The sequence below is a fragment of the Typha angustifolia genome, chromosome 12 (genome assembly GCF_048772165.1).
Source record: "Typha angustifolia cultivar Huaian chromosome 12, ASM4877216v1, whole genome shotgun sequence".
Lineage (NCBI taxonomy): Eukaryota > Viridiplantae > Streptophyta > Magnoliopsida > Poales > Typhaceae > Typha > Typha angustifolia.
This window is the reverse complement of record NC_133250.1, coordinates 10,521,385-10,580,005: the sequence shown is the minus strand read 5'-3', so window position 1 is coordinate 10,580,005 and position 58,621 is coordinate 10,521,385. Positions and strand designations below refer to the sequence as shown.

Here is a 58,621-nt window from a genome sequence, read left to right as displayed (position 1 = left end):
GTTGATTGTTGATCCCAATAGCTTGGAACTAATCGCGGAGCGATTCCCTGTGATCAATTTGTCAAAAAAGGCGGGAGCTTTTTGGATTTCGACGTCTCTCTTTGAATTGGGTAGTGCTCGTCTTAGGGTTTAAATTCTACCAAGATTGGGTTCGTTGATATTCGAGCGTGGGCCGACATTTCCCGAATTGGGTCTTCTCCGTTAGTGTTGGTTTAGGTTATTATGTCTCAAAGATGAGATCTTTTGGCTGCATTGTTCTTGTCCTGCAGTTGGGAATATATTTGAAAGACTTTCTTTTTGGGAACAGGGAAAGGTAATTTTAGTTTGAAAGAGGAAGTGGATTCGAAGATGGTCAGAAGAACCCTAATTCTGTTGGTCTGGTGAATTGTGTGGCTGTTATGCAATAAGAGATGCCAACGCCATCGCTGCCACAGCACAGTCGGATTAACCTTCGCGATTTGAAGTCACGGATTGTTGTGAAGCTTGGCCCGGAGCGTGCACAGAGGTACTTCAATTATTTGAATCAGCTATTGGCACAGAAGGTTAGCAAGCCGGAGTTTAACAAGTATTGTCTTTTGGTCCTTGGGCGTGAAAACATCCCCTTGCACAACCAGCTTGTGTGCTCAATCCTTAGAAATGTCTTCCTCGGAAAAGCCCCTCATGAACTGGTTCATGAGAAATCATCTGCCAAGAATTCCTTACCTGTTGGTAAGACAACTTCTCAAGGAGATATTGGGTCTAATCAGGGAGCAGGATCGGTTCCCTTGTCTACTACTCGGTCCAATGGTGACATCTTACTGTCATCCCCTCGCAAAGTCAGATCAGGGACCCGTGACCGAAGGATTAAAGATCACCCGAGTACTCTTGTACCAAACAGGTGGGCTGATTTTATGGGAAACCAAGATTTGATACCCTCTGGAGCAGCTATTAAGCAGAATGGCACTCTGGGTCCTTACGATCTGAAGAGATCATTGCAGCATCATCAAGATGGATTTGCAGAACCTCCACCAAAGAGACAACGGATGGAAAACTTTGTGTTGCAGGATCAGGCTTCCGTTCAGAGCAAGAGCCTATTTGAATTGGCTGTCGCCGAAGATGTGGAAGAGGTTGAACAATGTTATGAGTTGCATTCTCCAAGAAGTCCTCTTCGGGCTCCTCTTGGGATCCCCTTTTGTCCAGCCAGTGTAGGTGGTCCACGTAGATCCTCACCATTTCTAACTTGTGGGAGCACTAACAATTTTGACAGCGGTGAGCTATGTCATACTGAGGTTTTAAGGGAAAGGATGGAGAAAATAGCAGAAGCACAGAACATGGGAGGAGTGTCAATGGACTGTGCTAATTTGTTGAATAATGGACTAGATGCTTACCTGAAGCGGCTGGTTAGGTCATGCATTGATCTGGTAGGTGCAAGGACAGGACACAAATTTATGAAGTATCCACCCCACAGTCAGCAACCTAAAGTAAAGACTCTCAATGGAATTTGGCAAAGAAACTATATGTATATAAATAATTGTCATGGATCTTCAGATGGTACTTACGAGTTGAAAAACCCAACTTCACTATCTTTACAGGACTTTAGGGTAGCAATGGAGCTGAATCCGCAACAACTTGGTGAAGACTGGCCATTGATACTTGAGAAAGTTTCCTTCCGTTTATTTGACAAATAAAGCAGGTCCAAATTAACCTTTCTTTTATCTACATATGTGGTTGTGTAGCCCTCAAAGAGCCTTGGGGCATGCCCTATTTTGGGCCAATAATGACGAGACTAAACCAAGTTAACAGCTCTACCCTCATCAGGGATTAACAGAAAAAAAAGGTTTCGTGAGAAATTTCTCTGTCAGCATGAATAAGATCTGTTATTTATATCAGTCTGTCCAAAGAGATTCTTTTAGCGAAAAAAAAATCCCCTAATTCCAGCACTTGTTGTATGTGCCAGCATCCACTAGGGGACATCTTCCTTCCATGGCAGCTGGAGATCTTGTGATATCTTATTACAGAACATGGGAGGAAATCAGTTTTGCAGGAATACTGATATGTAACTTAGTACAGGTATAATAATGTCAGTAGGACTTATGGGTTGGATTTATGTATTATCAACTCATAGCTGCTTTAATAGATTTGGTTGTGATAGCTTCTTATCATTTCAGGATTTGTTATTACAATTTGATTTGGGCATCTGATTAACCTAATATCTGACAATATGTATGTCGGAAATCTGTTATATAGATGTGTTTCAAAATGTCAAATTTGATAGTCATTTATAGACATGAGAATTGATGGTCATGAATGTTCTTGTTGGCTCGTTGTTCATGTGCTCTACAGTCTTACGTTTCATATGTGTCAAAAAAAGAGTATTTCTTTATTGGGAATATCATAGATTTGTGGCGTCTTCTCATTATTTTGTCCTGGATTCCAATTTATTTTGTATTTGCAGTAAATCTAACATTTAGTAGTTGAAAGACTTTCTAAGTTTGGATTTGATTTTGTCATATCGTATGTCTTTAACTTATTCAGGAAACAAATTATTGTCACTTGCACTAATGCAGTGCACAAAATGTTGTGTGAAATTGTGAATAAATAGTAGAAGAACAAATTTTAGGGAAAATGTGTATCATTTACTATCCTTTTTTTTTCTGATTTGTATGATTAGCCAGCTATCAAGTTTCTGCTTTTCATAAGAACGAACTATTTCTTTAGATCACTGATGAAAACTTTACTGTACCTACAGTGTCAGCAGCAATTCATAATTTTGCATTTCCTAGATGTACACTTATTGCTTATTTTTTGGACTTCAGATTATAGTGTATCAATACTTCTGTTTAATTGCCAAAGGGGAAGAAGATCTAAATATAAAAAGAAGAGGAAAATACTAAATAGGAACCTTGCAAGCTAGTTGCCAAGCTATAAATAGACTGACTTTAATTTTGAACTGTTTGAAGTGTAACAATTTTGAAGGATGCTATTTTTCCAAGAAGATCCTGTCTCTCTCTTATTTACCATAGTTGGAGAAATGTTCTATTTGGATCAAAGTAAACTGTCTTTGACATGTCATACAGAGGTGAAAAGATTGGTTACACTGAACTAGCTTATCCTGAGAATTGAATTTATTATTTCAGAGTTCATGGGCATTTTAAATTTATACTCATGCCATTTGATGATACATTTCTTTCTCCAGCTATTGTTTTATCGACATATACTATATATACACTACGACAAAGATAGACTATCTGTCTATAAATATGCCAGGAGTATAAATGGAGCTAGATGAAAGGAGGTGTCTGTCATAAGCCATCGTAAGTCGAGATGGCTTTTAGCAACTCTTCTAAGTTGCTTATTTTAAAAACAAATTCGGATAAATAGGTCTGTGATGAAATAAGAGTGTGTAATTGAGGATGGATTCTTACATATGTATATGTAAATAGAACTCTGTTAGCATGTGTTGGTATTTATCTGTTGTACCTCTATTAATGTTTTTTTTGGGGGTCCATTCATCCATTAGTGTGTTTATCCAATCTTATAGGATGTGATTTCTTCACCAGAGCTATCAGATATGTACTGCTGGCATATAGTATGAGAAACTTGTTGGTTTTAATTGCTGTTGTTTGATAGTTAGATCTTTTAAAGAATCGAAACCACAAAGTTGCTCACCTATTCATGTGTTTACTGTGTTATACTTCTTTTTTTCAATTGTTTCTTGATGTATTACTGATGGTATCATTCTTCTGCCAAAGTTGGTTATCTCCTGTCTTTATAGCATTAGCTATTCCCTATTGGTAAAGATGGTGCATCTTAATGACAACTCTCTCTCCCATTGCTTGTTGTTTCTCTCTTAAGCAGTTCTGCAATGGCAAGTATATTGATGAATATACTGCCATTCTTTTCATCATAATGACTGTGGTCATGCTTTCCTCTCTTAAAGCAGATTACTCTCAGGATAGCAAAAAGAAATCTTTTTCTACCTGAATATGCAATTCAGGACTTGTATTTCAATAGAAATTATCATTAGTGTCAGATGAAAAATTTTGAGATATTTTTGTCTTTTCATGTACTTCAGACTGCTGAGAAGAACAGGGCTGAAAAAAGAAAAAGAAACAAATTGTTGTCTTCTTTTAATCTTAATTTATCTGTAGATGTATGATATTACCTAGGTGTTGATGCATTTAACAGCCAAAAAGGATCGTCCAAAGTCTTTTCATCTTGTTTTCCATCTTATTCCAAGCTATTTATGTGCTGGGTCAGCAGAAGAGGCTTACAAGGTCTGACTGGATATATTTTTCAGACAATTAACTAGTGCCCACCACTTCAACTGATGTTTGTATTGTCCTAAATGGCAGCACGAGCTGCAAAATTAAATGTACTAGCGATGATGTTAAGTGAGAAGCTCACAACAATTATCCTGAGGAACTTTTGATATGATTTATTCCTTTATCTAGTCGAGTGTAATCTGTGTAGGAAAAAGAGTTGACACAAACTTTATTTTGTTTGTGCACAATAATGAAGGATAATGAAATAAGAAGGATGTTTAAGTTTTGAATCTAACAATGACATTGAAGAGATGATGAATGTTATATACAACTCATTTGAGCAAAGAGATTCAGGTGGCTGGAGAGGCGGATATTTTGCAGATAGGACACCAATTCTTCTGCTGAAACCATTGATGGATGCAAGTTATATGGTAACTATGCTTGCATACCAGCTTCCCTAACTCATCACCAACAAAATACTCCTCCTGCAAAACAGAAATCAAACAGATAAATATGGGGAGGAAGCCAATAAGATAGTGTTCAGATGGTTAAAGAAACTCATATTATACAAGCGTTACTAAATTCGAATTTTAGCAGCATATATTTAATTGGGATATTATTAAATTTTCACTTCTCTCTCCAAAAAAACAAAGAAAAGAGGAAGTACTAAGCATGGCATGTTGCAGTTATATTGGCATATGTTTGTCATATTATCTCACAAGGCAACAGTAGAAAAATGGATATCCACATAATGTTCTAGCATAAACTTGAAGCCTAACTTATGGATTGCAGAAGGTCTAACTTTTGGCACTGCAATGGAATAATGCATATAAATTAGCCAAGAAGGGATTTCCATGGAAAACATATTAGTGACCACACTAATATCAGTACCTGACAAATGCTGCATTTCATATCAGCATTTTCACCGTCTATGATGCCTGAGGCCACCGAGGCTGGTGCATAAAGGCTTCTCTCTAGACATATTGATAGTTCTTCTTCTGAAAGTCCAGTGTTGACACTACCAATGCTTTCACCTAATGCTAACAATTCCTGTTCACACATTGACAGGTCATTTAGTAACAAAATTATGCACATTATAGTCTTATGAGATCCTAGGAATCATACTATAAGGTTCAAAGTTATCTATAAAGCAATTCTCCAATAAAAGAAGCCACAATAATAAAATATAGTAACAGGACATGCAACTGAACAAACCTCATATGACATGTCATCAATGTCCAATCTCAGTTCTCTGTGCTGATCAAGAAGGCTCTCATCATCTGTAAAGGAACTTGTTTCCAGCAGTTGCTGCAAGAAAGAGGATAATTTCAGCTTTATCACTGCTCACTTTGAAAAAACTTTGACAGATGATATTTCCATCTCTCATTTTATAGAACCGATTGGGTATTAGTACGTAAAGTAGCAACTAAAAGAAAGGGAGAGCAAGAGATGCCAATAACCTCATGTTTTTGTCTTGTTAAATCTTGTAATTACTAGCAAAATTAAGAGGGACATTTTTCACCCTCAATGCATGATCATAACTTTTTGCATATGGTAATGCACATAGCCCATAGATAAGGATAAGTGTCAATATATAGGTCAAATATATTTTGACTGCTAACTAGGAAGATCATATACAGGAAAAACTATAATAAAAATAAGATAGCAATTCAATTTTTTCTGAATATTCACCTGTGTAGTTCCATTTTTCCTGCAAGTCTGCATCTATGTTTAACATGATATCTCAATGATAAATGAAAAAGAAAGTACATAGAAAAGAATTGCTTCATGATGATAAAAGAGATCCATACCTCTTCAGTTCCTTCCATACTAAAGTGCCAGTAGCCATCTCCATCTTCCATAGTAGCATGAAATACTCGTCTACGACTACCTCTGGAAGAAGAAGGTTGCATGACCTGAGTATAACTTTTAGCCAGTGAAAGGGAGTCATCTATATTTTCTGATGTGCTCCTTCTAGTCTTTCTGCTAGAATCCCGATGTGCTCTAACTGTGTTCACATTCCTGCTAGCAGTTTGTTTTGTGGTCCTTCGTGAATGTATGCTTTTACTAGCTAACAAAGGCATGCTTTTACTGCTGGAAGATGAACTCTTTCCATCCAATGTCCTCTTTCTTGATGTACTAACCTTTCTATTACAACACTCTGGAGGACAACCTGATCGAGGAACATCTAATATCAAAGCATCCCTTGGATTTTTAAGACCATTCTTCTGTGAATCATCTTGTAGACCAGGCAAAGCATGTTTACCAGAACCATTTCTCTTTCTGGATGAAGCATAGTCCATGCCGGAGGAAATTGAGGGCTCTTCTTGATTTCTAGACAGTCTCTGTTGCCTCGCTTTAGTACATGTTCCTTGATGAACTCCAGGTTCAATTTCATTGGAATGAGGACTTACTGTTTTGCCTGCAGTCATGGTGACAGATTTTGAATTTAATCTATCCCTTTGTCTATTATCGTGTCCCATACTTTCTCTCCTACCATATCTACTAGTATCACCGACTAAATAATCAGGAGTTCCTTGTCTACTGCTGCTTTGAGCCTGGTTAGAGTCTTCAAGATCAGTAGCAGAAAATGATATCGAGGAATTTCCAGTGATGACCTTTGTGCTGCATCCTACACGGTTGCAATTTTTATTTCCACTGCCATCAGAATTTTCTCTAAAAACAAGAATTGAGCCTCCTCTAGTAAAAAGAAGACCACAAGCTGTTCTTCTGGCCATTTGTTCATTCATGTAAGGATACAAGAGAAATGATAAGGTATCAACTTTCAAGTTTCAGATAGTCGATACTCCTCCAACTCTGCACCAATGACTTGTATTAGTCACCAATTACTTAACGCTGAAAAAGAAAAATCTAATTTCATAACAAAACATGATCATTATTTGGAAACACAAGGCCACTACTGCATGATTGTCAAGTTGAGTCAATATTCCACAAAGTGCTGGTAAGACAGGGTACACAGATTTCAGCACAGGGCAAAAATCTTTGAAAACTATTAGATAGATTATATCTATATAAATCTCAAATGATGTTAAAATCTTGTCATAATGTCACTGCTAGATATGCTTGCTTATCCTCACTTCAAGAATACAATCCATAAAACTGAAAATGAAGAACTTCCACTGTGCAGCAACTGGTATATGAACAAATGTATAGTTGTCTCCCTATTTTACACCAAATTTGATCTTCATACTGGTTGAAAATAACATTTCATAAGATAGCAAAGTTCAAACGGTGAAGAAAAACACTGTTGTACAACAGTACAACTTTAGTACAACCAAGATGAAATCGGCAACGATGACAAGATTTAACATCTTTTCTCAATTATTGTACTATCAAACTATAATCTGATCACATGAACATAACAACTAATTGCATGAGAAGGAATTCTCATTCGCTAATCAAGAATACTCATCCTACCACTTTTCTATGACACATAAATCATTGCAAGAATCTCAAAGCCTTAAAACTTCAATGCAGCAAATCTGCACAACTACGAGCACTTCCAAGCTATACTGCCTCACATGAAAAAGTTACTTTTGAGCCTTTAAATCTATTCACTCACAAATCAATCAGTCCAAATAAAACCGACCGTAAAAGCGACAATCCACTTTTCCTAGATGCTTTTCCTGGCAACTGGCAAATAATTGCTGAAACAATTTAGCAAGAGTATAAGTAACTAAAGATTTTGCCTGTTGTTGCTGATTCATATATGTTTGAGGATCCGTCTAATCAAATTTGAAGCAAAAGTTCATACCAATCTTGAAAAAGAGATGCAACCTCAATATGTATTGGGGGACCACAAAAGAGAATAATTCAGAGATAAGCAACATAACCAGGCGTCCTTAAAATGATAGATTCAATAAATCTTAGAAAGATTCTTTAGGTACAACAACCTTTTCTAAGGTTCCAATATGCAGAGTAGTATCAGAATAATTCTATTGACTCCAAGCAGTTCATGGATACTAAAATCGTGGAAACAACCTAAAGATGATCACAAAGCAAACTCATCAAGCTTGTAACTCAACAGGGCAATCAAAACCAGCATATCTAGCAAAGATGAGGTCAAGTCAATCATGCGAAAAGAAGAAGAAGAAGAAGAAGAAAAACTTCTAACTAAAAAATTACTTCGTCTCAACCCAACAAACCTCAAATAACGAAGCATAGAGGAGCAAAAGAGAGATCATACCATCATCAACAAAAGCTAAAACTCCCCAAAACCAAAACAGAACATCTATTCCATCGAACCCAAAAGTCAAAACACAGAAGAAAGGCAAGAGAAAGAAGCGAGCCCAAATCCCCCCTCACCTTTTGCGCGAAGCTACTCTCTGCTATATCCAAAACCACACGTCAAAGCTATGGGAACAAAATCGAGACTTGTACGTGATTTATACTGAGAAAAGACTCCAAACCAGACTCAAAAGATTGCAAAAAGAGGATTCCTTTCTAGCAGCCAACCTTGGAAGCGAAGCCCAAAACGTATCATCCACACGGAAATCGAGAGGAAGAGGGGAGGGGGGGAAAGCCGGACAGAGAGGGGTCGGGGTTTAAATACCCAAGAGTTGAGGGGGTAAAAGTCAAAAAAACCGTCCTGGCCACCGGGGTCCCGTCCTGGCCGTCTGATGAGGCGCGACGATAGGATCGGACGGGAGTCATCAGAGCCGGGTCCGCTCAACCAACCGTTCAACGAAATTAGTGGTTATTTTCTATGTATTTAATTCTTTTCATATATAAAATTGAAAAAAAGAATAATAGATGGTCAAGAATTTGTTACTCTTATGTGTGCATCACTATGACCATAATTTATTAATATTGATTAGAGAACTAATTTGATTGGCACTTAATTATGCTCTCCGGATGTTTGACTAAGTATCTTTTTTTTAAATAAATAAATAAACAAGAAAGAAATTTGAGACTCAAATAATTTTAATTTGTTTGGATAACTATTCAATTAATTTTTACATCTAAGGCCCACTTTATTTTATTTTGATTGTGATTGAACTTTTAGTTTTGGACTGACATATTCTCTGATCCATTTTATCCACACAGGGTTAGCTGAAACCAGTCAATAGCACATAAAATATATTATTTTATTATTATATATGTATATTAAAAGAGAGTGTATTTGTGAGGACCTAACATGTTCTTCTTTCCTTTTCCTTTTCCCTTTACCTTTTCCATTTCTTTTCTTTTCCATTAAATTTCCTAATATTTTCGTCCCTTGATCTGTAGTATGTAGTATTCAGTGGTTGAGAATTTTGATTCCACTCTACTCCGGGAGGTAGAGTTCCATTCCAGGAGTTTGTTTATATTACTAGCCATCTGTATTTCTAATCCTTCTCCAACAGTGAGGATAATTCGATCATTTTATAACTCATCAACGGCGAAAAATATTTGACGGTTAATTTTAAATGATATTGTTTTAAAGAGAATAAATAAATAAATATATTACTTAACTTCCGCGGTTATAATAAGCACCACTAGAGTCTGCGAGCAAAATCAGTACCAAAGATTCAAGAAAAGATCGTTTACGGTTACTTTTAAAGCAAAGATACATTGAGCTAATTAGAAAAATACAATCATCTATAGAAAATCTAGCGATTGTAGCTTAGTCTGAACTATAATATAAGGGGATAAGTTCATGTTCAGTAATCCAATCACATATGTTTTATTTTTATTCTACAAACAAAACCTTCATATTTATAACATCCTAGCTTAGCTAGACTGAAAAAGAAAAAGAAAAATGTCTAATAAGATGGCTAACTGCTCCTCAAAGCCAAAGACAATGTCTTCTTGAGGGCATTAATTAGTCCCAGTTTTAGACGAAGTCGTGGAATGTGAGCATCCTTTGTCTCCACTTTCCTTTGCATCCTCATGTCTGCAACTCTCCTCTCTGACCTTTGTGCAGCTATTATACTAATCCCACATGCCATCTTCTAAAGTATTTAACAAGTTAAAACTTATTCTGTGGGTGCCCATCATTGCCTAAAAAGAGAGAGCAAAACAGCAGTACTGCGCTGCATTAAGCTTTCTATCATGCTTTGCATTCTGGCTGTCTCCAGTTTGAGCCAGAGAGGAGATGATGATGATGATGATGTAAAGAAGAAAACTTTTTATATATGTATATCCAAAGACCACCATCACAAACATGCAAAGTTTATTCACTATTTCTATGATTAAGTTTTCATCCAATTAACAACAACAAAGCTCGTCTATATTATCAAAACACTCATTTATATTAAATGATAATAAATATAACAAATTATCAAAATACCCAAATTACTTCATAGACCCATTTTAAGTGTGTATATTTAACACTAAATACAAAATCTATATATAAAAAAAAGTACTCTTTAATTGAAAAGAACATAAAAAATTATATATATATATATATATATAAGAGTGGATTGAGATCACTCTAGATGAAGTACTTTTGAACTATTATCACTGGCTGTTCTTTTCTTTCTTTAATTGTTTTGACGTCCACTTTCTTGGTTTGGGGACGTGGAGCCAACTCAATACTAGAAAGTGATGTATGAGTCTGATAAAAGCCCAGGTGAACATTTAGTGATACTTTTAGATGTGATTTATTCTAGTGGTGATTGAGTCACTGTTCTTTTCTCCTGATGATGTGTCAAACAAACAGGCCGCTAATTTTGATAAACAATCTAATTAAAATTAAGTGAAAATTGGAGTCAAATCATAAAGAGGTAAACTGTAGTAATTTTTTTTTCTTTTCCTTTCGTTCATCATCATATATACATATAATAAGGAAAAATGGAGAACAAGTAATATCCACATGAGCAACAAAATAACTATACATCCTGATATAGTGCTCTTCTTCTTATTAATTAATTAATTACATTACTACTAGCTAGTCTAATATTCCTTTTCCTCAACAACACATCAAAGCAAAGCATTTGGGATTGAATGATGGTGTGGGTCTATTGGGCCCTTATTGGGCCTCAATTGGGCCGGGCTTCTTATAGCCTCCAAAAAGATCTCTTACGTTGCTTCGGAGTGTGTGAGAGTTCGAGCTCGGATCTCAGCATCTCCCACATCACTTGCACATCATGGTATTCACAAGTCTGCACATCATCGTGAAGCTTTAAGATCCCACTTCCTGTACCAAAATAAATAAATAAATATATATATATATATACATGAGAATTTTTTCTTTTCTTTTTCTAATTTGGCCCAAATTTTATGACAATTAAAATTAAAAAAAAAATAAGAGAAAATTGCACATAATTGTCACTAAAATTTCAAAATATTAATAATTGCCGCTCTAGTTTCTACTCTTTAAAATTCATAATTACCCCTCATATTTCAAAATTAACCCTTTTTTAAGTTTAAGTTATAAAATATAATATTTTGGTAGCTTTTAGATTCAATTTAAATTATATTTTAATCATAATTAGTTAGATTTAATTAATGAAATGACATTTTTTGTTGCGATGATTTCGGTGGCAATTATGATATTTTTAAAAAGTTTTTAATAACTATTATGTAAATATAATGAACTCTCGGGCCTCAGTTGCAAAATTGTTAGTTATGAAATATAAACTTAGCATAGATGAATAAAAGATGTAGATCACTATCCAAAAAACTATCAAGTAATAGTTTAGCTTAGTGGTTTAGATCGTTTTAATTCCCATTACAGTTCTCTTTTCAAAAAGGTCCCTCAAACCTCTCTAAATATTTTAGGGAAATTTACATTATTTTCCAAGAGTCACGACCGACATCGGTGAACAAACGAGAGTCACCAGAGAAGGAAGGGGGCTCAGGGGAAGAGCAAAAGGGAGAGCGATCTCGATTTCAGAGACGGGGGAGGGGAGAGGTAAGCTTACCATCCTTTCGGGATTTAACTCTGGCGGAGACCGCGACCCAGGCTCGCTTCACCGGGAACACCACCTTCTTCTGCCACCATGCCATCGCCCTCGCGCCTCTATCCTCCTCCGCCGGCTTGCGGCGTATCGTACCGCGAAGCACCCGAATCGGCCGGCCAGTCCTCCGCTTCCCGGTGATAGGTGAGCTCACCGACCGCCGAGTTGTCTAATTCCAGATCGCTTTCCTCTATTCCCCCCCGGTTATGGTCCTCTGCCTCTCTCTTTCTCTCTCTCTCTCTCTCTCGCCGTGTTCTTTCTTATGAACTAGTCTATTCTATTCTCTCTTTATCGACCCCTTTTATCGGGATGTTTATAATGGCGTGTTATTCTCACGCCACACTTTTCGTCTGTCCGGGTGCGCCCGGCTCGTACTGACGCAGGTGTGGTTTCCTTATCCAGGTGGGCCATTTTCTTTTCATAATATATTAAATATATTATTATATAAAATTTTAATATATGAGATATAAACACGTGGAAGGAAAATTAGTAGGTTGGTGTTGTTTTAGAAATGATTTTTTTTTTGGCGGGTATATTCTTTAAACTTTTTTTTTCTTATTTATATGTATACCTCATCGTGAATACCCTCTCAATTATCTTTTAAGTTAAATCTGAATAATTTAATAGAAATATAAAATTATTTTTAATTAATAAATATATAACTAAAAAGTCAATTCTAGGGATTTTTTAAAAAAAATTTAAATTTACCACTTTTTTAATTGGAAATTGGAATAAAGAAATAGTGTAAGTACTTAAATTTAAAAATATTATTAAAATCGGTGCGATCTTAATCCAAGTTGGTGAGCGAAGTAGGTTAAGTCGAGGTTTGGTGGCTCAGCGATGAACAAACGACGACACCGACACCACGTCGGCACGACTACAAGACCACTTACAGGCGTGGGAATATCAGAGTCATTTTCAAAGCGCTTCTCCGGTCTCCCGGTTCCCACAGCGCCCGTGGCTTTATGCGCGGGATACCTGCAACCGCCACGCGGCGGTATCCCGGGTCACCCGGCCACGCGCCCTTCGCCGCGGGTCCCATCCCGAATGCCCGACGGCCGTCGCGACACGTCGTCCATTTTCTTTTCTCCGTGACCGCTGTTCGGGGCGGAACGGCGTTACTGCCGACCGTTTCCTCCGAGGCGGAGACGTGGAGCGATCTCACTGGCCAGAGATCGCTGTTGCCCTTTTGACTCGTGTCTCCAGGTGTTGTTTCGCAATCTTTCTCGTGTTCCGCTTGGGGATCGTGACCGCCGATTGGGACCCATCTCTACTCGTGAATTCCTCGCCTCGTATCTAATTCTATTCTATACTATTCCAGTCTCTTTTTAGTCTTTTATACCATAAAGTCACGTTTAGTTCTACTGAGGTAGGTAATGCCTGCAATTTGCCATTATTATATGGAACTGATCCATGTTACACATAGAATACTTTATTAATTTCAATCATAATTTATAAGGTTATACAGATAGAAAAATTATATATTCATTAACACAGATCTTTTACCGGCTATCTAACATTACATTTCTCTTGATTTCGATCGGATCTTAAAACAGTGTAGCTACAACTTGTAAAAAATACTTTGGGAGTGATTGAAAAAAAACATACCAAACTAGTCGACAATAGAGAGATGTGGCAAGTTCTTAGCCCTATCAGAGAACTTTGGTAGGACTGGTTGAAAAAAGTTACACCCTATTTTACGTACACATATATATAGCAGAGGAAGACTAGTTTAAGAAAAAATTATACATATGATTACTTGGGGTTATATTGTACTATAATGTTTATAGCATATGTTTGTAATTAATTCTATCTTCCAATATTAGGATTGTTATGAGGTGTTCAAAATAAATTGCAAGGTTTCAAATGATCAATTATGAATAATAATAATAAAGATAAAGAGTAAGATATCTTAAATATATTTTTTTGAAAATTATAAAATTAAATTCATATAAGTACCTTTTAATTGACCTTGTCAACAAGAAAAAAGAGTAACATTAAGACTTTTTCATAACTAGGCACCAACCAGTTGTTGAAAGTCAGCATCATATCTGCTCCACACTATATATATATATATATATATGTTGATTTAATCAATCATTTGCACTTTGACCAAAAAAATAGCCCATGGGATTAGATTGTCTTCAGGCCTCGAGTACAAGGATTTACATGAAATCAACTAAAATACTTAAAAAAAAAGTTGAGAGGGAGAACTTAAAGAAAAATGAGGGGTATTTAATTGTTAAAAAGTTAATAAAACTATTTTTTATTTTATCCGTTATTTTTAGACTAAATTTAACAAGGAGTGGTTTTGAGTCATCGAAAATAAAATATAAGAGTCAAATAATAAATATGTCATAATATTAAGTTGGAAAATTTATAAAAAAAATATCACTAACATTTGCTTTTATTATCATTCAGACTCTACTATATTGTATATTTAATAACTCAAAAATACTCGGACATAGTTTTATCCTAATAAATTGTAAATAAATCAATTTAAGGATATAAAAGGAGGATTAATTAGGCACGACAATCGCCAAGTAATCCTCGTAGTTCTCAAAAGTCTTATTTGATAGACTGTAATAAGACTATCCATTATCCTCAATATTTATATCCTCTACTTATTCCTTCTAGTTATTCAGATATTCTACTCTATGGAGAAGAGTTTATAGAAGGATGGATATCCCCCTTCTTTATCAAGCAATCTTATTGTAATTTTAATCTAACATTAATTTTGTAGGATTAAATTAATTTATCGGTTGGGATTATTTTGGTCACGTCCCGCAACTCTTTCCAAGCCACCGAGGTCAAAGATCGCTTCCTCGGCGTTGACCGCCGCCCTCCATCGGTACACGTGTCGAGACTTGGAGGCGAGGCGTCGAGGAGCCGCGCCGCCGAGAGATGCGGGACACAAGGGTGGGGGGGGGGGGGGGGGGCGGCGGCGGTCAAACCACAACGGCGCACGTGACGGTCGCGTGAGATCTGTCCGAAACGATGACGTCAGTGAATAGGTAGAAATCCACTGCTTTGCTTGAAGTGCGGAGGGATGTGATATTAAAAAATAAAATTAAGAAGAAGAAAATTTTGTTTAAAGGAATAAAACCCGGGGATAAACCCACCCACTTATTCTGATTAAAAAAAGAAGTGCTAAAAGTTGTTGTTTCTCTGATAGATAACTTGATATCTCTAGGTATTTTATCTTATTTTTTTCATTCCATCAGCAACTGCCAGGTTAGATAAACTTAACTCACCCGTTTCTTAATACAGTAGGCAGAATCAAATGATCAGTACTCATACAAGAAAAGCAAAGTATATTATCTAAACTAATTGCATGTTTCATGGTAAAAAAATCACATCTTTATGTAGATAGATAGAGACAGAGTGAATAAGATTTTCAATCTCAATTCTTCGTCTACTAGGAAAGACAAGGTCTTTTCGTCTGCTCTTGTGAATTGTGAGTGAGTTTTGCCTGCCATTGAGACTTTGGTAAGGTTTCAGACTGATCAAGAAAAAGATCTTGTATGGGTCCCTTCAAGATCCAGCAGCCTCAATGATTGAGTAATCTGGGAGGAATAACAAGAAAATTCATAGACTATTACTACTACTACTACTACTACTACTATTATATCCATCGTTATCCATCTCTTCATGTAGTAATAGTATCTCTCAACTACTTCTTTGTCCTCATTTAAGGATGTGACATAGTAACAAGAACAAAGAGATGAATGCATCCCCTTCTCATGAAAGCATCACGAGAGAAGTGTAATTTGAGCGACAGTTAATAATGGGGCATCATTCTGTGGTCCCATTTGTCTACTACTATATGACCAAATTGTTCAAATTTATATTATAGGTAGTTGGGGACTAAAACATTTCTCTCTCTTAAGAGTCCTGAATGAGATTAAGGATCAATCATCAGACAGTGAAGATATTAAGTGGGCACAGGAGAGTTGCAACTTTTGCATGCTTGGAGATAAAGTACTATGTTCTCTGATCAAATCCCAAATATTCTTCTCATGTTCTTTTGTCCTTTTGGTAAACAGTAGTATGTAGCTTTTGATTCCTATGATTCACTCGATTGGTTGGTGTCATGTTGATATTAAATCACTATCTTATCTTCCTTTTCTTTTTAAGGTGAAGAGCATCTTTATCTCTGAGTTTAACTACCTTACATTTATTTGCACATAATTCAATGAAGGCCGACATGAAACCATCTGCACTCGATTCAACATTTAAATTTAGGAAATAAGATTGCAAACGAGCAGTTTTAAGATGTCTGGAAAACCAGTTTTGTCACTTGAGATTTCCTCACTGAGAGAGAGAGAAAGAAAAAAAAAAAAAAAAGAAGCAGCTTACACACAAAAAGAATCAGATTTTATTCATGAAGCAAGCCAAAAGGTGCAAGCTGGTTTCCCACCAAATATTTTACACTCTAATGTACACAATTCTTTCATTTCCTCAATACATCACACAACCTTCATTCTCTGCAATGACTATTTACCTTTGGAAAAAAATGTTTCAGGAAAAGAAAACACACTCCCAATCAAGACTGAGATCATCTGAAAAAATGTATCAGGAAAGCTAAAAGAACAGCTCATACAACAGAAATGGAAAACCTGTGTTGATGATGACATGGAGTATTTGGGAGCAGAAACAGCTAAAAAGGCACTGATTCTTTTCCCTTCAAACCTAATCATGGGTCTCTCGACCCAGACTAACTAAACTTACTGAAACTACTTGAAGAGAGCATGAAGGTATGTCATATACTTGAGCACGCAGACTTAAAACAGTTGAAGAGCCAATTTAAGCCTGTTCTGCTTCCATTTCGGTAGTTTGAAGAAAGCATCCTTTATCATACCGAATTTCTCTTTGAATTCTGCTGACGATAAGTAGGTCTGCGTTTGTGTTAATAGGAAAGTTAGAACAGAGAATAATTTATTACGAAGAGAAGTTCAAATAATGGGATCAGAAGATAAGAGGTTTGACCTCTCGCTTGGTTATATCAATGTCTGTAACAGGATTAGTAGATGTTGTTTTTAGGCGTTCATAGGGGTATACAAGAAGCCCTTCTTCATCTTCAGGCTCATCCTCCTTTGTATCTTCCTTAATTGTGAGAGATTCAATTCTAGTAGTCATTGAAGTGATGCTCTCCTTGGAATTCACATCTTGTTTTGGTTTGTTTGCCTCAGGACTCACTTAAGAGGAAGAATAAAGCAAAAATATTATCTACCAGTATAAAAAAAGACCTCTACTTTCAAAATGGTGTCCTCACATACCTTTTATTGATTTTGGGATAAGAGTTGGCTTAGGCCGTTCGAAAGCAGAAGAGATGGCAGCAATTGTTGTCGATTTAGGGCCCAGCTTTCCAGAATCAGGTGTCACAGATTTTGGATAAAGTTTCCTGACTACTGGAGGAGGGGTTGAAAGATTTCTGGCATTTGGATTTTCAAAGTTAGCAGCTAATGCATTAAAGGCCGGTGACCTTCCTCTAACACGAATACGTTCAGGGCTGAAGGACATGCTTCTGGACCTTTGCTGAGATTTGTCTGGTACACTAGATCTTCCTGCATATGATGTTGGTGTCCGTCTCTTGGGTTTCTAAATTTACGGAAAAAAAGTGAACAAGAAATTTCATATAGTTCAGAATCTAAATTTACCTGAACAGATGAGTGAAAATATTCAGTAACAGATGATGCAAAGAAAAGACACAGTACAATGTACCTCGATGGGTAAAATTCAAAGGCATGATAAGTTTTATTTCCACTGTTTGCATGTGACATTAGCTTCAAGATGAAAGCTACTCGAGGAATTCAAATGTTCATTCTTTCCAACATTCGCTCCATGAAAAAGTTTGGAACTTGGCTAACACAATATGACAGGTTAAAGATAGTCCTCTATAATTTTGGGTTTGTCACTTCAACCAGGATGTAGCTTGGATTATAACCCTGGGGTTCTAGTTTTCTCTTAAACTAGTAATAAGTTCTATTCTTCTGGTTGGGCATAATGAGAAAATTTACATATAAAAATGAATATATAGTGCAAGTTATCTGCATGACAATTCTTTAGTGAATGAGCAAAAGGGAAGAATGAGAAAAGGAGTACCATGGTAACAAAACCGAAAGAACCGATAAACTGACTCACAGACAAGAAAAGGCATGAATTCTATTTGATATTTTTTTTCCTCTGACATGACATATACTAAGTTAATAAAGAATGATTTTGGAACAATCATTCTGATTTCCACTAGCAATCACAAATAGAGATCTTACATCTAATGTTGGAATTACTCCATCCTTCACTATTGCTAGCTTCCTTTGGAATGAATTGCCATGCATCTGCAACCAAAGATAAATTTGACAGCTTCATGTTAAACACAGAAGTTTGGCTTCTGAAACTAATGTTCTCAGATTTTTCTTCTTTCCTCCAAAAGAAGAAAAAGAAAATAGAAAGAAAGAAGAAAAGAAAAGTTCATCAGCAAAAGAAATAGAGAATTTCTACTTTGCTAAAATGCTTACTGCTGATTTTGCTAAGTCCCAGGTAAAGAACCGAGTAAAAAAGGGTGGTTCACTTCCTTCCATAACAATGAATATTGGAGTTTCTTGGGATATATTTTCCATGAGGAAATCAAGTCCGAGAAATTTCTGTTGAAAAGTAGAAACAAAAAAGATATAAGAAACCAGGAAAAAAAATGCTGACAAAATATAGATTACGGCGACTCTTCAAACTACATGAATTTATTTCTAAATCATACCTTTCCGATGTCCAAAGCTTGTGATCTGTTTTTTGAATCCACCTGCTGCCCGACCCAAACAAACAAGTGTGAATGGCAGTCCAGAATGAATATATCTTCTGTCATCAGATCATCTTGGGTGAAGTTGAATATCTCTGTGACCTGCAGCACCAGCATATACACATATAAGGTTCCACATTCTATATTTACAGATGGAAATAAGGACTCGGTCCACATATAAATATATTAGCATTTCTTTTTTGCCCACCTTTAATTTGCCTTCTTAAACCCCATATGCACACCGGAAATTTTGGTTCATTGAAAGAAAGAATGAAATAAATTAGGCAATATACATAGATTTAATTCTAAGACAATAGACTTTAAGATGAAGCATCAATAAAGTGTATTTCCATTACTACCTTTTGACAAATTACATGAAAAAAGATGAGGATCACTTTCTTGTTCTTTCACTATCTTCTGACTCGGATATTCAGATTTGCCTCCTAGTAAACTCCAGAATAGATCTGTTTCCATCCCTTCCTTTTGTGTTTTCGACTGCAAATTTGGCTGCATAATTCAAGACAAGACAGTAAGTATCAGACACTAGCAAAAAAGCAAATGCTCCACTAACATGAATAAGTAGTCAGAGCTGCTGTCAGACATAGTAGCAAAACAGAGATATGAAACTGAGCCCTCTGAGAAAGTGGGATGCAGTATTAATAAGCTAAACTTTAGTACAAGAAACTTGTGGACAATCTTTGATACAAAACAGAACCACTAGAGCACATTTTCATTGGCGCACACACACATGCACACATGCATGCATGCATGCATGCATACATATAATTCCGATCATCATACGCCAGATTTGAGGTCTAAAAGATTAAGTGAGAAAATTTAGTGTTGGAAATTGAGAAGTACAGATTTCAACCTCTCCAAATCGTTACATATAAATTGCATACAAGAATGTAACAGTTACTATTTAGCAGCAACTTGTTTGATTACTTTACATTCTGAAGTCTGAACACAACAAAAGTGACAGATAGTGTTGTCTTAAGCTAAGATGACATGCCTCTACTACCAAAAATTTTATTGTCAAACACTAGGAGTCTTGGGCCCAATTTTCTTTCTAATTTGTTCAACAAAGATTATATTGTTATAGAAAATAGTCATAAATTAGAGGAAAGGTACTTATACCGATTTAGAAAGAACATAATAGTATAATATACATAGAGAACAAGACAAATTGATGCAACCATATTAAAGATCATGTTGTACCTTAATCACATCTAGCAGCCTTTCAACTAACTCATGGTCCAATGAGGTGGTAAGACTTCCAGACCATGCGAAAACAGTATTTCCATCATGTAGAATGTAACTGTAGGATGAATTCAATGATGATGCCACCTGATCAAAGTAACAGAGAAGAACAATACTGTTTAACAATAAGACTATAATATACTTCTATAAATCTTTAGTGGACAAATATCTAGTCAGTAGTAGATCAAGCCAGTAAGGGTACATTCAGGACATACAGGATCAACTTGAATTGCCAGCATATTATCCGGTCCAGAACCTTGAACTCGGAAAAGTGCAATTCCATCTTCTGAATATGTATCAGCAGAAATGTCACTTTCTTTAACAAAATTCTTATATCCAGAGCTAAGTCCACCCTGTTGTAAAGTTAAAAATGAAATGAAAAAGAGAGCTGTTGAAAATCCTTTTTGTACTATAATCAACAGAAGAAGCAGAAAAGAGTCAAGGCCCAGTCTGAAGATCTTTATAATAGAAGTAAACCTTATATAGTATGAAGCTCTGGAATATAGAGAAGAACTGAACGGGTTCCTTTCCTTCATAAAGGCAAGCCTGTAAGTAACTGGAAAACAATTAGACCAAAGTATTATGGCACAAAGTTTAATCAATTTCAGTTCCTGAAAGACATTTGTTAGATTACCTGAACAGCCTGCCATTTTACAGATTCAATCATCTTGCTAGCAAGCAACATAGCTGTAGCCCTCTCCTCCTGTAGTCAATTAAGATACTTGGCATATATTAAATGCTTAGAACATGACACTTGCTTTATGTTTAGATGAGCTGTTTTATTTTTCTTGGTTCAACACAAATGGATGCTAAATTGCTAATAATTTCTTGGAGATGAACTATCTGTTACTTGCAAGAAAGTTCATTCTGGACAGCTAATTTATGCACTCCAAAAATCACTTCTACACCTCATCCAAATTACAGCAACAACTCAAAAGGAGGTACTTCTCATCAGATTAAGTTAGAAATTTGTTAGTCTGTACTGCCCATTTTACTTGCACAAATTATTGCTTAATTGCCCATATCTAATCTGGAAGTTATGTTTAGAATGATCAGATAACCACATATTAGCAAAAACGAAGAAAATACCAAAGTCATGAATCTCATGTCAGAGGAAAAAGTAGATGTTTTTCTGGTTTTGTGATTTCATTTTGCTTGAGCTGGGTGTAATGGATGTTTGTTTTGGGCGTGATGTTGTATTTTCCTGATTCTTTGGATTGTAGCACTTTAAATGGTGGTGTTTGCTGCTGGTCTAGGCGTTCTCAATGGTAGTTTGTGGTGGTTGTTTGTTATGTTTTATTTTGGTTTTAGGTGGTTGGATATGGTGTTTGTGTGAACTCTTTCCTGGTTTGTTTGTTATAAGTTGGAGGCAGTGCGAATGCCTCAGTGGTGCTGTAATTTTGTATTCTGGTGATGCAGGGTTGTTACTTTGTTTTGTCTTGAAGTTTCGATGAAGCTGGGCAGTATTGCCTTTTCCTCAAAAAAAGAGAGGAAAAAGTAGATCAGACCAATGAACTCGTCTAAATTTCCTTTATAAACTCGTAATATATGACCAGTCCACAATTTATTATACTCAATAGGAAAGAATTTATATCCTACCTACAAATTAAATTAAATCTTGGACAACAAATTATGCAACAATTACCTTGAAATTTTCATGGCCAGGTAACATGTGCATTATGAAGAAAATATTACCTCAACGCTCTTCTTTCCAAACCAAGTGCCAATAAGAAATTCCTCTTTATCATCTCCAGGATATGTGTATTGAAAGATGTAGCAATCACCACTATAAAACTTAGATTGGTCAGAGGATGAAAGAAGAGTCTTTTCCTTGCCATTTATTCTCCAAACCTGTGACATTGGAAGAACAATAATTAGAAGGTCAGCAACTGTAGTTGATAATGTCATATGAGGCAAACAACCTCTGCATGAACATGCATCTTGAATAAAAAATTGAAGGATGAACTATATATACCCCTGCATATATGTCATCTGATATAATAATGTCAGTCAAGATTATGAAACATCAATATATGTAATGTTTTAGAAAGGTAATACATTTGGGAGACTTGATGGGGATTGGGGCATATGTCTATATGACTTTAGAAAGGTAGTATGCAATTGCCTTTTGAGAGAAATAAAGTGAACACTTGTGAAGGATTTCATATGAAAACACGGAAAGGTAATATTTCTTAGATACAAATACGTGTTAATAAAGATACTTAGATATATGTGGCAGGAAAAGGAATAGTAGAAACACCTGCAAGTTGCCTGTGCAATCAATATATGGTTGAGGTTCCTCTTTTGCAGGAGCAGCTTTCATAAGACCTTTGACATTTAGCCCTTGGCGTCTAAGAAGAGCTACAAAAAAACAGAGTAATAGATGACGCAATGAATCTTGTAAACTTTATTAAGCCACACTGATAAATGTTGCAGAATCAGCAAATTGTACATTTATCTACCTGCAACTTTGCCTCTGCCATCCTCAGATACAGCAACCTCTGTTGTCTGTGGCCATTTGTCGAACTTTGATCTGAACATTACAGGCTCAAATCCCTCAATTATGCGGATAATGTGAGATTTTGGTCTTCTAGGATCGCGAAGTAATTCCTGAATAGGAGAATACACATAATTGTTATATCACTTTAATACAGAAGCAAACAGGCCAAGGAAAACCATCAATATAATGGATAGCTAGCCACCATATCCATGTGATACTTCTCACATGAATCATACTTGGCTGAGTTTGAAAGGAAATAAGCCTTGGAGAAGACATAGATCCAATAATCCCAGTACTTGTATGATAGCTGCAAATGATCTGAAAATGCTGATATAGCTATCCAGACAGCTGATACAGGGGATGTCAGCCTCCTTTCTTTCAGCTTTTCCCACTCACATGAGATGTCTCACATGGATTTCATCAGAGGCATTTAAAGAGATCCTAATCAGCAAAGCAACATCTTACTTCTGCAGCTGCACCGGCACTTTTTCTCTCATCCAGCGATGTACTTCTGCCCATCCACACGTACAGTTCAATGCCACAAACTAGCAAGTAGCAACTGTTTGTCTCTAACGACCCTCTTGCCAAGGGATCAACGTTAACTGGAACCAATTTTCCTTTGCTGACACTGGAAAAGGCAGAAATCTTTGATCAGAAATAATAAGAATCATAATCTAACTTTCTGAAGCCATTTCAGGAAGAGAATATGCTCAGGTCACAAAAAAACACATCACTAATTTCCAGGAATTAGCTCATGACAACACATTACCAGAGCAACTTTGCAGTAATGCTCTCATCTTTTCTCTTATCCTCTGTGAGCACCTTTCTTGGAAGAGGAGCAAAACCGCCAAAGAAGCCCCAAAATTCACCGGCCTCAGCATCAGCCATCAATTTTCCATCCTCTATTCAACAAACTAACTGGTCATGTCTAAAATTGGCTGCTCTGATTATAAACTCAGTCAGCTCGGTAGAATTACTTACCGACAGTTGCTACATCACACTTGCCGTTATGGTAAGTATCTTTAATGTATTGCACAACTTCAAGAGCTTTTGCTCTCTCCTGAATAGATGAGTTGGAACCACTAAACTGAAAAATTTTGAACTTTGTATCCAGAATGAAAATATCATCGTGATTGAGGGATGACCTTGCAAAAGGAACCTGGTAAATATAATAGCCAGCTCAGGAAGGTAGGAACGACCAAACTAATAACTTATGATTATCTAATGCAAGACTCCTGCGATGTAGAGGACTTGCCTCTTTAACATGGACAACATGCTTTCCTTTGCAAACAAATAAACGTGTAACGTGCTCGCGCTCATTGACTTCAGTATGCTTGAAACCAGATGCCACCCCACCTTTCTGTGGTATAATACATGGTCTGAAGTAGGAGAGGAACTTCTCAGTCTCATTACCCTGAACTTCACGATATTGAACAGCACGTCCTCCAAGTGCAGCATCCAGTTCTACAGTTTTAATTGCAGCAGTCCCAGCTTCATCCTGGAAAAACTTGAGTAATTAATAGACCAGAAGCATTTCGTGGACTAGTTTTGCCAGGACAAATAGAAAAGGTGTACACTGTATATATGGTTTAACAGCTGACCTGACTAGTATCTTTACCAAGCCAATAGTGGATATCATGACGAAGAGAACCATTCTTCAAGGTGGTTGTCTGTTGAAAAAACAACAATCTATCATCTCAAGATTTTGATTGGCTGCATCTACAAAACTGAAGGCTGCGGACAGAATCTTCAACAAAATTTTCATTTATTGAAACATAGAAGCAAGAACATGGTAAATGCGACGCTGGCTTCAGCCTTGCGAAAAAGGTATATGCTTGACATTGTAACTTTAGATAATATATGCTCTGAGCAATAAAAGGTACTTTCGTTAAACATAGAAAATTTTGCCTTGAATCTCCAGGTTTCTGCTGTGTAAAACTTCTAAAGCATTGGGCCTAAATCTTATGAAGTATATAAATGGCAAATCCTATATTTGTACTGTATATGGAGAAGTATTTGTAAGTTGTAACATGCAAATGAGATGATGATATATGAGATATAATCCAATTTATTGAACTGACAGTGTCATGAGATGCGGGCAAGAATAACTATATATCTGATATATACAAACATACACTTATATATATGATCATGGTTAAGTACACAAATGTACCTTCAAAATAATGTATGCATCTCCTGTAAAGAAATTTCCATAGGATGACTTTGGCACAGGAACTGGACGAAAGTTTTCGATACGCCATATCTCCAATCCACTGTAAGGTATTAAGGAATATGACTTCGTAACACTATCATACAAAGGAATGTGGAAAAAAAAAACTGACAACAATGATCTTAAATATACTGAACTTTCAGAATGATCCATAAGCAATAACCATAACCCCAATTTTATAATTTGTAATTGGATGACAGAAATCTTCTCAGTGTCAACTAAAACCTTCTTTTTATATCAAATTGGTAGTTCATGACTTATGCTTCTTTTTATCCAGTGTGAGAACCAGCTTGCTCCATTCTTCATGAATCTAGTACTAGAGGTGCTTAAGCTTTATCTCATTGCCAACTCAATCTACTTCCAGGTAATGGACTCTGAGTTAAAAAGCAAATTACTTTGAGATGATGCATCAGATTTTGCACTTGAAAATTCAGAATTAGACAACCCATGTGACATTGATTCTGCAGTTTAGATGATTTGATTCGCTTCCCTAAAAATGTGGTTAGGTCACTCTTCATTATACATGTATTATTTACATGCATTTGTATAGACTATTATATAGATACTAAAAAGACTGTTCACTATTTATATATTTTATGATAGCAGTTTCCAGACACTATACAAATATTGAATTTAGAGCTAAATCGTTTTTGAGGTTTATCACATCAATTCGTTTATTGATTCTCTAGGAACCAGCACAACTTAGAGCTCAAAGTTTTTTTATGATTGCATATTTAAGGAAAAATTAAAGGACATCCTAGTGCACAAGGCTCTTGATGGTGCCTGGTCTAAGAGGTAAATATTCAAAAAAGCAAAAAAATAAAAGAAAAAGATAATATGCCCACAGTCTTATAGTAAAGTTAAAAAAACAAATACAAGGATACGCCTTTTGTCCAGCTCCCTGAAAAGCAGAATCCAAATCCCTCATGGAAACAGCCATTTTTGACTTGGGCTTTGTGGAAGTAGTCTTGCTTGGCTTTGTCTTCAAAAGAGAAGAAAAAGTATGCTGCAGACAGGAATTCTCAAAGGAATAGATGGTTAGTTCAAAGAAAATATTAGAGCTAAGCTCCAAAGCCAGTAATAGAAGAAAAGTCAGAAAGATATTAAAACTTTCCTTTAAAGAGCATCACAGTCTCAAAATTAATTTTTCAGGTAACTGACCCAATATTCAAGGAAAGCATATCAAAATCAAAGTATGCAAGGACACTGGATTAAAATACCTCAATACAAGAACGTGCACCTACAGCATAGACAAGTTGATAAAAGATACAGCTAAATTGAGTAGCAGAAAAAAGCGAAAATAACAGACTAAAATTTGCCTCAAGATTTTGGAGGCGAATTTTCTGAATATAGGTAATATTGAACTTTTTAGCATTATGCTCAGAAATCAAAATCATTCAGCCTCCTATCCAATCAATACGCGAGAAGGAGATCCTTATGAACAATCTAAAAGTCAGATGAATATGCCAGAAGAAGCCGTGTACACACGCACACACACACATCTTATCAATCGACAATATGCAGCATTCCAGAGAAACTGATTTACAGATAAGAGAAAATATAGTCAAATGCTCCACAAAATATGCTCCGAGGAATCACTCTTGTGGAGTTGTTAAAAGCAGTATGTCTAAAAGAATCAATAAAATACTTTGCATAACAACCCATTGCATTGAAGCAAATGGCTATAAACGAATTCCACGGAACACAGATCCTCCAGAAAGCAAATGCTTGTTGCAGCAAGTTAAAAATGCTCCCTAAAAGCAAGTCAAGTAATGATTAATCGAAAAATGAGTAACTAGAACTAAACTAATTCAAATTCAACCAGCTTCAGCAAGATCGACATTGTACCCATTCTCTACCAATCAACCTTCATCCATACACTCAATGACTCAAATCTTACTACTTGACTAATTGCATCAACAGAACGAGATCCTCTCTTAGCATGACAGTAGCGTATATTAAACAGATAAAATTACTTCTTTTTTGCATCCATATCAACATTGCAATGCACACAGATAAGATATTTACAGAAGCACCAGCTAAATCCAAGAATCCAATCAAATTCCTGACCGTACACCTCGAATCCTACATATTTGACCAACTAAAAAAATCTCCTTTTGCATCAAAATCAATATCATTTGGACAAAGACGAGATTTTGATGAAACCGCCGACTAAAACCTCAAGAATCGGATCAAATTCCGATCTCCGGCAGTTCCACACACTTCAACATCAAACCAAATTACCAACCCAAAAGCAAGAACATCTCACGTCGATCCACTCCCATACCTTAAACGCCGAGCTGGGACTCGCCATCTCGATCCGATCACCAGATCGCCCCCCTCAGAGTTAACGAAACAACCGTCGTAAAACAAAGCAAACAAGAATTCCACCCTTCTCCATGGAATTAAGGCAACCACGTCCGGGCAACCAACTCCATTAAAAAAATCGCGGAAAAAATCCTAAAGCATTATAAAATAAACGTGGATTAGTCTCACCTCAGGGGCTCGAATCCGTGGGTCGGTGAAGATCAGGGCAGTGAAGCTGATCCGAGAGAGGTTGAAGTCATAGAGAGATCTCTCGATCGATCTCGAAGACGAGACCGATCGAGAGGAAAAGGTCGGGCTCGCTGAAAATAATAATAACAATAAAATAAAAGGAAGTGGGGGAGAATGATGAGGGCCAGCCGTGCTTAACACTAATATTAATCTGCCATTTAATTAATAAAAACAGTTCCATAATTTCGTTTTTTTCCCCCCCCATTTTTGCTAAATCTTAAGCTCGGCCATCATCAGCCTACGTATGAATATGATGGAAAGGGTTACAGAGGTTTAACAGAGATATAACAGGAGCAGAAGGCCTGCGGTCCTTCTGCTCTGGAAGAGCGACGCGTGTATGAACTTAGACGTGTCGGAATTCCATTAGGCTGGTCTCGGTGTCCTCTGTTGCTAATAACCCTCGTGGGATGAGCGAGCGACGGGCTGGAAAGGTGGTGGAATAGGTGAGCGCGGGAAGGGTTGGACGTTTCCTTATGCGTAATCCTAATTAATTAAAGATACAAATCCTTCGTTTCGGTATGTATTAACTACTCGTTAATTAACTTTACTTAGTTAAAACGGAATCTGTTGCTGTTTCAACTGGATCAGCATACTCCCTTGTCTTATGTCGTGGGAGCCTATCATTGGATAGACACGAGGAGAGCACGTGGCCAGCAAAGAGGCCAAAAAAAGGAAGAGGAGGTAACGTGGGAGCTGGAGCAGATCACCTGCAGCCCCAACTGCAGGAATTCCCTGCCCGTGGGAATTATAATTATCTCTAAACTATATTATGCGGAACTATTAATAAAATAGATAATATTATATTAATTTTAATAAGGATCTGAGGGATGTCTTCCCGTTCATTGACGACACGTGTGATATTTGTTGCTTCGATTCTGATGGAAAATTTCAAGTATATAAGAGTAATATAGAGGAGGAATCGAACAGCACATATCATGAGATAGACTCTGTGAATAATAATAATAATAATAAAAATAAAGGGTGTTTTATATGAAATTCCATATAATTTTTCATTTAATATTGGGCCCCACTTTCTTATTAGTTGGGTCTCGTCGTGATATAATACGTTGTTATTTGTTATTTGTTATTTATCGCGGCGTTCGTGTGGCACTTTGTTCCCACCGCATCAAGATTCGGGCAGGAACTACCGGTGGTGATTGGTCCACGTGTGTCCGAGGAGGATAGAGAAAATAACTGTCTGCGCCGCCGAGCTAGAAGACGGTTATTGGTGTCTCTGTTTTCACGTGGCAGTGAGGTGGACGGAGCGAATTCTTGTCATTTACTAATAAGTTGATAAGAATTTCGAATCATTTCCACGACATAAATTATTTAAATATTTATCTAAAAAGAATAAAAATATAGAATAGATACCAAACTTTAATAAGTAAGGAGAGGAAGGTGAGTTTGAAGAAATTAGAGAATATTGCTTTAAGAGATTGAGATTTGGAGAAGTTTGTCTGTTTATCTATTAAGTTAGTCAAATTCTTAAAATTTCTTCTATCGGGATTTCTAACGAAATATTCACAGAGGAGGCTTAGAGATACATTCGAGATGTGATTAACCATAATATCACACATCAGACATGTATTCTATCAAATTAGATACTTCACGATTGACTTTTTATCTGCTTTTCTCTGAACTTATTCTGGATTATGGCAGAATATCAAATCTATTGCTTCTGAATTCCATCAAAATGTTCAATTATTGCAGATGCTTTCTGTTGTTGGCTATCAGCAGGTGTTTCACATGCCAAAGCATCTATTTGCTGATAAAAGTTTTGATTCCTACTCATTTGCCTTTTGTCTCTTGAATCTGAACTGCAAGTCTGAACTTCAGAATGCCCCATTTTGATTCAGAAGTAAGTCTGAAAGATAACCTCTTAATAATTAATAACTAGGTTTCTGCAGTTGGATCGATTGCTTTACACTCTTTACTACGATGAAAGTCTAATCGTCGCAATCTGAATAAGGCTGAAAACATAATGTGATCCTATAATATATCATCAACATAAGTTGTGACTGCTTAGGTTTTTTGAACTATGAGAGAATCTTTGAGCATAGTTAGCAATTTGTACACTAATAGCGTTAGTTAGTATAGCACATCAAAGAGCTAGTGAGAGAGGTATTAGCCTTGCCGACACATCTTAGATCTCAGTCCACTCCAATCATGCTAATGCTAATCACTGCTTCCTTTTAGATTTCACTTGAAGTCAATTAAGTAGGAAAAGAGAAGGCCTGCCTCCATCTTATTAATGTACAAAGAAGGTTACAAGTTCTATAAACATAGCATATATAAAAGGGCATTCAAATGCACGAGGCTCCAGTAACCCTACCCTCATTACTAGAGAGGTTGTTTTCATAGCTCGAACTGCATACTATCACATAGAGTCTATATAAAAGACACCTATAAAAATATTCATCTTGTCTAGATTCCCGCTAGGCATTCGGGTGGTGGTGCAGGGTACCGGGATCGATCGGTGCAGTAATCATAGACCATGTGGTTCAACCGGACCCAACGGTACAATCGGTTCTGGATCGGGCCAAGCTGCTGGTAGGATGGAGTGTCCCACCAATTGCTAGAAGTGGTGCTGCATCTACTTAGCCAAGAAGGAATAGAACATGCTTCAATATCAAAGTCCTTGTAATAGGCATAGAAGGGAGCTCTACTCCAATTTATCTTCTCCAATCCACCTCTTGTAGCCCAGTCATCAGCATTCCATATAGTTGAGAAGATACCCATAGGCTGTGAATTGGGGTATGGCACCCCTCTTGCTTCATTGTTCTTGTACACCCTTATTGGAACCTCATCAACAAAGAACCTGTTAAAAAGATATGGTTGGAAATCACATAAACGAGTCAAGCACTGGAACAAGAAAGACTCTACCCTTGATTTATCTAAGGGTTGAATGTCACATCTGTCTATAAATCAAAGCATAAACTCTTCTTGATGCTTTTAATATATCTACTTCTTATTGACACATGATGATACAAAGGAATAATATATTGGTCCCCCTGCAGTAATATTCTGTCAGAAACTTGAGCTTGATTTCACTATGTGAGGGGCCACATAGAAAGCAAATCAAGTTGCATAAATAACCATTAAAAAACGACAAGTCCTTTGCAGAAATTGTTGTCTTTTAAGGCACATCAGTTAGACTAGTCAGTGGATAGAGGAGAGAAATTATATGTTACTCAGGCTGATAAAGCTGGGCCATGAGGGAGAGTAAATTACACTGTCAAAGTTACTAAATGTCCAGTGAGGTAATAACTTCATAGCTGCAACTTGTTCCTTGTCTTCTTTGTTGTCCTCATCCATTTGTACAGGAGTCTCATCCAACTTGATGGAAAGGAGAGATCGATTTGTATTAATCCAATTTATTCACGAGGTAATAAGAGCATTTGAATGCGTCTTCTAGTTCAGAAAAGATTCTTCTAGCATTAAGAATGAGAGAGTATAGTGGCCTTAATGCTGTGCACTTACACAATATGGTGATGATTCCATAAGATTGAGTAGGTATGGAAATCTTTGGACGGATCGAACCATAGATTCACCCTCTGCTCTCGGTCTCCCTTCCCGCGCGCGTATACGTTAGTCTGGACTGTATACGGTTGCCCTGATCGGTTCCCCAAGAACTCGAAATCGAGCTCATCTCGAACAGTATTAGTATCTGAATTCAGCTGCATATAAAAAAAACAGAGCAAAGCTTAGTAGAATCTCGTTCAAGTATGCTTAACTTATATATATATATATATAAAAGCACGAAGAAATGTACGTAGAACGCTGTCACTGTTCCAGCGGAGTCTCCTGCAATAAGCTTTATCTTCATGCTGACATGCCCAAACATGAACTTGTTCCTTGAAGCAAATCCACAACCTTTTTTTTTTAAATTTTTTATCAAGAGATGACAAAAGTTACCCAAGTGTTACATTTTAGCACCATTAATCACAAAAGGAAGCAAGGTTAAGAGGGCGAGCAGAGACCGACCTGAGGATTGGTCAAGTAGTAGCTGGATGGATGTGCCATTGTCGAGTTGCTTGATGTGGGATTGAGCCCAAGTGACATGGAAATCTCTTGCAAAGTTTGCAGGCTTTGCCTCGGAAGGAGAAGACAGCAGTGAGACAGTGACTACTAGGAAGAGCGCAGCAAAGACGTGGAGAGATCTCTCTGCCATTAGAGACTCAGAGTGAGAGAAGAAGAGAGTGAAGTATAGATGTTAAGCAACTTTCTTTATAGAATAGAGAGGAGTGTTTGCCAATTGGAAGAGGGGAAAGAGGAGGGAAAAGGGAAGCAGCTCGATGCCAGCTCTAAATGGGTCCCACTGTCATTTGAGCTCACAATGTAGGACTGGGAATAAAGGCTCTATGGCTAAGGACTAAGGACGGTAAACAAACAGTCTACTCGCTGTATTGGGACTATTCATATTGGCATCAAAGACAAAACACCCACTTCTCTCACGCAGACAACACTCAAAACACTCAAACCTCTTCTCCTCTATTATTGATTTGCGCCATTTTGCATATACCACCCTCATTTTTTTAAAAAAAAATTGGTAATTTGTAGTTTATTACACTCTATATATGCTTGCTTGCAGAAAAGTTTCATTTGTAAATAATAAAAGTTTAGGGAGTTTATGTGCAATATTTCTCTACCATAAATGTGACAGCTGGGTGAGGAGGAATTGGAGTCAATGGGCCTTAGTTCCAAGTGATGGTGCTGATCTAATGATTTTATAATTATTAGGTTTCTACTGTATATATTTGGGATTAATATTTAATAAAAAAAATTTATTGGAGCATTGTGTTTTAATATTTTGGGTCTATTATGATCAGTTAATTAGGAGAATAATTTGACTCCATTGTCTAATCTGTAAATTGAGAAGGATTAATCTTTTTATCTGGTCAATAATAATTAGCCGTAGAGGTTTATGATCAAGCTAGATTAAACCAAATTCCTTTTAATTTTGTTCAAATTTTCGTTTAAATATTTGAAATTCAAATTTGTTGCTTCTATTAGCCGGCAAAGGTACCACTAGTCCACTACCACAGCAAAGCCCAAACTAGACCCGGACATTTCTCTCAGGCCTCTCTCTCTCTCTCTGTGTGCCGTGGAAATGGACGCCATGGGCGACCTCATCTCCTCCCTCGACTCCCCCGATTCGTCTCCGTCCTCCTCATCCTCATCCTCCGACTCTTCTCGCGTCGCCGAGATCAAATCGTGGCTTTCCTCCCAATTCGAGCCCTTGGGCCGCCCGGTTCCTGAATTCGCCTACACTCCTCGCGTTATCTCCCACCTCCACTCCCTCTCCTCCCTCTCACTCGCTCGCTCCCGCGCTTCTGCCATCGTCGCTGCCGACCTCCGCCTTAAAGCCCTCGAGTTCCGCGCACAGGCCGCCCGGATCCGAGAGATCCTCGACCGGATCGGACTCTCCCGCGAGAATCTGTCTCCAGCCGCAATATCCTCCGCGCACATCGTCGCTGCAGTTGCCAACCTCCTCGACATCCGCGACACCGAGATGAGCAGGTAGACGACTTGGTTTCCTTTCCTTTTTCTTTTTTTGCAATTATGGCTTTGGATCGCATAAAGTTGCGATTTTGTTGTTTAATTTTAGTTCAGAAGGCGTTGGATAGGAGAAAGTTGCGATTTTTTTCCTGGATTTTTTTTTCTTTTATGGTTATGTAGTTTCATTGTGGCCAATGGGGATCTGGCTCTGAGGAAGGCGGATGTGGAGGAGAAGAGGGCCAAGGTGCAGAAGGAGTCGCAGGCCCTTCTCGAGTATACCAGGAAGGCCATCGCTAAGCTCACCGAGCTCAAGAAGTAGGAATGCAGAAGTTCAATTGATAACTTATTCTGTTTTCTTCTAATTTGTGGGGTAGCAAATGAGTGAGAGAATCATATCTGTTTCGTTTGCAGGACATATGGGAAGTTCGAAAATGAAGTGGCAATGCATGAGGCGAAGATGCATCAGTGGCAGACAAACTTAGCTATTTTGGACTCGAAAGAACGGCAATACATGCTTCAGCTTTCAAACTACAAGGTACTTGGAATTCACAGGGTTCAGCTGCTACCTGCACTATTCTAATAATACTATATTCCTGTTGGATTTTGCTGAGGGACGACTAAATATACTAGATCCTCATAATTCTCATTCTACTAACAACCTAACCTAGCTAAAATTGTATGCTTAGATAAGTATCTAAGGATTGCATGTCAGTTGCATGAGTAATATAGATTCCGTACCTGCTCCTTCAAGAACCATTGCAAAACAATCCCGTGGCAAATGACTAGAATTTAGCACTAATTCTCTGAGGTTTGCTCATTCTGGCATTTTCCTCCACTGCTAGTATCATAGTGGGACTATATATAGGCTCACTGTCCTTGTAAATTGTATGGGATTGCTGGATGTTTGGGATTTTTTTTTTTTGTTGAGATAAGATTCATATAAATGAAGTAATTCTACAATGTGATAAGTGATGAAATGGTTTGGTGCCATTTCTAGTGAACTGCTTGTGTTGATTCTATTTGATTCACGATCTTGAAACTTTATGATTGGATGTTGAAACTCGGCATGTCAATATAGAAAACTCCAAGATTTTCTTTTTCTTTTGCATTGTTGATTTCTTGGGAATTATTTATTTCAATATCCTTTTTAACTCCATATCCATTTCTTGTGTGCTGTGGCAAGAACATGATTGCCTCCATTTTCAATAGGATGTTGATCCCAAATAGTTGGGATTAAAGCTTTTTCTTGTTTTGTTCAGATGCCTTACTATTCCTGTTGTTACTGGTGGCAGTGCTGCTGCATTATTGCATTGCATGTCTTGGAACTAAATTTGCTGTCAAAATGTCTCATGAATCTTAATGAATTCAGCACTAATTCTGATACTTCCTTTCCATTTAGTAGAAGAATAAACCTTTTCTGTAGTATGGAAGACCATATATTTACAAACATGAAACCATAATATTCTTTTCTTTATGGTTGACATGTTGTGAACAGGCAATACTGAACCGTGTGGGATATACTCCAGAGATAAACCATGGTGTGCTGATGGAAATGGCGGAGCATAAGAAAGACCTAGAGAAGAAAACAAAACCTATTATGGATACCTTAAGAAGTTACCAAGATTTGCCACCTGTATGTAATATGCATCACTATCATTTCGAGAATTATCATGCATAATTGATGCTTATGAAAAATCCTCATGTTTATGTGATCAGGATAAAGCTCTTGCTGCATTAGCTATAGAGGACAAAAAGAGGCAGTATGCAGCTGCTGAGAAGTATCTGGAAGATGTGTTGCATTCTGCTCTAACCACACCTCAATTATGACAGGTATGAAATCAGATTCATTTAGTTCCATTTAATTTATACTTCAAGATTTCATTGATGTTTTTGTTGCTGAGAAGTTATGTTCCATTTTCTAGATGTTGGGATTTTGACAGTACCTAATATGAAAGACGTAGTTGTAATAAAATATGCTTTGCAACTATAAAATTTATCTAACGTTTATAAAAATATATGCTTGATTAAGTTTTTGTTTATGAGAACTATTGTTGGTTCTCAAACTCTGACAAGAATATGATAGATTGTGGATTGCATGTTCTCTTGATATTTATGGCAATCTAGATATAGACCAAAAAAAGAAAATGTGACCAGTTGCTATTATCAAGTGATAGTAATACTGAAGTATGTGACCAGTAGTCCTAGTCGAAAATCAAAATCCTTATTTATCATAATAGTAATCACTTAATACTATGCTTCAGCTATTTTGACCTTTCTGTTGAAACATTATGCAAATAACCCGATTCATTCACATAAAGGGGTGAGCAAAATGCAGTTTACTTCTACAATGTTGCACAGATGCATCTGATTCCTAGGTATACAAGCACAGGAATAAGAGATATGTGTAGTGGTGAAAATAGATCGGATACGGATCGGATAATGTTTAACTCACATTCGAATTCATATTTTTAGTTTGAATGTGGATTCGGATATAGATATTGGACGAATAACAAAATTTAAAATCATATTCTAACTAAATGGATACGGATAATTTTTAGATAGAGGATCGGATCTTAAACGAATGTTGATCGAATTTTAAATAAATTATGATATTTTATTTGGATATAATTAACAAAAAATATTAAGAGTTTCACAAAAATTATTTTTGTATGTCAAATACATATAAAATTAGAGAAATTAATTTTTAGTAACAATATATAACACATCATTAGATAGGAATTTTTTATCTGAATCTAATCCGAATTGAGTCGAATAGCGGATCGAATCGGAGTTAATCCGACCAGCTTTTACCCCTAGATATGTGCAATAATCGCAAGTACTTATGCAAGGATATCGATCATGTCTAGAACTTTAGAATGGAAAATTTTAACTTGAGAGGTTCACACAGTGTATCCCAACTCAGCCACTGACTAATCGATGAGTGGTGAATTTGAAGCTTTTTCTTCTCTACGAGGTGCTAAAGCATGTTGATGCCCTAATAAAATACTCTAATTTGAATTGCTGTCAGAATTGTTTGCTTGTATGCTAAATTTCTTTATTTGATTCCCCGTATGCAGGTTCTCAGGTGCAGGCTCTCTTCACCGGTGACGATCTTGATCTGCTTTCGGATAGTACACTGTTCTTGAGTATAATGACAAATGTGTATGAGATTCTTATGCGATGAAGTTGCGAGAAAGATATTCTTCCACAATTATCTTCTTCATTATCATGTACATAGCCTTTTTTAATAGGTGGATTCCCTTGTATTGCACCACTTTACCAACTTATTTAAGATACAGATTTACTTTTTGTAAAAGGAGATTAGCATATAAGAAATTCTCACCTTTTTTGGATTTCTTATCCTCATGGCAAATTCGAGGTTTGGATCAGATTCTGGTCAGTAATGCTTATATTTATCTTTTTGGTGTTTGAGGATGTAGAAGTTCCATATGAAGTATGATCCATAAGTCAAACATCCAAAAGTCCATAGATGGTGTTCTGCTTTATTCTGATTAGTTTGTGAGGTCGAAATCTTTGCAACTAATCAACTTTATTCCACCGGAGACCAAATTCTCATTTGCCTCGTTGCTTTTGTTTTCTTCTTCAAAGGCAGGAGTTGACTCCAGTTTTGAAGCCTAATACTCCTTTCAGTCAACTCTTCTTAGACAAAATCCCATCATGTCAACAATTACTCGCTGATCCAACGGTCCTGATTTGCACCGGTGTATCAATCTTACCACGACGACTTCTGATCCTTCGTTTGACATTTTTAGCCACATAATACAAGTTAGTTCACCTGTCGTCAACGTATCCTCTCCCATCCTGACCGTCCGATCTCTATTTCTCCGATCCAACGGGTAGAAATATAGACAAAGTCAACTATTATGAGTTAGCCCCAAATATTCCGTCGTTGTCTCGGGACACAAATTCTAGGGCTTGACTTCGAAGCCAAGGCACGTCTGCTTACTTTTAAAAAGTCTACCCCACGACCTATACGATGAGTTTGATCTAATCACAACCGTTGGACCGAAAGGCGTAGTGGTTGACTTTAAGCTATATAAAGACATCAACTCTTTTAGAGAGGGCAGAGAAGAGATGTTCACTTCGGCCCTTGCTTACGTGGAAGGATGCCGGCCGTCGATCTGATGGGGTGCAAGAAAATGGACGATCTGATGGCGATCCAGGAGGCTACGGCGGCGGGGCTGAGAAGCCTCGAGGACTTGGTGGTGTATCTTTCGGTCCAGAAGGCATCTCAGCCGTTAGATTGCAGGGAGATTGCGGATCGAACGGCCAGCAAGTTTCGGAGGCTGATCTCGATGCTGGACCAGACTGGCCGCGCCCGGTTCAGGCGCGGCCCGACCGCGGCAGGGCCAACCCTAACCCTACCTCCGCCGCCGCCGGAGGCGCCTACTCCGGCGGAGCAAGCGCTCGACTTTACAAAGCCGATCGCCGGAGCATCAACGGCGAACTCGTCGGTCACCGGCAGCGAAGGCAGCGTTACGAACTCCAGGCCGCCGCTCAGCTCCGGGAAGCCGCCGCTGCCCTACAAGAAGAGGTGCTCCGATCACTCTGGCGCCGTTTGGCGCTGCTCCAAGAAGAGGTAAATGAAAGATCCTCTCCTAACCGTCGCCCACCGGGCGCACGTTAGCGAGACGCACCCCCTAAGGCTAACGTACCCGCTTGGTTAAATCTCGCCGATGCAGGAAGGATCGAGCGAAGCCGAGGACGATACGAGTCCCGGCGGTAAGCGAGAAGATAGCCGATATACCAGCAGATGAGTACTCGTGGCGAAAATACGGGCAGAAGCCGATAAAAGGATCTCCTCACCCCCGGTAAGTACAGCCGATCCTCCTCAACCAAATTACCATCTCGCGCTTCTCTTATCCGGATAACCCTGACCGTCGGATCGGGATCTTTCGCAGGGGGTATTACAGGTGCAGCACGTACCGGGGGTGCCCGGCGCGGAAGCACGTGGAGAGGGCGACGGACGACACGGCGATGCTCATCGTGACGTACGAATGGGAACACTGCCACGTGCCGTAGCTACTTCGCCGTACCATCTCGTGATACTCGGGAAGAGCGATGGTGCAACTTTTCCCTTTTCTTTTTTTTTTTTTTTTCTTTTTTCACTGGATTTTATTTCTTATATATATACATATATAAATTGTTACAAGTATAATACTAGAAGTTTCTTTTATTGTAATTATTGAATAATACTAGAAGTGTAAAAGAGGGAGATTAATGGCAATTTTAGTTTGGGTTGCTGATTATTAAGCTGTTTGGAAGTCAAAGGGGTCGAGTGGCGATGGGTCCCATTGGTTGATTTTGTGGGTCCCTTGTGACAAATGCAAAAGTGGACACTAAGTGGGCCGAGGCTCAAATCTAAGTTGGGTCGAGCCCATTACCTCGAGCTATGAGCTATCCAGTCGATATCGATATATTAATACTATGGTATCTAAAAGGTGATGGCGAATAAATAGAGTTATGCTATCGTCACTGCCCTCTCGTTTCGCGATCCCTATTACGACCTTTCCACTATTCTTCCATTCCTACCCCTCTCGCTCCCCTCCTCTTACCCTTGGATTTCCCACCCAAAAACTCTCTCAAATGGCCACCGCCGCCGTCGTACCGGAGTCAACGGCGACCGACGGAGAACCCTCTCCGGCTCCTCCCGCCGCCGCTTCCGACGTGGTCGTGCAGTACGTGGTCCTCCGCCGCGACCTGATCGACACGTGGCCGCTAGGCAGCATCGTGACCCAGGGTTGCCACGCGTCCGTCGCGGCTGTGTGGGCCCACCGCGATCACCCTGATACCGTCGTCTACTGCTCCCCGTCCAACCTCGACTCGATGCACAAGGTATGTTCGACGAAATGCCTCAGAGAAGGTTAAGCTTAACACTCTTAGAGTGGTTGGTTGCATATCTGCCTAAACTAGCTATTTTTCGTACTGGAGAGTTAATTATTTATCAACCGGATATACGAAGATTTAACGGTTAAAAATCTATATAATAGGAATGCAATTTTTTTTTTTAAAGATATCACGGTTCAATAGGTAATTATCATTTTTTAAAAATATTACGTTGCAAATTATTTTCTAACAATTGTATTATCTTAATAATTAATTAAAAGACATATATATTCTTAGCTGAATACATATCAGAATAAGAGTAATATCTTTTTATAATTAACTTGATGAAAGAATTAAATTTTATCTCTTTGATTATTTTTATTATTTACATATCTCTCGGTAGTTTAAGATTGATTTAAACTAAAATTTAATAATAGATAGAGATAGAGAATCATAACTAAATTGAAGTCTATCTCCAAAAACTCAAATTTAAATGGTTTAGTATTAAATGATATCTTTTATAATTTAAGTATAATAATTTCTCTCACAATTATATCTAAGAAAGAGAAATCTTAATGAAAGAAAAGAAGTAGTTAGGCACATGTAATTAAATCTTTTTAACTAATATATTTCTTTTTTTACGTAACGCAATTTTGGAATCGAAATCAAGAAACCGCCGGGTATGAAAATGACTATTATATCCGTTAGATTAAGATTATAAATTTTAGAGGGGCATTGAAACATTTGCCAATTTCGTATCCACTTAAATGCAGGTTGCTAAAGACGTGTATGGAAATTAATTATTGGGTATATGTTTAATTTAGGTGACTTTGGAGGTGAAAGGAGAGGTGCAGCTGAGGAATCTGGCAGAAAAGCTGGAGGGGTCTGGGATTGAGCATAAGCTGTGGATTGAGCAGCCTGAGAACATACCCACCTGCCTTGCGACAAGGCCATGCCCCAAGTCGCAAGTTGCCTCCTTCTTCAAGAAGCTCAAGCTCTGCAAGTGAGCTAGGTATCAAGATTATCTACCTATTGTTTTGTGATTCATTTTGGACTTGAGAAGTGTCAGTATTCAAAAGAAAAACTTGAAATTGTGGATGATTACTTCTATTAATGATGAACATCCATGTTTCAGCATGGGAGTTGATATTGCTACATGATGGTCTCTATGAGCATCTTTGATGAACTCTTGTTCCTTGGTGTTTGCTTTGGGTAACTTAATTGCTAAGATGATTTATCCAAACAACCTTTGCAAAATGAATACTTGTTGATAATTATAAATATCAGAGGCTTGATAGAGCTGTGTTTTATGAGAAAAGTACAGACTACATAAGGAGGATGGTCAATGAATTGATGGAGCAGCAGGTTGCAACTCGGATAGCTAAGAGGTACTTTATGATGGCCAGGGGAGATAACTTGAGGAGGTGTTGTGGACCGGAGTACCTGAGCCAGGATTAGCAATTGTGATCGATATCAAATGGTTAAGTTACAATGTGCACCGGAGCTCTGGCAATTATCAGTTTGGGTGCTACATTGCCATAAGTTTAAGTAAACTGTAATAAGTGAGTAGATAAATTTGAAGTCTCTCCCTTGATAATGTGAAGATGGTGTCTACACCACTGTTTAGATCTGCAGACCCCAATGGCTGGCATTGAAGGACTTGGCTTTAGGCCACAGGGATCTACAAATTGGAGTTTATAGGTATTGCTTGTGTGAGTTAGGAGTGCATCCCACACCACATTTTTTTTTTTTGCAAAAGAACTTACAGATGCTAGGAAGTTTTGAATCTAAATTGTTGTTAAATCTGAAGAAAATATTTCCAGGAACAGATTCACGGTAAAAATAGTATATCAGACAATGAAGAGATAGATCAATAAACACATCAGGAGATGGACTAAAGATGCTCGTGGCATTTGTATCTCTCCACTTGCTATGTGCTATGCAACACACTATCAACTATCTTTATGGAAAAAAAACCTTCTAGTCATTTCATACAAGCCAGTACAATGAATAAGAGGTATCTATTAACGAATTTACAGACTTAAAAACAGAAGGTTCAATGCTCAGCGGCAGCAGCAGCAGCAGCAGCAGCAGCATAATATGATGATTGTTATCTCACAATTCTACTAAGTACTGACAAGAGAACTATGCACAAGAACTTTTTACATCCTTGGCTCGAAGCAGCACTATGTGCAGCCATCTCAGCCTGGAAGTCTAGTATCCAGAAGAAAAAGCTCAGCTCAATCCTTGTACCACAACTACTGGAACAGCTCTTACTTTCGTGGAGAATTTCTCTTCGGTGAGAAAAGCCTCCGAGGTGAGAACATGCTCAAATTTCTTGGGGAAGCAAGGCCATTGATTGATCGGTAATCTGACATCAAAAGCCCCTCATGTCCATCTTTGATCCCCACATTGCTTGAAATCATCCCGCTGGTGAATGTGCCACATTTGGCCAGCTTACCGAACCACGAGTTCTTCTTTGATGTTAAGCTAGGTGCTGTTCCATTCATCCTTGCACTGAGATAGTCACGAACAGCCTCCACGCTCTGCTCCACGACATCCATTGGAGGACAAACAAGAGGGTTTCCCTCGGCATGGAACTTCCGGAGCTTAGTTAGGCATCCCATGGAATCAGGAAGAATACTTATCTTGTTGTAACTGATGTCAAGCTCAACTAGGGAGACAAGAAGGCCAATGGCATAAGGGAGGGATTGGAGGAACTGGAAATTCTGGCTGATATTGAGGACTTCGAGACGGATGAGGTTCTCAAGATCATCCGGGAGGGAGCGGAGGCAGTTCAGGCGCGCATCGAGGACCTGAAGAGAGGTCATGTGCGAGGTGGAGTAGGGGAGGCAGGCAAGCTTGTTGGAATTAACAGAGAGCTTCCTTAGATTCGTGAGTTCAAAGCCCATGGTGTCTGGAAGCTTGGTCAATTTGTTGAAATTGGCATTTAGCTCCTCTAGAGCCCTGATCAGATTCAGGAAGCAAACATAAATCAGAAACAAAAAAACTGGTTGTGCGGTATGTACGTATTTTATATTAAATCTGATTCTTGTGGATTATATATGGATTCATCTACATGATACTAGTTGGCTAAAATAAAAGATTATGTTTAAGGTGGTCAAAAATTGTGTACACATCATTGAATATTAAACTTAATTTTGATTAGAATGGATTAGATAAGTAGCCAAACATAAGCCCTTCAAGTTATCTTGTCAAGCTGATCTTATTACGTAATCATAATATGCTGTACTTCCTGTACTTTTATCACCTTCGTAGAAGGCACTATTCCCTCCCTACCTTTGACTTTCTCTATTCAGATATTTCCCCCCAAAAAAAAATAAACATAAGGGTACCATGACTTTAGATGTGTGTTTTTTTTAAGACTTTTTCTGATGAAGGACATCAGAATTTGAATGATACCCAAAGTAGCACAAGCTATTGGCTTGTCAAGAATCTTTTGGACTTTTGATTCTCATCTCATCTCTCTCTCTCTCTCTCTCTTGGTATTAGGATAATGACACCAACTAGTGAGTTACAATTAAACTATAGTTTGTTCTTCTCTCTTGATTACTCTATTACGTGCTGACCAACTCTTTGCTACTAATTTACCTAACAAACTGTGCATCTTGTGCAGATATTTTTGACCATTCAGATCTATTGAGGAGATTAATCAATAGACTCAACCACCCTCTCTCTTTGCGGATAGATTAATGGGTTGGTGGTGTTATGCTTACTTGCAGTCTTCAATGTTCTTTGGAAGGGACTCAAGAAGGTTGCCGGAGACATTGAGGACCTTGAGCTTGGAGAGGCATCCAATGGAGTTTGGCAGAGATTTGAGCTGGTTCGAGTGCGCATCCAGCACCACCAAGTTCAGTAGCCTGGCTATCACTGATTCTGGAATGCTCTGCTCACATATATTACACGAACCATTCAAATGAAGAGCAAACAACATCAGCAAAATATTAACAGGCAATAGAAGAACATGTATCAGAATACTCATATGACAACCTCTTTCTACTTATGATGTTTCTTTTATCATTGAACTGGACTTCTTAGCCCTCCCCACCACTCCTGTTTGGCTACTGGATAAAAGGGGTTTTATTCTTGCAACAAGTGGGATCATTGTTTTTCTTTTTATCCATTATCGGCGTTTAGTTGCAGGATTGGATAAGCTGGTTTACTGAATATTTGTATAAAATAGAAAAGAGTATCTTCTTCTTCTTTTTTTCTTTTCTTTTCTGGGTTTCAAAGATAAGTTTGAACCTTGAGTTTTACCATCCCAGATTGCCCCCTTTTTAACCCTTGTCAGAGGATTTATTCCTAGATATATGTATATATATATATATATATATATATATATTCCTTGTTCTTGAATGGATGGTGGAGGCCTCTACCAATAATCTCATATACTTTCAATCAGTAATTAACACAATCAACCAGCATAGTTAAGACTTTACGCAGATATAGCAAAGATCTAATGCGACCACAAAAAATAACGACAAAAAAAATTGCAAAATTTACCTCAAGATTGTTGTTGGAGATGTCCAACTTAGTGATGGTTGCCAGATTAGTGGGAGGATTAGGGAGAGTATCCAAGGATTGGGCACTCAAGTCCAGCTTCTGGGCCATCTCCTTCTCCTTCTCCAACTCCTCCCTTGTTGCAAGACTACTACTACGTTTCCCTTCCATTCTCATGATCTTCTCCTTCTCTTCTCCTCTTCAAACCCAACAAAATCAAAAAAAAAAAAATTAAAAAAAAGAAGTCAGAGAATAAGAAAGAAAGAAAGAGAGGCACTAAGAACCACCCAACAAAAGATTACAAGACTCACCTCACCTCTTCCGAGTGACAAATTAAACCTTTTACTCTCTTTTGTGGGCAAAGGACTCAAAATGGATTACAAAAGGAGAGGAGGAGAAGGAGTCCTTTAATAGAGAGAGAGAGAGAAGGAAAAGAGGAAGAGGAAGAAGGTTGGGGGGGAGGGGGGGGGGGGGGGGGTGTTTCAAGTACGTACGGATGTACCGTGGCGGCTTACACACGTGTAGGAGGTGACGTCAGAGGTGGAATTGGCACGTACTTCTCGAGGCAAAGTCAGCGATAACACCGCCAGCCACATATTACTTGCCGTTTGGATTTTAGGGCCGACGATAATAACGGAAATTGGAGTTACTCTTGACATCAAAAACCATTTTAATTTATTTAATTTCTCTACAAATATTTATTACCTTTCACTAAACTGGCTTATAAATATACTCTTTAGATTCAATATTTCTTTACTGACCTAATCGCCGCCCCTATATCGTGAAAACCATGTTAAACTGGACTGAGGCCGACTCATACCAAATAATCCCTAGTGGAGGTTTGAAGGGTCTTTCCCAAGTTTAATTAGTGCTTGTTGTGAAACAGTCAATAAAAGGGAAATGATTGGAATTTGACAATTAGCTTCATTGATACAATGTGATCCTTTTTAACCATATCAAAATTCCTTTTAAAAGAGTTATTGTTATCATGGTAGACATCCAAATCTCCTCCATTGGTGCTTGGATTTGACATTTTGTTTCCTTTTTGTCTAACAAGAAGCATTTTTTATAATCTAGAAGAGTTTCTCTCCATGTGATTCAAGGACTTGGATAATGACTATATATCCAACTCAAAAAAGGCCCACCTCTTTGGAAGAAAAGGAGAAAAGATACCACCCTCAATATAATAAGCAGAAGAGAGAGTGAGGGATTGCTACCTCTCTCTCCCTTCCAAACAAAATGTCACTCCTAGTTGTCATAGAATAAATTTCTTTTTAAAAACTTTCTTTTCTTTTATAATTGGGTGAGAATAAAAAAAAGTAAAAATTTTAACATCCGTGATACCTCTTAGAGTCTTGAATTAACTTATTAATCATTTCTCATGAAATGGAAGCTACTGGGAGTGTAAAGCCGGCTGCAGTTTAGGTTTGACTTAGCTCAAGCCAAGCTTAGCCAGATCGAGTTCAAGCTGAAATCAAATCGAGTCGGTCGAGTTAAACATGACCCGAGTTGAGCTCAACCCTAAAAAGCTATTTTATTTTCAAGTCGACCTAAATCAAGCCTATTATTTAAACCTAGATGAATTGGTCCGAGCTTTAAAAGAAGCTATAAATATTATACTTGAGTCGAATTGAGTGAGCCCGCCCGAAAATAGAACTTAGGCACAGCTCAACTCAAGCTAAGCCGGCCCGGACCGGTTATTTATTTTGACTACCTTACCGAACTCATTGTACCGTTTATAATTATACTTGTATTAGTTAATGACTAGTATAAACAAATGCAAAGTAATTAGAGATTCTCGCAACTAATCCTGCACCACCTTCTCTGCTGCTGCCACCTCATATCGGATGTATTTTAAAATTATTTTGGTATAAAAATATCTAACAAGTTGACCTTTTTTTTTTTGAAGGAAAATTTAAATCTCATATTTGCTTCTTGTACGCCATTGACTTTTCGTACAAGCAAAGGACGGTTGACATATGCAACTTGCGAAACATCCAGCCTATTTTTCTGACTCCAAATTTATAAATCTCTCTCTCTCTCTCTCTCTATATATATATATATATTGATATTTATTTAGACTTTTATTTCACATATATTTAAAAAAACTATCTTCTAATTATTTCGATATAAAGTTTCTTCTTTGGATAGATTATGATTCAGATAAGAGATGGAGATGGAATAGAGTTGAGTACATGAGAATAAAAATTAATACTTCTTTTTATTATCATCTTGCCATGTGCATGCTGGATTAGTTAAGCTCACAAGTTTTGCATCCTGTCAGAAATTAATTATTAATTACAAGCGAATTAATTAAGTTGCCTCTCCATGTGGATCTAATTGTTTTTTTAATTAATTTTTTGAGATAAGAAGGAAGATTCCAGACAAGTTGAATTCTATTTAACTATAAGAAAGAAAACACTTTGATTATTATTTATTATTTAACTCTTGCACCTGAATTTAATCCTCAAAAACACCATATAAAATGAGGAGTTATTTAAGTTTAAATCAAAATAGTTTTAAGAATTAAATTTAATTACAAAAACAAAATGAAAGGTGTTTTCTATCATTTTTACATAATATTATATATATATATATATATATATATATATATATATATATATATATAGAACTTTGGGTTATATATTTGGTCTTTTTTTTTGCTAGGGTTTGGTGATGCAAGCTTGAGGCACTAATTTTGACAAAATAAATTTGGTCCCAATGGTCCAATGCTATATGTAAGCTGATAGATGACCATTTCAATTGTTATTTTTAAGGTATAGTAATATATTTAGGATAAAACTTAACCTAATTACAACTCTTAATTTTTTCCTTCAAGACTAACGATAGTTTATTAGCGTTAATATTTTCTGCGATGAATATGTAGCAAAATAATCAAACTATCCCTCTATCTGTATACATTTTTGTGAGGGTAATTAAATTTTTTTTAATATTTACATCGGTGTTAATAATTGACCAACAATTACGACTTGATTTAGATTACAAGAGTTAAATGCTTAAGTTAAAATCGGGTCAAACGATCGAAAATTAAATAATTGTCCCTACGTTTAATATATTTTTTATAAGTTAAATATGTCATTCACAAAATGTAGTCAAAAACAAGCCAACATGCACCAAACGTTTTAAAATAGACATAATCATCTTTTAAGTAAAATTATAGTTTACACCCTATACTTTTACTATTTATAAATCAAGTCATATAATTTAGTAAATATATACAGAAAACACCTAAGATTAAATTTGAACTAACACCGTAAGAATATTTCGTTAGATAAAGATATTTTTATTTTTAAAATAATTAAAATGCTCTTAGTGGCTTCGTATAACTTGGTTGATGATATTTTCAAAATTCTTTTAGTATAGTAAACCTAACCCATGATATTTTTTATATATATTCACTAAATTATAAAATTCGATTTAAAAATAATGAAAATATAAAGTATAAAACATAAATTCGCTAAAAGACAGGGTGTTACTTTTCTTTTGCCATTATTATCTCACAAATATCGTAAGTGAAAATTAATATAGAATATTTTGTTAACAATAACAAATATGATGGCAAATGTTACCTTATCTTTTAAGTAAGTATATTATGGTTTATCATGCATGCATACTTAATAAGGTATATTCTATTAATTTCTTATATAAATAATAATAATAATAATAATACTCATCCTTGCCGACTTCTTCGAGGCAACATATATGCATTTATAGCGTGAGATAAACATAGTCAAAAAGAGGCCATATCTTATCAAGTCTGACTCTACTATCTTATCCTCGAATAAACTTATCCCGGAATTTGATCACCAACAGTTCATAGTTTTGACTAATGAATAAAAATAAGCATCACTAAGGAATAAAGCTTTAATTTAGCTCTAAGAATTAATATAACCTTTCTTTTTTCTTATAGAGATATAAGCTTTTAATTATATCGACAAGTTTCACGTATGCATGGAAACAAACAAACTATCTAATATTTCTCGTGATCACGGCCGTCTTTTTGCATGCATATTTTCAAATTTTTAATTAGATTTGGATAAAATTAAGTATTTGATTATAAACTAGTTTAGTGCATGGTGTACATATAAAATATAGTAGGTTTAGAAGAAGAAGAAATAAATATATGTCAATTTGAATTAATATGACATCAGAGCTTGATTTGCTCCCTCGAGGAGATGGATTTGATTGAGACTAATTGAACAAATAGTAGATTGCATTGCTTTATGGAGTAAAACTTTGACTAAATTTGTTGCATTCCAGTTAATAGATTACGTGAGTATGTGAAGAGAAGTCAAAACTAATATATCACATTAAATGTGACAGTTTGAAATGAGATTAAATAAGACTGGATAAATGAGTCAAATCTAAAGTTTAAGTAATAATTAAACATTATTATTTGACATATAACTAGTAACTTATGTCACACGTACACTGAGGAGGAATTGAGATATTATTATTGTGGATATGTTTCGTTATCCTAGCATTGATAATTATTTTGATAGTTCTACTTGCTTAGCTTCATTTCAATATCCATCTCTACTTCATCATCTCCAACTTATATGCTCTCATTCATTTCACCAATCTTTTTCACACATATATATATATAGCTTTGTCCAAATAACATAACATCCAAAGTTTTATTATACTTCTAAAAAAAAACTCAATAATTGAGCCGATTAAACTTAGTTAAAGTGTGCTGATTTGGTCAAGCTCAACTCGATAAGACCTAGAATTAATAGTATAATATTATATAATATATCATATATAATACATATGACTAGTATGAGCTTATGATATTTTTGAGTTATTAAAAGTAAAATACAAAAGTTGAATAATAAAAATTAAATCGATTAGTATTTAACTCTATTAAAAGAAATTAAGGAGAGAGTATTTTTGAGGTAGTAAAAAAATATAATGTAGGGGTTAGAACGGTAAATATCCATTCGGAAGGCCGTGAATTATAATAAACGGTAAACTTGGGGTGTTTTTTGTAATAAGTACTTAAGCCGTTGGATCCTTAAGCCCTCTCTCTTAGAAACCCTAACGGCGAGAGCAAAATACCCGAACTCTTCTACCTCCTAGCTCCCGATTCCGAAGCTCACCGAAGTGGGTAAGAACTCTGAAAAACATAATGATTTTGATCTCTTCTCCGTTTTGATATGTGTGTTCACTTCGACAGACTCGAATCCAGTGGTTTAGCGAGTTAAAAAGCCGAGCTTTGCCACTAATTTCCGCGATTTTTCTTGGTAGGTTTTTGTGTTAGAAGGAGCGGGGATGGCGACGGAGGAGGCGAAGGCGGTGGTCCCTGAGTCGGTTCTCAAGAAGCAGAAGAGGGAGGAGCAGTGGGCGTTGGCTAAGAAGGAGGAAGCTGATGCGAAGAAGAAGAAGGATCGCGAGAATCGGAAGGTCATCTTCTCCAGGGCGCAGCAGTATGCTAACGAGTACGAATCCCAGGTATTGATAATGACTGTTGGTTTTTGTTTTCTTTGACATCAAAATTGGATCTTTGTGTAAAATTAGCAATTGGGTGATGCATTATGGTAGGAGAAGGAGCTGATTCGATTGAAGCGGGAAGCGAGGTTGAAGGGTGGATTCTATGTTAGCCCTGAGGCTAAGTTGTTGTTCATCATCCGTATCCGAGGGTATAGCATATTATTGTTATTTAAAGTTTACGGTTAGTTTGTGTGATTATGATCTGGTTGTTGATTGGCTTGTGTTATTGCTGTTTAATCCTGTTTAGTATCAATGCCATGCACCCCAAAACCCGAAAGATCTTGCAGCTCTTGCGTTTGAGACAGGTAATTTGGTCTTTACCTGAACTGATTGTTCAAAAAGTTGATGTACACTTCCTTTAGTTAATCTATTGCGTCCCTGTTTCTCTATAGATTTTTAATGGGGTGTTTCTGAAAGTTAACAAAGCCACTATTAACATGTTGCGGAGGGTGGAGCCTTATGTGACATATGGGTATTGAATGTTGCCTCGTGTTATTATAGTTTGGATTTTTTAAGTGCATTGTTGTTGTTCTGATCAATGGGATTATATTGGTATGGATATCTTAGGTATCCGAACTTGAAGAGTATTAGGGAGTTGATCTATAAAAGGGGTTATGGGAAACTAAACAAGCAGAGGGTTCCCTTGTCCGACAATTCGATCATCGAACAGGTTTGCTTCTGGATTAATGTTGTACATTGTACTATCTAGTTTAAAGAAAGTTCATTCTTGTAATGCTTCTTGTTTGGTTTGTAGGGTTTGGGTAAGCATGGTGTTATTTGCATTGAAGATCTTGTTCACGAGATCATGACTGTTGGCCCACACTTCAAGGAGGCGAACAACTTCCTATGGCCATTTAAACTCAAAGCACCATTGGGTGGATTGAAGAAGAAGAGAAACCACTATGTTGAAGGTGGTGATGCTGGAAACCGTGAGGACTACATCAATGAGCTCATCAGAAGAATGAATTAGGTTTTTATGTTGTTTTCTGTTATATTTTAATGAAAATTTTCAGGTCAACCTGATCTCACATTAGGAAGTGTGCAATTTTGCTATTTCAAAGCAAATATGCATTGCAAAAGTTTTCTTTTCTGTCGTATTTTGTGACAAATGTCCCTTTTATGTTGCACTGACAATTTTATTTTAAATATCAAAGGAAGTTGGTCTTAATATTTTTGGTAAAATTTTCTCTTCAAATGTTTCCGCCAATTGATACCATCTCTTTTAGTGAAAATTTCAACTTCGAGCACAATATGCTAAGTTCCAATTGCTTGTCTTTTATTTATGATTTGTTCTCGTCTGTTTCTTTATTGGAGGTAACTAGGGTATCTTTTATTCTTTGGCATCTAATTATTGCAGTTTCATAGACAGAAAACTTAACCTACTTGACTTGCAAATGTAACTGCAGTGGTTTTTATTGTTATAATGTCTTAAATGTCGTCTTGCTATGTATATTTTTGTTTGCAGTAATATATGTAGAAATATGTTATGCAGATATCTTGCTTTTATCATTACCATTTACCTTATATTTCCTTCATATGTCTCGTGTGCATCAGATTATAGTGATAGACATAAAGTCTTGTTAATTTTTCTTATAATCATAAATATACTCATCCCTTTCACATGTTTTACTTATTCATAAGCCTTTTGTTTTCACTATCTGACCCCCTGATTGCAACCTATTAGATGCTGTCCTTGTGTTGAACAGGAGAACACTATTTTGCCGTAAACTAAGTAGTGTTGTAGACTTGTAGTGGCTCATGCTAAGTAGTTATCTGGAAAACTGTCTCACTGTTATTTCTATTTTTGTTTGCAGTAATCTTAGAAACAAGTTGAGCAGGAGTTTTGTTTGCAGTAATCTTACCACTTGCCTTTTCTTTTCTTCAGTCTCATTTGCATCAGATAATAGCATGATAAATTACTAAGTGTTGTTAATTTTTCTTATCATGAGAAAAGGTACTCAACCCTTTCATCTGTTTTACTTGTTCAGAAGTCTTTTGTTTCGACTACCTGAAATCCCCTGTTTGTAAAATATTAGATGCTGTCCTTTAGTTGGACAGGAGAATATTATTTTGTTTCATATCATGTGCTCATTTACCTCTGTTTCTTACCAATTTAATGTTGTGAAGTACTTGTTGTTTCTTAAATTACATTAAATTCTTAGCTGGATGCTTACATTGACATCTACCTACAGAAACCAATATCAACACTTTGCTCTCAGGTTTGTCAAGTTGTCTCATGTAAACTTTTTAGGCTATGGCTAACTTCAGCATATAGAAATATTTAAGGATAACAAATTGCTTCGAAATCTTCAAAGTGCAGTCCTGTGCACTAAAATCCAATGGAAAAAGATGTTTTTCCTCATGTTCTTTGGTGATCTTTGAAGAGAATTTAAAAATATATATATATATATATATTATATATTCACAAGCAGCAAGCATTACAATATTGTGGATTGGTGTTATATTCCTTTCATCCAGATGAGAAGTCCTTATCTTTGTCAACAATTTTTCAAAGCAATTTTGCATTTTGGCCATCTACTTGTACTGTGTCCTTTTGCTTAGAAATTGAGTACGGAAGAGAAAATTTTCTAGTATATATAATTAATCCAGTCAATGATTTATATTTAGGAATAGCTGAGTCGAAAAATGATTAACATCAAGAATATTTTTTTCTCACACTTGGTAGGTTTTTTTTTTTAACCGATTTTAAATTTGTATATAAGTTTTTAAGTTATTAAAGTCTACTAAACATGATAAGAAAAAATTGGGAGGATAATTTAGTCAAAAATTCGCTTTCTAAAGCCAACATCAAAATCCAGCAAACAGTAGGAAAAAGAAGAAGAGAGAAGAGTCTACCAAATATTTTGTACCATACAAGGAAGGAAAGTGAGGCTTATGGAAGGAAAATATAGTCCTGCTTCATAATTTTAGTGCATAATTACATGATAATGATAAAGTTAATATCTGTTCAGAAAAAAAAAGGAGATGTCATGCAGAGGAAATTAGGAACTCTTGGTGATCAAACATTTTCCACTACAACAGGATGCAAATATCATGAACTTAACTGAAATCTGAAGGTGTTTGTGAAAAAGCCAAGCTGAGAATTTTCGGCAAAAGAAGTGAGACCTTGAGCTAGAAATATGTGACTAAACGCCGAGAGCAGTTGGCGCAGGAGTAGTTCCTCTTGATCTTGAGGCGGAGAGGAAGGCAGCAGAGGCTCCTCGCCTTCTCGACATCGGTGGCCATCACCGCCCCGCCGCAGCACGGGCAATTCCCGGGTGCCGGCTTCGTCTCCAGCACCTTCACCTTCTCTTCACATAAGAAATTTAGACACATCTCCTGGAGCTTCTGCTCTTCTTTGAGAGTTTGTTTATGGAGGTGGTTAAGTTTAAAAGGTATAGCTGGTTTTAGTAGAAGTTTTGTTTTCTCACTGTAGACGTTTACTTTTAGCAAATTGGTACTATATTTCAAAATTTTGTGATAAGGAGAAAATATTCTTTGAATTAAATAGTAAACCCAGGTTTGATTACTGTATGAACAGTAATATCATTAAAAAAACAGTCCTAGGAATGATTAGACCTCTAATATAAAATAGAACATCATAATGTTTGCTTATAATCTTGAATAGTAGTGTAATAAGTATATTTGATGTTGTGCAAAGTTACTGTAAAAATACTCAAATAATTTTGATTTGATACATAAATTTAACTCAAAAGTGTTATAATTTCTTGTAGATATGTATTGAATATCTGTAAGATTGTAATGCATATTTAAGTAAGAAGATAGGAGAGAGATGAAAAAATTAAGCTGAGACTTTTAGTTTGTGGTAATTTTTAAAATAGCTTTAGTCAAATCAAAATAAAATTGTGAATTAACAATTTAATATTTGTGTTCTAATCTAAAGTAATATTCTCTAATTTAAAAGAGAAAAAGTATAATTCTGAAACAGGCAAGAGCTTAGACAATTTTAAAGACAATAGGATGCTATATGAGTCTACTTAGTTCATCACAGAGAGAACTATCTCAGTAAAAAAGAATCAGGTGTCTTAATCACTGGGATACCAATAACTCTTATGGAATCAAAGTTAGTCTTTGTGATCAAACTATTGATGCATAGATGATACATCCTCTCTTTTAACTAATTTATTGGCTAGATTTTATTTTATTCTAATTTTTATAGTATCTTTATGGTTTCTGACTATCTTCTTACCTTATGTAGCATTAGCTGATGTTGGTGTTCATGCTAAGATTAGCACTACCACAACTCTAATCTGTTGTTACTTTTGTATTATAGGCTCTTTTGCAGGCTAATGCTTTTTAACTAACATTTGCTTATTCTTTAGTGTTCTATGGAGCAGCACATTGATTAGATTGAGGATTAGTTAGGTAAAGGCTTCTTTGTAAGCCTTCTTCACTCTTAATCTTTTCTTTTGTAAAGTTCTTTTGAATGGATGATTGCCCTAGTGGACTATTACTTAGACAATGGATCAAGTTCTTTATAATGACAAGAATGCCCCTACATATATTTATCATTTTAGATTGTTAAGTATATTTTAATTTTAAATAACTTATTTTTAGCTTTGTTATTATTAATAGCATTTAATAGCAGTTTACACTCTACATTTTACTATTTATAAATTGAGTCATATAATTTAGTAAAAACATGTATGCAAAAAATATTATGAGTTAGATTTGAATTAACACCGTAAGAATATTTCGGTAAGTAGAAATATTTTATTTCTAAAATAATAAAATACCCTTAGTATGATTTGGTTGAGTGTGTTTTCGTAATTCTTATTAGTATAGCTAACTTAACATATGTTTGGTTAAGTTTAATTAACAGATCGAACATCAGGATATTTTCTGCGTATATTCACTCAATTATAGAATTCGATTTGTAAATAATTAAAATATAGAATGTAAAGCATAATTTTATTTAAAAAAAATGTTATATGCAAGTTTATTTATATTTTATTTCTCTTAAATTTTATTATATACTACTATAGCTCCTACAATTTTAGCCTAGGCTTAGTGACTCAAAATAAAAATTTAAAGAGATAAAATATTCTTTATTCAAACTAGTAACAATGTTTAAAATAAAAAGGGTATTAAATTTTGATAGAGAATTTTAATAACTATAATCCAGTTAAAAGTGCATTGATTGAGGTTATAAGTGATTTTATATCAAAATTTATTACGGTAAATTGTATTTAACCCTAACCCTTATAATGGTTTCTCGGTAAACTCAAATGGTCCACCTGGCCTCCCCCCAACGGCTATCTCCAACGGTCCATTCCATTCCATTCCACCACTAATCTGGGACCCAGTCGTCAACGGCTCCACTCTCAAGGGTACTTTCGTAAATTCAGACCCATCCCATCCCCCCCGCGAGTCGCGATTCATGAAAACCACCAACTGAATTATAATTACATAAACCATCCGAGTTTACCAAAATACCCTCTCTTCACGAATTAAAATACGCAATGGACCTCCTTGAAATATTAGTTATCAAAATAAATCACACTTTAAACTTAATATTTAAGAGATATATTTTATACTGTTCAGTATTTTATATTAAGAGAAAAATATTTAACGATTCAATATTTTAACTTCCAGGAAGAACATTAATCAATTCAATATGTTATTAAATCTATTTGTTAATCATCTTATTTTAATTAAATATTCTATATATGAATTCACTTAGTTGTTTAATATTTTTACTATTCATAATAAACTGTTTAATATTTTATTTTACCCTTTGCTAATTACTTTAGTAGGTGTTCGAAGGAGGGCTATTTTGGTCAAAATGTTTAAAATGGTAGAGAGAACCAGGGGTGTTATGGTCATTCACAGTGGTAGTCATTAGATCCGCTACAAATACTTCTCCCCTTATCACGAGCCACGTCAAGTCTTGTCTCTCTCTCTTGTCTCCGCCTCCAATCCCCCCAAATTATTTCTATCCCTCTCGCTCTTTCCGACCGAAGGAAGAGGAAACTCGAGAAATCAGGTGAGGAATCGTTGCACGATTCGTACTCCGGGTATGTGATCAGGTCAGCGCATTGTGGTTTGTTGGATTTTGATGAACATTTTAGGGTTTATCCTGTCGAGTCCTGGGGTTCTGGTGTTCATCGGAATGGGTCTTTAGATTTTTCTTTTCCCAGAAAAAGTTCGGATCTTTAAGTCTCTGATCTATTAAGAGTAGGAAACTAGGGATGTTATGTATGTATCCGGCTAAGATTTGGTCTAGTGAATGTGGATTCGCTTGCTTAATGTCCTGATAAGCTAGCTGTTCAGAGAAGCTAGGTTCGATTTAATTATTGAAATCCAAATGTAGAGATTCTTGTTTATTAATGAAGGAAAGGTGTTCATAATAAATATGTTTGCTTTATAACTTTTACTATTTTGATCCTTTTTATGGTATGGCGAGATCTCATTCATCAAGTAAAATTTAGTGATGATAAAAATACCTGGTAACTTTGAGAGGAGTGATCGTCCAGCTTTAAGTCAGTCTCCTTATTTTGATATTTATGCACGATAAGAGAGACACGAGAAAATTCTATACCTCTGCTAGGTATCATCTGTAATGTACACATGAAATCTATCTCAACTTATCCAAGTTGTCAATATGTACTATTTCATATAGTTGGTATTTGCAAATTTATTGACTCTTTGAGTTACAAAGAATGGAATATGACTCGTAATGTGTGAGTAATTGAACTTTGATCTTTCTATCTTCTTGAGAAACCAAAAGATTCTAAATTAGATTCTACAGCTAGCCTCTCCTTGGTAATATCAGAACAGTCAATAGAAATGAACGATTAATAGGAGACGTGTATGTTGCCAACCATTGACTTTCCACATCTAGATATGTATTTGTTCTTGAAGAATCTGTTCCTTTTTTGTAATAATTCCTATTCTGTGTAAATATGGAACATATCACTACCTCTAATAGAGCACTTTTACTTACTCTAGAAATCCGATATTGAAGCATCTAGTGCTGATGTTTTGTCTAAACAAGCAAAACACAATAGTTGAGTATCAGAATTCCTTTTGTCAGATAAGAATAGGTCTTTTCTTTAATGATTTGGTTTCAGACCCACAAATTGTAAGATAAGCTAAATGCATATGCAGGGTTCTGTTGCTCGGCATAGAGAGATCCATTTGTACCGCTGCTGCTGAAGCCTCGTTAATAATAACTTTAGGCTGCTCTATCGACGTTGTTGCTGAGCTATCTCATCAGGATTAGCTAGAGGCTGTTTCATATGGTAATTATAAAGTGAAATCTTTCATGCCTTTGGCATCATTTGGTTGATATTCATCCTTTGATCATAGAGATGTTTGTTGGCTTTCTAATGACACTTCCATCTGTAGGCAACCAATGAAAACCTTCCGCCCAATGTCATCAAGCAGCTTGCCAAGGAACTGAAGAATCTTGATGAGACACCTCCAGAAGGCATTAAAGTTGTTGTAAATGATGATGACTTCTCTATTATCTATGCCGATATTGAGGGTCCTGGTATGATGATTATAGAGGCATACAAACTGTTACCTTAAGATTTATAGATTACAAGTTTGTTAATTTTCTGTTGCAGCCGGAACCCCGTATGAGAATGGTGTATTCCGCATGAAGTTGTTATTGTCTCACGATTTCCCTCAGTCTCCTCCAAAAGGTTTTCCCTCAATACTTGAGTTAGCAAATCTAGATGTTGCGGCTCTTTTTAACTTTTTATGCTATCCAGCATGTGAAATGACTACTTTGTTGACTGTTCCTTTAATTTTTTTTTCTTAGGGTTCTTTTTGACAAAGATTTTCCATCCAAATATTGCAACAAATGGTGAAATTTGTGTTAACACATTGAAAAAGGACTGGAATCCAAGTCTTGGATTACGACATGTTTTGATTGTAAGTGGAGAATTCCTCAACTCTATATCCTTTCCTAGTTATGGTAATTAGATCAGCATGTCAATTAAATACATCAGAAACTGGTGGATTTTGAATTTTAATCCTTTCCACCAAAACACCTGGCATTGAGCTCTCCTTGGGGGACCGAAAATGCTCTTACGCCTCAGAACACGAGCCCAATTACTATGGTCACTAAGAAGGCCAGTGGCCTATTGGATGTGAAGAGGCTAATGATAGTAAACTGTAGCTTGGCATGTACTAGTTTCATTTTACGTCATTGTTTGCTTGAACAGTCAAAAGAGCCTATTAGAGGTGCATATAGTCATTCTCTGCCTGTTCATGTATGGCACCTAATCCAGGGCTTGTTGGCATTACTGACAGGTAGTCAGATGCCTATTGATTGAACCATTTCCTGAATCAGCACTTAACGAACAAGCCGGTAAGATGTTGCTCGAAAATTATGAGGAATATGCCCGGCATGCCAGGTCAGCTCCTTGCCTAATACTCTCTGTCTAGTTGGATGTATTCACAGTCATCTTCACATCTGCATATATGGTTTGAGCAATTATAGTACCATAATTCTGTCTAGTTGGATGTATTCACATTCATCTTCACATCTGCATATATGGTTTGAGCAATTATAGTACCATAATTAAGTTACCAAACTCATAATAAAGCATTGTTCCAAGTATATTGCTTTTGCATCATCATTCGTTTAAATTAAGAGAGTCATGCCGCTGCTTTCTTGGGTTTTTTTTTTTCTTTCCTCGTCATCTCCATCACATTACCTGGTTTGCTGATGCGCACTATTTCAGGCTATATACTGGAATACATGCTCTCAAGCCTAAAATCAAATCCAAGAGTGGAGCAATCTCTGAATCTACCATAGCTTTGAATGTTGATCAGAGCAACATGGCCCCTAGTAGCAAGGTTCCATTGGCTCCTACTTCATTAACTGCGCCTGCAGCTTCTAGAGGATCAGTTTTGAATTGTCAGGATCAGAATGCTCTTGTTGTGCCAGCTGTGGAGACTGCTGTTGGGGCATCGACATTACAGAGGAAGGAAGGAGTAGCTGCCGCCAAGATCCAGGTTGACAAGAAGAAGATGGATGCAAGGAAGAAGAGCTTGAAGAGACTATAAAGAAGGGGGAGAACAGAACAAGTGTTTAGGTAGCTTGTAGGCACCAAATTTACCGAGTGGATGTTGAACTTACCTGTAAAATTATTAGAGGGGGTCTGTCCAAAATGGAGATTATCTGTCCAAAATGGAGATTATAAGGAGGGGTGAGTTGTGTTCAGTTGGATCTATTTCTTCTTTAACTCTCTTCCTTCGCTCATTGCATAACATTTGAAGAAAAGAAATCCTTTATTTGTAGGTCATTTGTCGCAGGAAAAGTTATATAATTTGATGCTTTAACATGCTTATTTGACTTGATATTTTCAGAACAATGATACAACTGAATCTGAAATATTGATAGAGATAATTTAGAAACTCGTTTGGATGTAAACTAGAAAATTCTTTTGAGGATCACATGAGATCCACACACAAAGAGCCTGATTCAGTTTAACATATCTAATTGGATATCTTTAAAGCTTCTCAAATTGGATGCAAGAAACTTAAAAAGAGATCTTTAATTCTTCCTAATGAATTAATTATCAAAATTTCCTCGTTGAATTTGTTCTATTTCAGGTTTTAAAACTACTTCCTAGATCTAATCAAGCAACCCTACCTTACCCCAACCAAATCAAAATTCTTCAGTTCAAACAAAACCAATACCCCGCTGAAATAGGGGTGTTGGTAATAAACCTTCAAACAAAATGGAGAAGAGAAGAAAGAGTGGTTTAGATATTT

The 58,621-nt window shown here is 36.6% G+C and overlaps 10 protein-coding genes across 19 annotated transcripts in view; 6 read left to right on the top strand and 4 right to left on the bottom strand.

Annotated features, from left to right (window-relative positions):
• Positions 1-2,309, top strand: part of LOC140772643 (uncharacterized) — a 2,757-nt gene extending 448 nt beyond the window's left edge. Inside the window, exon 2 of one of the 2 annotated variants that reach the window (XM_073114807.1) lies at positions 308-2,309. In XM_073114807.1, the coding sequence (XP_072970908.1) occupies positions 411-1,667 (1,257 nt within the window). In that variant the 5' untranslated portion in view covers positions 308-410 and the 3' untranslated portion in view covers positions 1,668-2,309. Of the gene's footprint in view, position 1 lies in introns of both variants that reach the window. The other variant, XM_073114806.1, reaches the window with a different exon arrangement.
• Positions 2,310-4,391: 2,082 nt separating this feature from the next.
• On the bottom strand, positions 4,392-8,815 carry LOC140772423 (uncharacterized). Of its 3 annotated transcripts, none has more exons than XM_073114490.1 (5): positions 8,721-8,815; positions 6,056-7,061; positions 5,460-5,552; positions 5,136-5,294; positions 4,392-4,729 (listed from the first exon to the last, which is right to left on the bottom strand). In XM_073114490.1, the coding sequence occupies exons 2-5, from the start codon at positions 6,992-6,994 to the stop codon at positions 4,595-4,597; spliced, it is 1,326 nt and encodes a 441-aa protein (XP_072970591.1). In that variant the 5' UTR covers positions 6,995-7,061; positions 8,721-8,815; the 3' UTR covers positions 4,392-4,594. The 3 variants fall into 3 exon arrangements, with proteins under 3 accessions (XP_072970591.1, XP_072970592.1, XP_072970590.1); XM_073114491.1 differs by having other exon boundaries at positions 8,452-8,782; XM_073114489.1 differs by having other exon boundaries at positions 8,571-8,782.
• A 7,816-nt stretch (positions 8,816-16,631) lies between these two features.
• Positions 16,632-27,587, bottom strand: LOC140772016 (villin-5-like). Of its 3 annotated transcripts, none has more exons than XM_073113894.1 (23): positions 27,428-27,587; positions 25,816-25,937; positions 24,875-24,974; positions 24,303-24,371; positions 23,957-24,199; positions 23,683-23,860; positions 23,471-23,603; positions 23,167-23,329; positions 22,664-22,811; positions 22,462-22,562; positions 21,897-22,052; positions 20,836-20,904; positions 20,679-20,747; positions 20,417-20,554; positions 20,160-20,288; positions 19,301-19,448; positions 19,150-19,163; positions 18,903-19,043; positions 18,667-18,792; positions 18,421-18,486; positions 17,428-17,749; positions 17,138-17,346; positions 16,632-17,046 (listed from the first exon to the last, which is right to left on the bottom strand). In XM_073113894.1, exons 2-23 carry the CDS (start codon positions 25,869-25,871, stop codon positions 16,933-16,935), a joined length of 2,892 nt encoding a protein of 963 aa, XP_072969995.1. In that variant the 5' UTR covers positions 25,872-25,937; positions 27,428-27,587; the 3' UTR covers positions 16,632-16,932. The 3 variants fall into 3 exon arrangements, with proteins under 3 accessions (XP_072969995.1, XP_072969993.1, XP_072969994.1); XM_073113892.1 differs by lacking the exon at positions 27,428-27,587 and adding an exon at positions 27,219-27,359; XM_073113893.1 differs by lacking the exon at positions 27,428-27,587 and adding an exon at positions 27,219-27,359 and having other exon boundaries at positions 19,150-19,160.
• A 2,118-nt stretch (positions 27,588-29,705) lies between these two features.
• On the bottom strand, positions 29,706-31,738 carry LOC140772081 (probable xyloglucan endotransglucosylase/hydrolase protein 7). The gene is made up of 4 exons (XM_073113968.1): positions 31,472-31,738; positions 31,260-31,360; positions 30,968-31,164; positions 29,706-30,305 (listed from the first exon to the last, which is right to left on the bottom strand). Exons 1-4 carry the CDS (start codon positions 31,656-31,658, stop codon positions 29,912-29,914), a joined length of 879 nt encoding a protein of 292 aa, XP_072970069.1. The 5' UTR covers positions 31,659-31,738; the 3' UTR covers positions 29,706-29,911.
• A 785-nt stretch (positions 31,739-32,523) lies between these two features.
• On the top strand, positions 32,524-36,375 carry LOC140772149 (AUGMIN subunit 1). Its single transcript, XM_073114069.1, has 6 exons — positions 32,524-33,007; positions 33,167-33,301; positions 33,398-33,521; positions 34,482-34,619; positions 34,703-34,816; positions 36,064-36,375. Exons 1-5 carry the CDS (start codon positions 32,598-32,600, stop codon positions 34,811-34,813), a joined length of 918 nt encoding a protein of 305 aa, XP_072970170.1. The 5' UTR covers positions 32,524-32,597; the 3' UTR covers positions 34,814-34,816; positions 36,064-36,375.
• Positions 36,376-36,563: 188 nt separating this feature from the next.
• Positions 36,564-38,335, top strand: LOC140772082 (probable WRKY transcription factor 17). Its single transcript, XM_073113969.1, has 3 exons — positions 36,564-37,586; positions 37,690-37,818; positions 37,909-38,335. The coding sequence occupies exons 1-3, from the start codon at positions 37,114-37,116 to the stop codon at positions 38,027-38,029; spliced, it is 723 nt and encodes a 240-aa protein (XP_072970070.1). The 5' UTR covers positions 36,564-37,113; the 3' UTR covers positions 38,030-38,335.
• A 110-nt stretch (positions 38,336-38,445) lies between these two features.
• On the top strand, positions 38,446-40,590 carry LOC140772083 (uncharacterized). 2 transcript variants are annotated; one of them, XM_073113971.1, is made up of 3 exons: positions 38,446-38,842; positions 39,658-39,845; positions 40,158-40,590. In XM_073113971.1, the coding sequence occupies exons 1-2, from the start codon at positions 38,471-38,473 to the stop codon at positions 39,838-39,840; spliced, it is 555 nt and encodes a 184-aa protein (XP_072970072.1). In that variant the 5' UTR covers positions 38,446-38,470; the 3' UTR covers positions 39,841-39,845; positions 40,158-40,590. The 2 variants fall into 2 exon arrangements, with proteins under 2 accessions (XP_072970072.1, XP_072970071.1); XM_073113970.1 differs by lacking the exon at positions 40,158-40,590 and having other exon boundaries at positions 39,658-39,988.
• A 345-nt stretch (positions 40,591-40,935) lies between these two features.
• LOC140772080 (plant intracellular Ras-group-related LRR protein 1) lies at positions 40,936-43,796 on the bottom strand. Of its 2 annotated transcripts, none has more exons than XM_073113966.1 (4): positions 43,671-43,796; positions 43,358-43,553; positions 42,571-42,740; positions 40,936-41,800 (listed from the first exon to the last, which is right to left on the bottom strand). In XM_073113966.1, exons 2-4 carry the CDS (start codon positions 43,529-43,531, stop codon positions 41,107-41,109), a joined length of 1,038 nt encoding a protein of 345 aa, XP_072970067.1. In that variant the 5' UTR covers positions 43,532-43,553; positions 43,671-43,796; the 3' UTR covers positions 40,936-41,106. The 2 variants fall into 2 exon arrangements, with proteins under 2 accessions (XP_072970067.1, XP_072970066.1); XM_073113965.1 differs by having other exon boundaries at positions 43,666-43,783.
• Positions 43,797-48,375: 4,579 nt separating this feature from the next.
• Positions 48,376-50,055, top strand: LOC140772128 (large ribosomal subunit protein uL30x). The gene is made up of 7 exons (XM_073114038.1): positions 48,376-48,485; positions 48,626-48,829; positions 48,920-49,017; positions 49,116-49,173; positions 49,261-49,340; positions 49,436-49,538; positions 49,623-50,055. The coding sequence occupies exons 2-7, from the start codon at positions 48,650-48,652 to the stop codon at positions 49,836-49,838; spliced, it is 735 nt and encodes a 244-aa protein (XP_072970139.1). The 5' UTR covers positions 48,376-48,485; positions 48,626-48,649; the 3' UTR covers positions 49,839-50,055.
• A 4,719-nt stretch (positions 50,056-54,774) lies between these two features.
• Positions 54,775-58,187, top strand: LOC140772034 (ubiquitin-conjugating enzyme E2 22-like). 3 transcript variants are annotated; one of them, XM_073113918.1, is made up of 7 exons: positions 54,775-54,875; positions 56,000-56,133; positions 56,240-56,384; positions 56,461-56,538; positions 56,658-56,770; positions 57,152-57,255; positions 57,586-58,187. In XM_073113918.1, the coding sequence occupies exons 2-7, from the start codon at positions 56,131-56,133 to the stop codon at positions 57,908-57,910; spliced, it is 768 nt and encodes a 255-aa protein (XP_072970019.1). In that variant the 5' UTR covers positions 54,775-54,875; positions 56,000-56,130; the 3' UTR covers positions 57,911-58,187. The 3 variants fall into 3 exon arrangements, with proteins under 3 accessions (XP_072970019.1, XP_072970020.1, XP_072970021.1); XM_073113919.1 differs by having other exon boundaries at positions 54,782-54,906; XM_073113920.1 differs by having other exon boundaries at positions 54,792-54,918.
• The last annotated feature ends 434 nt before the right edge of the window (positions 58,188-58,621 follow it).

Excerpts from the sequence above, each read along its gene's own strand:
- LOC140772423 (XM_073114490.1), bottom strand. The coding sequence starts at position 6,994 with ATGAATGAACAAATGGCCAGAAGAACAGCTTGTGGTCTTCTTTTTACT. Across the intron at positions 5,553-6,055 it reads GTATGGAAGGAACTGAAGAG|CAACTGCTGGAAACAAGTTC; the intron begins GTATGGATCTCT and ends TCTTTCTTGCAG. Across the intron at positions 5,295-5,459 it reads TTGATGACATGTCATATGAG|GAATTGTTAGCATTAGGTGA; the intron begins GTTTGTTCAGTT and ends ATGTGTGAACAG.
- LOC140772016 (XM_073113892.1), bottom strand. The coding sequence starts at position 27,245 with ATGGCGAGTCCCAGCTCGGCGTTTAAG. Across the intron at positions 22,812-23,166 it reads GTGCCGGTGCAGCTGCAGAA|GAATTACTTCGCGATCCTAG; the intron begins GTAAGATGTTGC and ends TCTCCTATTCAG. Across the intron at positions 17,347-17,427 it reads TATCCCAAAATCAATAAAAG|TGAGTCCTGAGGCAAACAAA; the intron begins GTATGTGAGGAC and ends CTTCCTCTTAAG.
- LOC140772081 (XM_073113968.1), bottom strand. The coding sequence starts at position 31,658 with ATGGCAGAGAGATCTCTCCACGTCTTTGCTGCGCTCTTCCTAGTAGTC. Across the intron at positions 31,361-31,471 it reads ACTACTTGACCAATCCTCAG|GTTGTGGATTTGCTTCAAGG; the intron begins GTCGGTCTCTGC and ends TAAAAAAAAAAG. Across the intron at positions 31,165-31,259 it reads GAACAGTGACAGCGTTCTAC|CTGAATTCAGATACTAATAC; the intron begins GTACATTTCTTC and ends TTTTATATGCAG.
- LOC140772149 (XM_073114069.1), top strand. The coding sequence starts at position 32,598 with ATGGACGCCATGGGCGACCTCATCTCCTCCCTCGACTCCCCCGATTCG. Across the intron at positions 33,008-33,166 it reads CGCGACACCGAGATGAGCAG|TTTCATTGTGGCCAATGGGG; the intron begins GTAGACGACTTG and ends ATGGTTATGTAG. Across the intron at positions 34,620-34,702 it reads GTTACCAAGATTTGCCACCT|GATAAAGCTCTTGCTGCATT; the intron begins GTATGTAATATG and ends TTATGTGATCAG.
- LOC140772082 (XM_073113969.1), top strand. The coding sequence starts at position 37,114 with ATGCCGGCCGTCGATCTGATGGGGTGCAAGAAAATGGACGATCTGATG. Across the intron at positions 37,587-37,689 it reads TGGCGCTGCTCCAAGAAGAG|GAAGGATCGAGCGAAGCCGA; the intron begins GTAAATGAAAGA and ends TCGCCGATGCAG. Across the intron at positions 37,819-37,908 it reads AAAGGATCTCCTCACCCCCG|GGGGTATTACAGGTGCAGCA; the intron begins GTAAGTACAGCC and ends GATCTTTCGCAG.
- LOC140772083 (XM_073113971.1), top strand. The coding sequence starts at position 38,471 with ATGCTATCGTCACTGCCCTCTCGTTTCGCGATCCCTATTACGACCTTT. Across the intron at positions 38,843-39,657 it reads ACCTCGACTCGATGCACAAG|GTGACTTTGGAGGTGAAAGG; the intron begins GTATGTTCGACG and ends TGTTTAATTTAG.
- LOC140772080 (XM_073113966.1), bottom strand. The coding sequence starts at position 43,531 with ATGAGAATGGAAGGGAAACGTAGTAGTAGTCTTGCAACAAGGGAGGAG. Across the intron at positions 42,741-43,357 it reads TCTCCAACAACAATCTTGAG|AGCATTCCAGAATCAGTGAT; the intron begins GTAAATTTTGCA and ends ATATGTGAGCAG. Across the intron at positions 41,801-42,570 it reads AAGAACATTGAAGACTGCAA|GGCTCTAGAGGAGCTAAATG; the intron begins GTAAGCATAACA and ends GAATCTGATCAG.
- LOC140772128 (XM_073114038.1), top strand. The coding sequence starts at position 48,650 with ATGGCGACGGAGGAGGCGAAGGCGGTGGTCCCTGAGTCGGTTCTCAAG. Across the intron at positions 49,174-49,260 it reads AGCTCTTGCGTTTGAGACAG|ATTTTTAATGGGGTGTTTCT; the intron begins GTAATTTGGTCT and ends GTTTCTCTATAG. Across the intron at positions 49,539-49,622 it reads ACAATTCGATCATCGAACAG|GGTTTGGGTAAGCATGGTGT; the intron begins GTTTGCTTCTGG and ends TTTGGTTTGTAG.
- LOC140772034 (XM_073113918.1), top strand. Across the intron at positions 56,385-56,460 it reads TGCCGATATTGAGGGTCCTG|CCGGAACCCCGTATGAGAAT; the intron begins GTATGATGATTA and ends TTTCTGTTGCAG. Across the intron at positions 56,539-56,657 it reads CCCTCAGTCTCCTCCAAAAG|GGTTCTTTTTGACAAAGATT; the intron begins GTTTTCCCTCAA and ends TTTTTTTCTTAG.